The sequence below is a fragment of the Sceloporus occidentalis genome, unplaced genomic scaffold (genome assembly GCF_023333645.1).
Source record: "Sceloporus occidentalis isolate IW3139 unplaced genomic scaffold, rSceOcc1.0.p SCAF_19, whole genome shotgun sequence".
Lineage (NCBI taxonomy): Eukaryota > Metazoa > Chordata > Lepidosauria > Squamata > Phrynosomatidae > Sceloporus > Sceloporus occidentalis.
Window position 1 is genome coordinate 14711896 of NW_028316999.1, and position 60948 is coordinate 14772843.

Genomic DNA, 60948 nt, shown 5'->3' on the forward strand with positions numbered 1-60948 from the left:
TTTATTGTGCTTAGTGTCCAGTTTTTATAAAATGTTATCTTATATATGTGTCCTTTATTATGCTTGGCGTTCTAACGAACAGCCTATGCAGATACAACGGAGCAAATTATCAGTTATTAATTGATTGTTATTAGGCTAGGTTTCCACTTGGGTTTTTGTCCTGCGTTATTTTCTTGATTAAAAAACGCCAGGAAAAACGCCAAGAAAACTGCCACTGCATTCTCCTGCGTTTTGGCGTTTTTTCTGGAGTTTTTTCTGGCGTTTTAGCCTTAGCTTTTTTGACATAAGGCAGTTTTTCCAGCCTTTACACGTTGGAATTTTCACCCAGCTAAAAGGGATTAGGATAAATGGCAAGTATCTGCCCCCTCCTGATGTCATTTCCTTGGTAGAGTTCTACTTAAACGCCCCGGCGGAACCCTTTTGTCTCTTTTCTGTGGTTTGTAAGGCATGCTTTATTCCGAATGTCTGTTCCTCTAGGAAGATTGGCCCCAAATGATGGTGCAAATTGTTTGCTGTTGCTTTTGGCACGCAGGATCCAGTTGGGTATGTTTGTTTGTAATGGCATGTTTGTTCCAAATGGTGTAAAATTCAATATGAACTTTGTTTTGTGTGAAACTGTTTGTTTCCAGCCTATTTCTCGTAGGACACACAGATACTGGGTCCATCCTCTGCATTGTAACTGTGGAAAAAAACACCATAAAAAACGCCAAGGCAAAACCCACATGGCTTTTTCATAGCCTTTTTTCTCTCCCATAGACCTCTATTGGAGAAAAACGCCAAGATTTCCTTGCAAAAAACGCCAGAGTGTCAACATGCTGCGATTTTGAAAAACTGCCACAGAGCCCAAAAAAGCAGAAAAACGCCAAAGAGGACAGAAAAAACGCCAAACAGAAAAACGCCAAGTGGATATGGCATTGTGCGATTTCCTACTGAAGAACAGCTAACATCTGGCTGCAGCGTTTTTTCACAAAAAAAAACGCCATGTGGCTGAATTGGCGTTTTTATGGGCGTTTTTAGCAGAAAAAACCCAAGTGGAAACCTAGCTTTAAGCAGAAGGGCACAGGGGATCCCAGTCTCATTGGCATAATCTGCCCTGGTAATGCCACACAGGGGCTGCCGAATTTTCCCCAGATCTGCGTTCCTATAAATAGCCAGCCCCAGACACAATACGTTTCTGCCACAAAGACCACTAACCTCCAAAGGACACTGCCAATTATTTTGCTGAGAGTAAATCCTGTTTTATAGCATACTATCATAATTTTTACCATTCATTTCAGAACAGCTATTTATTCATTTTTTTGCTCCTGTAATGGGACAGAATGCATACTAGCCATCAATTAAAAATCTATTTGTTACACCAAAACATATAGTGTTTTAAAATTAATGTTCTCAGATTACAAACAGGTTTTGTTTGAGAACATTGATTTTAAAACAGAATATATTTCCCGGTGTAACAAATTAATTTTATATTGTTGACTTTTAATATTGTTAATTAAATACCTATTGTACCTATTAAAAGCTGTCCATATTTTAATGTGTTAGTGCTCACACCAATCAATCACACTGATTGTTCTTTCTCTGGAGCACTGGAAGCCGCTCATTGGTATTAGTAGCTGCTCTTCCTTTCTTTTTCTACCTAGTTGTGTTTTTCTAGCTTTTCAATCAAATTTCTTATAATACATACCAGTGTCTTCCTTTTAAGAAACACATGAATGTGTGGCTTGCCCCCCACAGTTAAAGTTAAAAAAAGACCATTTTCCTACTGCTAAGAAACTAAGAATATGCCTGAAATGTTTACATGTCATGCTCCAGCTGTTTTCTATAAAATGTTTTCTATAAAAGTCCAACAAACACTCTTAATATTTTATGAAGACAAACCAGTAGCGTACCTAGCGGGGGGCGGGGGGGGGCCGTCCGCACCGGGTGCCCCTCATCAGGGGGGTGCCAACTTGCCGGCACCCCTCCAGAGACGGACAGTAATGTCCACCGCTGGAGGAGCAGGCTCGCAAGGGAGCGGTATCGGAGGTCTTTAACAGACCTCCGGCTCCCTTGAGTGATTTTAAGCCGTTCCCTTGAACCGGCTTAAAATCACTCAAGGGAGCCGGAGGTCTGTTAAAGACCTCCGATACCGCTCCCTTGCGATCCGCGCGGCAACTGCTGCTGTGCGCCGGGGTTTGTAGTCAGATCCCGGCGGCACTGAAGCCGCGCCCACAGTGCCCTCTGACCCGGAAGAAGACAGAAGAAGAGGAGCGAAGAGAAAGACTGCTGTAAGAAGAAAAGACTGCTGTAAGAAGAAAAGAGGTAGAAAAGAAGGTAGGAAATCATTCAGTAAGACTGAGTGACAGTGAGAGTGGATTGGTATGTGTGGAATCTGTGGATTGGTATGTGTGGAATCTGTGGATTGGTATATGTGTGGATTGGTATATGTGTGGATTGGTATATGTGTGGATTGGTATATGTGTGGAATCTGTGGATTGGTATGTGGAATCTGTGGATTGGTATGTGTGGAATCTGTGGATTGGTATATGTGTGGATTGGTATATGTGTGGATTGGTATATGTGTGGAATCTGTGGATTGGTATGTGGAATCTGTGGATTGGTATGTGTGGAATCTGTGGATTGGTATGTGGAATCTGTGGATTGGTATGTGTGGAATCTGTGGATTGGTATGTGTGGAATCTGTGGATTGGTATGTGTGGAATCTGTGGATTGGTATATGTGTGGATTGGTATATGTGTGGATTGGTATATGTGTGGATTGGTATATGTGTGGAATCTGTGGATTGGTATGTGGAATCTGTGGATTGGTATGTGTGGAATCTGTGGATTGGTATATGTGTGGATTGGTATATGTGTGGAATCTGTGGATTGGTATGTGGAATCTGTGGATTGGTATGTGTGGAATCTGTGGATTGGTATGTGTGGAATCTGTGGATTGGTAAGTGTGGATTGGTAAATGTGTGAGAGTGATGGGTGTTATGCTGTACCATTTCCAATGTCTTTTTTATTATAATTATGCTCTAAAGTACATCATAACTCCCATCACTCTATACTGTTCCATACAGTGGCAGAGCTGGGAGACAGAGGCCTTGCACCCCCACCGCAGGACTCCTGAAAGGTAAGTGAACTTAGATAGTTAGGAGGGGGTAGATACGGAGAAGGGAGTGAGATGGGGGGATAGGGGGTAGATAGGGAGAAGGGAGTGAGAAGGGGTAGATAGGGCAGAAGGGGGTGAGAATGGGTAGATAGGGAGAAAGGAGGGTAGCAAGAATATTGAAATAAAGAGTCAGAATGAGAGAGCGAAAATGAATGGATTAATGTGTGGATGAATTGTGTGAATGAGTGAGAGAATTAATGAATTTGTGAGAATGCATCAATAAATATGTGTAAATAATTTGTGTGAAAGAATAAATGATTGTGTGAATGAAAGTGAATTAGTGAGTGACTGTAAAAGTGTTTGTGTTAATCATAGGTGTATAGTTGATTTGTCAAAAAGGCAAAGATGGTATAAGCAGGGTGTTTATGGGACAAAAATGGCACAGGCAGGGTGTTTATGGGACAAAGATGGCACAGGTAGCGTGTTCATGGGACAAAGATGGCGTACACTCGGCTGTTTGGGAACAATGCTGACTCATGCTGGGCTGTTTGGGGGCAAAGATGGCACGTCCTATGCGTGTGTAATTTGGGTGCTGGTCAGGTTCTATGTGGGCAATATGGGCAATGTGGACGCTGGTTTTTTTTGGAGGGTTATTAAAGAAAGCACTATTATATGTTCAGTAAATGTTATTTAAACGTATTTATTTTACTTATAAGTTATTAATTGATTTTTTCAGATTTCTTGTTGTTTACAGTTGACATACAGTTTACAAATTGGTGCAATAAATATTCTTAACATAATTTTGTAGATGTCTTTACATTTGGTGTGGGGGGGGTGCCACTTACAGGATCCGCCCCGGGTGCCAAATACTCTAGGTACGCCCCTGAGACAAACCATGAATAACAACTGCAAAGTATATTGTGGACAATGTATAAGTACTTAAATGCTTACTTTTTTTCATATTTTATTCAATTTTCATATTTTGCTCATTAGGCCTTAATTATTTTGTGTTAACATATCATTGATTAAAATTCCCACTTAACCTTCCATATAAAACCAATCCCAACCAAATCTCATACAAATTATATTTAATAATCAGAAATAATTTATTAGCAGGTGAGTAGAGAATATTATAACCATTCTAAGAACACACATCTGTATGTAAAACAACAAACATTAAATGATAGTGTTTTTGGAGAAACAATTAATTTTACATAGAATAGGTTCTTGGAAAATGTACAATGTGCACAATTTATTTTAAAGTCCAATTACAATCTATACCAGGACTATATAAACTTCTCATTCTGAGGTAGGGGACTAATCTATTAAATTATATCTGACTATTACATCATTACTACTACTAATACTAATAGATATTTGGCAAATTGACTACCTCTGTCAAATTAATTTAAAATTCATCAAGAATACATGCATCTAAAAATCAAATCAACAGCAGCATGTGGTTTCATAATTCATTAATATTTTACTATGTATTAAGGTAAGCAGTTTTACTGGAGATGGAGAGATACTGTGGTTCCTAGTGGGTAAACAAAATAACTCAGTGGACTGATTAACTCAAACAGCTTGGTGTGACAGCTTGGTCTTTGACACCTGTATCAAGTCTTTTGTGCTTATCTTTGTATTGCTTTCGCTCAAGGCATTAGCTTATCAAACAAGGTAGCACAAATAAATGCTTTTCATTTAGATTTCCATTGTGTAAAACTTGAAGCCTCTCTTACCCACTCATGTTTTTCTTTTTTTAGACAATAGTGTCACAGGGTTTAGGAGCTGCCATTTATATTATATGGGCATGACCACTGATCACAAAGCACAGAGGCAGATACATTTAAAGTTATTTGGGCATCATTGAAATAGAAGTACTGATTGACAAATCTTTGTTTCCCATTGGATCCAAGTAACACTGGAATAAATACTGTTAGGGTAGTGTGTGTAAGGATTGATGTAGGATAGCATAAGTGATCACCTGTCAAGTTTATTATTATCAGTATCACTAGGAACACCAGTTTCCTTTTCTCCCATCCTTCCAACTAGTGGTGTACCTAGCTCATTTGATACCTATGGCTGATCATTTTTAACACCTTCCTAGGCAGCATCAACCCTTGAGTGTCCAGAGCTGCCCCTACTAGTGTGCTGGTCTCCCCCATTGGCAACAAAATCAAATAACTACCATATCTTTTCTGCAATTTAGATATGTACAGAATGTATGCCCTATATACATTTACCCAGATGCTTTTCAAGCTACACTCCCTCACATTACTCTTGCTCTCTCAGCTTTTCCTCCCTGTCAGTTATCCCTCCCTAACAATATTCTCCCTATCTCAGTCTTCCTCTTTCAACCCTCAATCCCTGTATCTCTTTCAGACCTCAAGGAGGTGAAATGTGAGTTAGAACGCCCCTATCATTTATTCTAAATTATTTTAAAGATACAGTGTTTAAATATAAAAAAATACTTAAAATATATAAAATTCTGCCCCCTGACCACCTGTTAAGCAAGGAATGCCAAACAATTTCCATCCTACCCCTACTTTGTGTGTGGTGGAGTAGAAGGTATTAAATATATAAAGCCCACTTGTAGTATGCAAGGCAGGGCCAGATTAAGAGCACCAGAGTGGTGCTGAGGATTTTAGTTGGCCTTTTAAAAATAATAAATAAAATAGGCAGAAACGTAACTCCACGGCAAACACACATACCAGGACAGGCTCTGCCACACCGACACCCAGACACACACACACACACACACCAGGACAGGCTCTGCCACACTGACACCCAAACACACACACCAGGACAGGCTCTGCCACACTGACACCCACATCTGGACGGGCTAAGCTATAGCAATAAACAAAAAAGTATTTTTTTCCACACTGCTTTGTCATTGACCCTCCCTTTGGTGTTTTTGCCCACTTGTGTATCGCTCCCAGGCAGCACTATGTATATTGATGCCCCCAGCCTGCCCCTTGCTTTAGTATTGATTTATGTAATATTCACAGCTGCCCCCCTTGTGTATTAATGCCGCCAGCCCAGATAAAATGCTGCCCTGCAGTATGATGGATGTATATCTCACTAATTGTTTCCCTTCCATGAGTCTATACATCACCCATACTCCAGGGCAGTATTTTATCTGGGCTGGTCAGAAATATGTAAAAATTATATGTGTCTTGGGAAACATGGCCCATACCCTTATATATTTCCCCTAGCCTGCCCCACATTATATATTTAACCCACCACCCAGCCCCTTTTATTACTGATGTATGTGATGCCACCAGCAAGCACCCCATTGTGAATTAAAGCCCCCACATCCTTGTAAATTGCACCCCCCACTTTAGTATCATGTCAGCCCTGGCACGCAGATTGCATCCACAGGACCTGCCAAACACCCTGATTGGAAGCATAGGACTAGCCACCTTTGCTCCCAAACAGCCTGCTTGTGGCACCCTAGCCTCAAACAGCCTCCATGTGGCATCTTTGCCTCAAACAGCCTCCCTGTGCCATACCCCCCGACTTACACATCCATGCTGTCACATAGATATTCATTCATTTATTCATTCACAAACATTGATTCACTCATTCCTATACTCATTTACAGATACACATTCATTCACTCATTCACAGATACTCATTCATTCCCTCAATCACGCATACTCGTTCATACAGCCTCCCACACCCCCTTACCTAAACTGTAGCTCTTTTGGTGCCACTTGCAGACTTCCGCTGGGGCCGCTGCCTCCCTTTGTGTTGCTCGCACTCTGTGCAAACAACTTCTCTTGTACCGCCCAGGAGAAGCAGGGACATAGCAGGGTCATGTGACATGACGTAAATTCACGTGACTCCTCTGGGTTCCTGCCTCACTTGAACGGTACAAGAGACGTTGCTCGCACAGTGTAAGCAGCAGGGGCCCTGCAGAAGTGATCGCGAGGGTTGCCCGGGCCCCCTAGAGTGGCAGGCCTGGTTGCAGTTGCGACCCCTGCGATCGCGGTTGCTGCGGGCATTATCCTCTCTTTAAAGACAGCCATGGCAGTCATGCGGCCACATCGGCCCCTTCGGTGCGCAGCCGGCTGACCGGGAAATTTCTAGGTATTTCTAGATATTTTTAGGTAGGGGCCTGGAGCTGCAGCTCTATCAGCCCCTATATAAATCCAGCCTTGATGGGAGGTCCTTGAAATATGACAAATTACACTATAAGTGGCATAGAGATATTTTCTATTCGTGTCCGTGGAGGAGGCAATGCATTCTTTAATGACTACGGACTAAAACTCCATGAGGTTACAGAAGCATACTAAGCATACTTTATTTTTTATTTCTTCATTGTCCCTTTCAGTTGGCCAAAAATGAGGACTCAAGGGCATCAGTTGACAGAGGGTAGAGGGAGAAGAACACAGATGGATTTCTCCAAGGGGTTTAATTTACTTAAACCCTGTACATGGCTCTATGCCTCAGAAGGGCATTTATTATGTGTATGCTCCCTTTGCCCTGGGCATAGGATGGGTTGCATAGGGAAGGGATGGAATGGGTACATGATATGGATGAAGGAGACACAGGTGGACTCTATACTAAAAATCACCCAAGATTGGTATGTTCTTTTTTGCACCCATCCACCCCTTCATTGACAGGAGGTCCATTTAAATTAATTTTTTTATTTAGAAACATGTATTTTATTTTGCAGATGAGAGCATGGAAGTTGTTATTAGAATATACAGTTTGCTTACAAACTCAGTTGAGCCAAACTGTACGTCGTTACCCAAACTCATAACCCCAACTGTCCTGATTTGGGCCGGACAGTCCCAATTTTGGGACTCTGCATGGAGTCTCAATTTTAAATTCTCTAGAACGGTTAGTATTTTTTTTTAACAAACACTAAACATTGAGTGAAAACATGAATTTGTTTTTTTTATCACACCCATTCAAATCATGTAGGGTGAATATCAATCTTTTAAAACTCATGCTCTAATAAACTGCCTATGAGTTTATTTATAAGAATTACATTCACAGCACAATGCGAAATGACTGATTTTTGGGGCCCTGTAGAAAATCTCTTTTTTTTGTTTGTTTTCTCTCTAAAGATATAAAGATTCCTTGAAATTTAACCTGTAAAATGGTGTTACCTTTATTACCCTTCATTACTTTTTGAGGTTTGGAGGAGTTTTACAGATGCTAAACTTAGTGGCTTACTTTGCGGTTACAGGAGACCCCCAGCTCTTCCCTTATTTTGCTGAGTACAATACAAATGAATAAGCTGCATTTGACACCCTCTTCTTCTACAAAAAACTAAAAGGAAGGAGCTCTCCTTATTCATGCACTTTTGGAGCACCAGAACAATGGTAAAATATGAACTCAAGTGGCAGGCCCCTTGTTGCTTGAAATCAGGGTATATCTGGATCCTATTTTTGTGTAATACTGTTTCTTTAAATTGTTTCCTTGTTACCTGCGCATACATAATAGTACATATTTTGTTTTAGTGTGTGCATATGACATCTCTCATTATGAACTCTCAAAAGGCATAACTTCATATATAATAATGTTTACTGATTTTAAAAATCTAATTACAAAGCCATTTTGTTAAACCAGTTGTTTCAAACAAAATAAAACAAATTTTCAAAGAAATGTAAGATTCGTCAGAAATGCATTGTGGTGAAAATCTTAAGGGAGTGTATTTATCACACCATGTAATTGCTATGCCTGTAATATGAAATCTTAGCTTCTCTAAGACAGGAACTGCATTTACACCTTTTTATTTCCAAGCATCTGAAAGCATCTGTACTCATAATATAAAGCTTGAAGGAAATGTAGACAGCATAACATAGATGTAAAGCGCTGTGTAAAAGTTTTAGGCAGGTATGAAAAAAAGATTCAACCATCAGTTATCGAAAGTCCTGCTTCCAGGTAAACATTGAGGTAAGCTGATATTTCAATTCTGGATTTCAAAACATAAACACATAGCATCTCACATGATACCAAGTAACAAATTACTTTGAACTAATGCGTTTTGCCTAATGACGGCTTCCTCAAAGTGCATGTCTGTAGAGGATCCTCCTCTTCTTTATATGTGTCCAAAGTCTTTAACATCCATCAATTTACAGTAATTGGAGACTTTTATCCACTAATATACTTTTACACATATACTTGTTAATAATAAATATTCCTATTATAAAGTACATTAAAGCAGACACATAAAATATATGTTAATCATTCAAATATATTACAAACTTATATTTATAAATAATATTAAATATATAACTAATATTTTCAATCGCCATTTCTCCACTTGGGACAGATGGATTAATAATCTGAGTGGAGAAAATGGGCATAAAGGATCACATATAATATAATAATCAATAAAATCAATTAAACAAAATGACACAAAAGAAATCATATTCAAACCATCAAGAATGAATGTTTTAGAGTGTCCTCTGGTAGATACTAAATGTTCTCCCCTGAATATCTCACTACCTTTTTGATACCTTTAAATTGTAAACCAGTACAATCCTTTTAATGAATTTCTGAAAAAATTTGCTAAAATATTATGTTGCATATATATACACCATTCTTATATTGCCTATACATTTATTTATTAGCACTGATACTTTTGAATATTTGCAATAGTTCATTTTTTCACTTAACAAAAGGTGAATGAACAAAAGAAAAATCTAAATTAAATATAAAATTAAATAGTTGGTGTGATCAACCTTTGCGATCAAAACAGCATCAATTCTTCTAGGTACACTTATACAAAGTCAAGAATTTTAGGTAGTTAGGTATACGATTAAACAATGATACTAAACAGGTGCTAATGATCATCAATTTAATATGTATGATGAAACACAATCATAAACAGTAACAGAAACCACAGCTTATGATAAATGAAACTGGATGAAGAACAGCCAAATTCACTAAAAAGGTTCTTTGAAGAAGCACAAAAATAGGCAATGTTAAGGGCTGTAGGCACAGTTGTTGGCCAAAGAAAATTTGTGCAGCAGATAATGAAGCAACATCATGCTTGCTTCCCTTTGCAATCGGAAAATTTCCAGCAGGGCCACCAGCTTAGCATTGGCAGAAAACAATGGGACCCTGATACACCCATCTACTGGTCAGAAGTAGTCTTCATGGAAGACATGTGTCCCAAAAGCCATACCTCCGGCATGGAAACAAGGCCAGGTCACTATTCAAAACACAGAAACTGGGGTGCAGAGAAATGTCAGTAGGTGCTCTGGACTGAAGAGTCAAAATATTTGGCTATAGCAGAAGGCAATTTGTTGGCCTGGAAAGTGGTACAAGAATTGGTGTTTGCAGGCAACAGTGAAGCATGGTGAAGGTTCCTTGCAAGTTTTTGGCTGGATCTCTGCAAATGGAGTTGGGGATTTGGTCAGCATTAATGGTCTACTTAAGTAGTACAGGCTGACACTTATCCTTAATGTAATGCTATCAGAGAGGCAACTGATTGACCCAAATTTGTTCTGCAGCACGAAAAAGACCCCAACCATACAGCCAAAATCTTTAAGAACTATCTTAGAGTAAAGAACAAGGAGTCCTGGAAGTGATGGTATGGCCCCCACAGAAACGTGATCTCCACATCATCAAGTCTGCCTGGGATTACATGGAAAGAAAAAAAAACAGAGGCTGCCTAAATCAACAGAACTGTGGTCAGCTCTTCAAGATGTTTGGAACAACCTACTTGTCGAGTTCCTGGAAAAAAAAAAGTGTGCAAGTCTACCTTGATGAATTGATGCTGTTTTGAAGGCAAAGGATGGTTACACCAAATGTTGCTTTGACATAGATTTTTCTTCCGCTCACAGCATTTTTCACACCTGCCTAAAATGTTTGCAGAGTACTGTATATATATATAATGAACACAGAGAATAGGGATAGGCAACCTACATTATTACAGCTTTGGTGAACTGCAGTCCCTATAGTCCAGTACTCTCAAAGGCTAAATGTGACAATTTTCATTAAAAAAGTGGAAACATAATAAAACTAGTCTTTAAGATAGGGCTTAGGTCGTCATAGCAACGAGGAAATCCTGGTGCCAATTTTTTTTGAGTCAAGGATACATTTAGACATTAATCATTATAAATGCTATTGTTTTTTACAGAATAATTTTCTTGACGGCTACGTGATTAATGTATAAGAAATAAAACCTTATCAGTATGTGGTAAGATTTAACCAACTGAAAAAATGACAGTTGTCAAATTTGCCTTCCAAGTTCTGTTTTCTTAATATTGAATAAATCCTGTCACATGACTTGGAGGTAAATATTTATGTGAATGTTAGCGGTGTCTCCAAGCAGCCAGTAGTGAAATGAACTGGAAACAGGAAAGGAGTACCTGTTTTCCACATCCATAATTGGTATTTCATAACCAGTCCTTTTGGCTGTGGTAAATAAATATATTGTTTTATATTGGATTTCAATATATTAACTATGTCTTTCCTTTTTGTAGTTAGTGATGTTAATGTAAGAACACCAAACAGGTTTACATTATATATTAAGTGGGGGGTTTTCTGCAAAATGCTTTTGGCTTACATAGTATCTCTTAAAAGGCTGTCTTATATTTCAGTTTCCTTGGCAATGGCCTACACACTATCAAACGAGACAATTACAATGTATGTCAGCTTTGAGATGTGGGCTACTGTGTTTCATTATTTTACATTAGTCATGTAAGGTATTAAGGTAAAAAAAAAAAAACTTAAGAATTTTATACTTTAAGTCTGTTACAGAGACGTTTATTCTACAACATCTAAGGATAAGATTTAATACGTTTCATAGAACTGAGCCAATTATGAGCCAAAAAATAAATAAATAAACGGCAATGTGGTTGATGTTACTACAGGAACACCAAAAGCTTTTACATAGATTAAGAATCATTTTCTTTTTGTATTTGTTCATATTTAAATTTCTTCCTTTAGGCAAACTATGCATTTAGGCATAATATTTATAGAAAGATTCTAAGAAAACAAATAATGTTCTCCTATTTACAGATGCCTCCCTTTCAATGGCACTAAATCTATACAATAAAGTACATATGCAGTATATTTTCAATTTTGCAAATTTATTTGGCTCTGCAGCCATCAAAATACTACAAAATGGCCATTCCAATTATTAATTGGAAAAAATATACATTTTGGTTTCATAAAGTTATGGATCTGTTTAGACTTTAAAGTTTAGATATTTATATTTAATTTGTTAACGTTTTTCTTTTTAATTTTCAAATCTTTTCTGTCGTCTACTTTTCTTTTGTAGGATGTATTGTTTCTTATGTGGTTTCAAGAATCTGTACATTTCATTTCTAACTTATATCATTTGACTGGACAATGAATGCTTTCACTGTTTTTCATTACAGTTTTAGCAGCCACTTGTGTCTCATAATAACTAGTTCTAAGATGTGTGTTACAAGATGTTACAATGTATCCAATCTAAAAAATTCTAATAAAACTGACAGTCTAGGATAAATTTTGTAGTTCATAAATACTGTTCTGCATCTTTAAAGAGAAGTTGAAGGACACTGTTAAGTTGTTTCAGTTTGGTCCTGCCATTCACAGCATGCGTCTTGGGGGTAGTCTTCTTTACAAAGCTCCTGTTGTGTGGTTCTCTTGGCCATGGCTATTTGTATGATTGACACCTGTACCATAAGAGAACAGCAGGAAATGCTTCTAATAAACGGAAGAACATTAAGTGGGTCAGCATGACTTACACGTACAACTGTAAACAAGCAAGAGCAGTTTGCACGCTTTGTCTTCCTGGTGTCTTCAAAGCATTAGATAAGTCTGTGATATTACCATTGCTGTTATACTGAATAACAAAAAAATAGCTGTAAAACATTGTGTTTCATAGGATGGGTGTTGCTTTTAAGTGATGTCTTCTTGTGCTCAGTGATAGATTAACCTTAGGGGCCACCTTAGGCCCAACATAGTGCAGCCCCCCCCAGCTTTCTCTTTTGAGGCTGGCATGCAGATAGAACAGTAGCGCTGTGCTACTTTAAAAACCAAAGCACTGGCATATGAAGTCATATTCCAGCAAGCCGAGTCTTATTTTTTTATGAGGCCTATGGAGGCTCTGCTGAGCAGCAAATTGTGTGGCAGGACACCGGGGGGCTTGTTCACCTGAGAAGGTGATTTGCCCCCTGGTTTTCTAGTTGGCCTAGGGCAGAATTAGTCATTGCTTATGTTGACCATTTTACTTTAACCCTAAGATAAACTTTTAGACTAAATTCTACCAGTCACATTTCTTTTGTATCTCAGAGATCAGTACCAAGTACCAAGTACATGCAACTTTGGGCTTGTTATCAAAATTTTCTAACACTAACTGTGGTTAACCCTCTGGCTTTTGTTAAGCTGTTTCCACAAATATCTTTGGGCAAGGCAGCAATTTTAAACATGATGCAGCAGCAAGATGCTAGCTCTGACATGCAGCACAGATAGTGAGACCGGTAATATTTGTATTAAAACAATTCCATTCTCTTCTTTATATAAATTAATTTATTTCAGAGTGTATAAGACTCCAACTATTTCACATAACTAACGGACTCTTTACTCCAGGCAATAAATTAAAAAGGCTATAGGTATGAGTAATACCAATGTAATGATTGTTCGTATCCTCATTTGTTTCTAAGTCTAAACTTCCCAAGAATAGCATTTCAGTCCCATTGCATCACTTGGGCATGGTTGAGCATTATAAAGCCTTAGTAATCTTTTTAACCTAGACACCAACAGCATCTCCTCTTTAGGTTTTCAACTAAGCAATTTGTATTTAGCCTGTTCTTTTAACTTTGAGATACCTTGTCATTAGGTTTTGTTTACAGAGAGAAATAACTGCTATTGCCAGTCTGGCAATAACAGTACCTGGAACCAAAGGTGGACATGCATTTTCAGGTCCTCGTCTAGGTTATTCCCTATTCTGACCAAGGGTCCTATCCTTGATGTTATATGTTACATATACTATACACCGATCAGCCATAACATTATGACCACCTGCCTAATATTGTCTAGGTCCCTCTTTTGCTGCCAAAACAGCCCTGACTTGTACAGTCGCCCCCACGTACATTAATGAGTCTTGGCTGCCCATGAACCTGTTGCCGGTTTACGGCTTTTCCTTCCTTGGAACACTTTTGTTAGGTAGTGACCACTGCAGACCGGGAACACCCCACAGGAGCTGCAGTTTTGGAGGCGCTCTGACCCAGTCGTCTAGCCATCACAATTTGGCGCTTGTCAAAGTCACTCAGATCCTTACACTTGCCCATTTTCCTGCTTCTAACGCATCATCTTTGAGGACAAAATGTTCACTTGCTGCCTAATACATCCCACCTACTGACAGGTGCAGTGATAACAAGATTACCAGTGTTATTCATTTCACCTGTCAGTGGTCATAATGGTATGGCTGATCGGTGTATGTAATCAGGGCTGGCCTTTGGGGTGTGCGACCTGTGCGACCGCACAGGGCGCCACACTCCAGGGGGATTGGTATACGTGTGGATTGGTATGTGTGCGGATTGGTATGTGTGTGGATTGGTATGTGTGTGGATTGGTATGTGTGTGGATTAGTATATATGTGTGGATTGGTATATATGTGTGGCTTGGTATATATGTGTGGATTGGTATATATGTGTGGATTGGTATATATGTGTGGATTAGTGTATATGTGTGGATTGGTATACATGTAGATTGGTATGCGTGTGGATTGGTATATGTGTGGATTGGTATATGTGTGGATTGGTAAGTGTGTGAGAGTGATGGGTGTCATGCTGTACCATTTCCAATGTCTTTTTCATGATCTAATTATGCTCTAAAAGTACATCATAACTCCCATCATTCTATACTGTTCCATACAGAGCTGGGAGGCTTCAAAGAGGGAAATGGTAGAGTACTTCAATGAGGGAAAGGGTAGATAGTTAGGAGGGGGTAGATAGGGAGAAGGGAGTGAGACAGGGGAAAGGGGGTAGATAGAGAGAAGGGAGTGAGAAGGGGTAGATAGGGCAGAAGAGAGTGAGAAGGGGTAGATAGGGCAATCATACCCCTATCATGCCAAGTCTGCGAGTAAATCCTGGAATCTGGGTATGCCTGGGCATGATAGGAATGTGATTGCTGTTAATCATATATATATATATACATATATATATATATATATATATATATATAATATTATTTAATTGTTTTGTCCTATTTTGGTGTGTTACTTTCTTTAAATAAAAGTGTTAGATTTTTTTATGGTGTGGGGGGGTCATATTCGGTTTTGGCCAGGTAATCGTAAATGTTACGATTATTAAAGATGCTGTTCTAATTAGAAAACAAAACAATTATTCTTTCTAGTACATTAAACAAATTATGTATTATTTTATTCTTTCCTCTGGTTAATCGAATAAAGCAGAAACTTTTAGGAAGCCTTTTCAGTTTCTATGGCAACAACCTTGGGCCCTAATTCATGTCACAACATGATAATTGTCATTCCCTGAAAAATAATGAAAATTATGGAATTTACATGATTAAATAATTATTTCTGGAAAGGCGTTCAGCAGTACTATGGATGGCATTTCTAATGTTGCATTTAGTTATAGATTAGTGTTAAATTCAGCAGTACTAAATTCACATACTTTAAAGTATTTTTAAAAAGTAGCTTATAATTTATATATCATCTGTTTGCATGTCACTGCATTTTTTTTCACATAAAATTAAATTAAAATATAAACCAATAAATAATAATAATAATGTACCCAATTGTGATATTATACAAATATTCCAAAAAACAATGATACTGTACACTGTGTTGACCCACTACCATAAGTATATATGTATAACTCACTCACATGGTTATGAGCAGATACTGCCTAATATACCCAGCATATGGGAGACCCAAAAGGGTATTTGTATACTCCTCAAGTGGAGTTCCACAAAACCAGGAGAAGAACCAAAGAGAGAAAAAGTGTATCAGTAAAACATATTTAAAATCTCTTACATGGAAACAGCAGCAGCAATTCTTAATCATAATCCAATGTGTACTCTCTCCTTCCCGCAATGCTTTTCGCTTCTTCAGAAGCTTTCTCAAGTGTCCTTCTCCTGATGGTAGACTTGCTGCTAAACCCCTCATATTCTTGCATTATACTCGGTTGTAGTCAAGTAGTGTCAATGCCCGTCATATTTGAGTGAAGTCACCTCATTAGCATCTTGCTCTCGCAAGATCCTCTCTGTAGTGTCTCTTCCACCAATTTCAAATGTGCAAATCCATCAAACAGAAACCCCAATAACAAGTATCATCAGGAAAATAACATCAAAACACATACACAATAAATTCAATATAACTCCTTGTGGAATGCAATATATTTGGAAATAAAATATATAAAAAAATATAAGAATATTTATAACAACGGAAAAAAATCAGGTGTCTGAATATTTAACTCATTATAGTTACTATGTAACTATGTAACTATGTAATGCCCATTAAAGTTAACCCCTTAGGTTTACTATCACGTTCTAAAATATAAGTACTTGACCAAATAGCGCCCTATAAGGCATGAAGCCCTTTTGTCTCCCCCTTAAACAAACACATCTTTTTTGTACGCTTAAAGTATCAATGTAGGCATAGATCTCTTGCACACAACACATTGTAATGACTTCTGTTGCACCTGTTATTTTTTGTAATGACTTCTGGGCCCACCCAGGTCCAGGCGCCTGAAGCAGCTGCTTGGCTGGCTCTGTGCGCTAGAACCCAAATATTTCACAAAACGTATAAAGCACACAGATCTTCTGTCAAACCTAAATGTTCCAAACACAGACTTGTTCCCCTTTTTTATTAATGGTGAAATATGCGAAGAACGTTTGTAAATTTTCCTGAAACACTATACATTCACTGGCCACTTTATTAGGTACACCTTGCTAGTACCAGGTTGGACTCCCTTTTGCCTTCAGAACGGCCTTCATTGTTTGTGGCATACTTTCTACAAGGTGCTGGAAACATTCAATTGGTACTAAGAGGCCCAAAGTGTGCCAAGAAAATGTCCCCCACACCATTACACCACCACCACTGAACCGTTGATACAAGGCAGGATGTTTCCATGCTTTCGTGTTGTTTACGCCAAAGTCTGACCCTGCCATCTGAATGTCGCAGCTGGAATGGAGACTCATCAGACCAGGCAACATTCTTCCAGTCTTCCACTGTCCAATTTTGGTGAGCCTGCGTGAATTGTAGCCTCAGTTTCCTGTTCTTAGCTGATAGGAGTGGCACCCAGTGTGCCCATCTGCTTCAAGGTTCGACGTGTTGTGCGATCAGAGATAGTATTCTGCATACCTTGGTTGTAACATGTGGTTATTGTGGTTACTTTTGCCTTTCTGTCATCTTGAACCAGTTGCCCATTCTCCACTGACCTCTGACATAAACAAGGCATTTTAGTCCACACAAGTGCCGCTCACTGGATATTTTCTCTTTTTTGGACCATTCTCGGTAAACCCTAGAGATGGTTGTGAGTGAAAATCCCAGTAGATCAGCAGTTTCTGAAATACTCAGACCAGCCCGTCTGGCACCAACAACCATGCCCCATCCAAAGTCAGTCAAGTCCCCTTTCTTCCCCATTCTGATACTTGGTTTGAACTTCAGCAAATTGTCTTGTTTACGTCTACATGCCTAAATGCATTGAGTTGCTGCCATGTAATTGGCTGATTAGCTATTTGTGTTAACAAGCAATTAAAGATGTGTACCTGATAAAGCGGCCGGTGAGTGTATATTCACTTGATTATTCAATCAGGTTAGGTTGTAACAAAATGTAACTAAGGAGACTGATTGAGTGCAATATGTCAACCCAGTTACCCAAGCAATGTGCCAATGGAAAAAAAATCTTATGTGTACTCAGCTCGCCAAATTAATCTATGTTAGTTACACAGTGCATGAAGAACTGTAGTAAAATGTTAATTGAAATTAAACAGTATGAAAGAACTGAGCTTTTTCAATGCTTCTTCGCTCTGTGTTGTTTGTTTCACTCAGCAAAAATGTTATCAGATTTAATGCATTTCATGTTGAAGTCAATTAAAAAAAATAGTGTATGTAATTAAGGTAGGAGCTGTTTCATGCATTAAAAATTAAATTTAAAAAAGAGTTTCATCAGATTTTGCTATTTGCTATTTTGTAATATTGTAATCTTTGTATGGGTGGTTAGTAGATTTCTGCTAAGTGAAAATAAACAGGCAGCTTTATAAACATTTCCGATGGTTTTTATCATCAACGTTTTATAAATTGGCACATAGCTGCAAAATAAGAATTATTTATTTTGGGGAAACTAATATTTTTAACTAGCACATGAACATGAACAGTATAATAGCACAACTATATAAAGCATGCACACGCTTTCTAACAGAATTTTATTAGAGTGCCCAAACAGCTTGGCATCCTCATAGAGAAACTTGCCAGTGTCGGCTTTTCATAATGAATATAGTAGGGAGAGAGTTGACGCTACAGGAGGGCTGGCCCAAGACATTGTGCCGCCTGGGTCCAAGGATGAAATGCTCCAAAACCACGGCCACATCCATTATCCTATATCAGGATTATTATATTCACTCTCTCAGTGCTCACTCACACATGGCTGCCATCAGGGAGTTACAACTATTACAAGGGCCAAGCTGTCTTAGGGGGCCCGCTTGTTGAGACAAAGTCTCCTTCCATTTTGTCTGAAAAGAAAAAAAGCTTTATGGCAGCTCCATAGAACTTGTGATCCCAATACTACAGGACCACTATCTAGAGGGGGGCTAGAGGAGGAGCCGTCACTGACAGAGGCATTGCTAGTCTCCTGCAACAGCGAGATCGTTTAAAAATGTTGCAAACAAGGTAAGGTGCATTCTTTCATCTATGCCTCAAAAAGCTTGTCTGTGCCATTTTTGTCTCTAAACAGTTTGTCAGGCTTCCCAAAAAGCTGGTTTGTGCCATCTTTATCCCAAAACAGCCTGCCTGTGCAATATTTGCCCCAAACAGCCTGCCTCTCACACCCTTATCATCTCTTACACTCACTCACCTTACACTCTCATTCATGCTCACTCTAATTCACACTCTTTCAATGTCTTCCTACCTTCCGCCCACTGCTTCCATGTCCCTACCTCCTTTCTTGCAGAGCCGCTTCTTCTGTTTCCTCTTGACAGCCCCATGTCTTCTTTCTTCCACCTTCTCCCGGTTCTCCATGAACCAGGCCTCTCGGTACACTTGTGCAAAAGGATGGAACTTCCGGCCACATCCTCTCTCCCGATTGGAGGAGCGAGGCTGTCTATGTGGTTCGGACCTTTTGCAGAAGTGCACCAAGAGGATAAGCTTCACTTACTCTATTTTAAATCTATATATGAATCTCTTCTGAGAGAACATGCCTTGGGGCAGCAAGATGCCGCCCCTGTAAGGCCTGGCTCTACTCTATAGCTCTCCTGCAAGCTCTCCTGACAAATCTCCCATTAGTGAATAAACTCCATAGTCCTGGATCAGGTTTTCTCTGGATGTTGTAGGTCTTTTGATTTAGGGACTTTCCAATTTGGGATACATGTAGCAAACTGTAGCAAAGCACTAATCAGACATTTACATTTCATACAATGGCCACATACTGATAGCTAAGGAATGGTTGAAGGAAAGCCTTTCCAGATAATATTACATATGTCAGTAGCTGACACTATGATACATGTTGTGCTGCATCACTGTAAATATGCTTCTTCCAAAAAATATACATAATTAACACTACCGTGCAGCTAGAGCAAATTGTATCCTTCAAAAAATGAAAATTAAATAAGAGAGATGATTTAAACTGAACTTAATCACTTGCTGCTATTTTCTTATATTCCACTAATGCTAATGTTTCCAAATGACTAGATAATTGGTAAAAAAAAACGATGCTGACAGATGGCAAGTTAAATTCTTAAAGCGTCTCCTGTCAAACTAATTTCTTCAGTTTGTGTAATCACACTGCATAACAGGTTTACCTAGCAAGACATCTTGTCACAAAAGACATTTTCCTTGAATATCTTAGGTTTATTTAAGTTATGATACAAATAGTATCATTCAAAGATATAAAAAAGGAAGATCAGTGTCAGAATTAATATGATAGTATGAGTGTTTTCCACTGAAGTGATACTGTACCTCCAGGTAATGAGTTGTTTTTTTACCTTAGAAGGTTCAGGCACAAGTATTGACTATGATGCCATAGTTGAGTGAAGACATTATTTTGCCTAAAGGCACAACTGCACTTAGTGGTAAATACAAGTATATGTGTTTCCTGCATTTTTTAGTTCAGTGCGGTCAAAGAACTTATCTAATCATTTTTTTCTAATAAAATAAAAAGTTTCGGAAACTGATCCATGTTAAGCAAGGTAATGCTGGAGTTTGTCTAAGTTGCATGGAGTTGAAAAGAAAAGGATGATAACTGCCTAACAAGATGGACGCATAATCCTCTTGCTCCACAGACCCACTGCCTATTTTTGCTAAAATCGGTGCCTAATCTTTGAAAATGGGGAAACACTCGAAGCCTGGCGCCACGCCGAAGCAGTCTCAACCTAGAGACAAATCGAAGCCTACCTCGGTCAAGTCTTCTTTCAAAATTTCACCGATACTGATTCCCGCGACTCCATGCAGAAGGCCTCGCCACCTGGAAGCCCTGGGAGTCAGTTCTCTGACTTGCCGTCTGAATCCAGCAGAGATCCGCACCATCTGCAACATAATTTAGACGAGGATACCTGGCATAACACTTTGAAGGGTTTGCTGACTAAAGCAGATCTCATTTCCATTATTGCTGAGGCTCATGCGCCCTTAAAAGCAGATCTTTCTGACATCAAAAAAGACCTGCAGCACATGGGAGAATGTGTCTCCACACTAGAGGCCGATGCAGTTACCACGCGCTCAACCGTTGACGCTGTTTCGAATCAACTACACTCACAATCCACGGCGATACGGCGTCTGATGCAGAAAATTGAAGATTTGGACAACCAAGGCCGCAGATCTAACCTGCGACTTCGAGGTCTCCCGGAGACGGTACTCGGCTCGGAATTGGTTACTGTCATCAGTAGAATTTTTAACCGACTTCTCCGACAGCCTGATGATACCATTATCAAATTTGACAGGGCTCATCGGGCTCTGCGTCCTAGACAATCAGATGATCGTCCCCCACGAGACATCATTTGCTGCCTTACCGAATATGTTGTCAAGGATACTATCCTCGCAGAATATCGACGTGCTGGCTCCTTGGCGTGGGAAGGACATAATATTCAGGTATTTCCTGATTTATCTCCGATAACGCTGCAATATAGACGAGTCCTTCGCCCTCTCACTTCTGCCTTACGCAAGGCCGCTATCCCATATCAATGGGGGTTTCCATTTTCCTTAATGGTCCGCAATGGCCCCGACCGCTATACTGTACGGTGTGCGGCGGATGTTCCAGGGCTACTTGAGAAGTTAGGCCTCCCGGCTATCGCTGTCCCGGACTGGGAATTATCCTCTCTATCCCCACCTAAACTGAGCGACCCAAACCGTGACTGGATATCCAAGCCGCAGCGCCGTCGTAGACCCAGACAGGGTGATCCACCTACTACCTGAGCTATTGCGATACCTACCTGCAATCACGCCGATTTAGTCGTCGATCTTTGAGTTATGCACCTCGTCTACACAACCCTTTTTTCTTATGATTTCTACCACATTATTGATGCTGTTTGACCTGCCTTTCGTCATCGAGCCTCCTCACACTTACGGATATCTTTGCCTCCGTTGATGGCGTTTTGAAGACCTTCTGCACTACCCGCAACCCATCGTGTTTTGTTCACTGCTGTAGACAGTTTGTATGGACAGCTCTCTCGAGGCCAACGCTTGATCCATCATCGGTCCAGCGGCTGTATGCCACGAACCCATATAACGTCTTCACACCCGTTTCTTCACGACCTCCATTGCGACCTTCTTGAACTTTGTTTTGCCTCAGATTTCCCCTTGCTGGGCTACTACAAGTCGTGATGGACACGGTAAATAAGTGCCTTCTTTTTCCGATGATCATCCCCTTTTTTTTTTTTTTTTTTCTGTACTTGATATTTAAGTTTGCCTATTCGTACAGTACATTTAGGTCTCGTCGCACCTGCAATGGGCATCTCCCTTACTCCCTATTGACACCTCTGATCTCTTTAGAGATTTACTACCTTTCTCCTCATTCACCTATTCTTTCGTTTACGTACGGCATACACTGCTCATTATTTTCAAACAGTCAGTTGCCTTACTATAGACACTTCAGACATAGTGCCTGTCTGATTTACTGTTGTTTGATGTTTTTTGTTTGTGCTGCTATACCCGTCTTATGAACAGAGCCACATTAGATCTGGATTTTACTTTCCTATACATTTTGTCTGAAGCTCTTTCTATCATTGGGATTGTTGCACTACACGCACATTCCCTAATGCTAAACTTCTGGGTGAATTTATGCTCTTTCATATGTGCCAGACTGGTTCAGTGTTTATATAGATCAATATTGTGTCTTTGCACTTTGAATTGTGTAAACCTGACTTGTATTTCTTCATTTTCTATATGTTCTAATTGCAGAAGCATTCTGCCTTGATCTCCGCATGCGTGTTTCCCCACATGCATATTTGCTTATTCTCCACACACCGACATTGCCTAGCTGCATTGCCAGCTTTTAGTTACATACTCTAGCAGTGGGTCAGGGTGCATACACCTGTCCCTTTTTCTCTGCTTTGTACCCATTCCTCTCCTTACCTAACTCAGCTCCCCACTTTCCAAACACCCCCCGAGCTGACCATCCGGATCCTTTGAGATCCGAGTTTTCGGTCTAATCCTACATTTGGATTAAATGGCTCTCCCTTGGATGTTTAAGCATCGTGTTGGGTCCCATCTCTCGGGACCTATGTTCTTCTTTCCGTTTCACATTTATTGTTTGCAGTTCTTATTTCTTTTGGTTGTTTTACTATTGCGCGTTGTCTGGGTGTCACTATGGGGTCCTTCCAGTTGTCGCCTGCATGCATCCTTCCAAAATGAATTTTGTCACCCTGAATGTTAGGGGTCTAAATAAGCCGGAAAGCCGGTCCCGATTGTCTCACTTCTTACAATCTACTAAATCCAAGATAGCTTTCCTCCAAGAAACCCACTTCCGTGCAGGTAAAGAGTCATCATTGTGCCCTAAAAGGTTCCCCCTGACTTATTTTTCTAGCTCCCATGATACTAAGACCAAAGGTGTAGCTATCTTACTACATAAGACTTTACCCTTTCAACTGGTTGACACCTGGAGGGACTCCGAGGGGAGATGTATTTTTATCAAGGGCTACATTGCCTCCCAAATGGTCACTTTAGCCTGCATATATGCTCCTAACCGTAACCAGACGACCTTTCTGATCTCGGTCTTGCGTAAATTTGCGGATTTCCAGGAGGGGATCTCCATTTTAGGGGGCGATTTCAACATGACATTTGACCCCAGACTGGACTGTTCCTCTGGAAGCTCCCACATCTCCTATTCCCGTATATCGAAAGTTAAGAAAGTACTTCATAGTTTGCAGCTAGTGGATGCCTGGCGTGTACAGCACCCATCCGTTAAGGATTACACATATTACTCAGCTGTTCATTCCCGATATACACGCATAGACTCCATTTTCGTTACACATCATCACTTACCTATGCTCTCCTCCTCCAGCATTGGCCCTACAACTCTGGGGGACCATGCCCCGCTACATGTCACATTGTCTTTTGCTCACCTTCCGCCTAGAGTCTGGAATTGGAGGCTGAACGAATCCCTTCTTTCCTCCCCGGCTAATGTTAGTATCCTAGCGGAGGAGCTCCGTAATTATTTCAGACGCCCTTCTCCACGGTCTGGGAGGCTCATAAATCGGTCATCCGGGGACATTTAATCAAATTAGGAGTTACTACCAAACTTCTGGCTTTGTGCGAGATTATGCACCTTACCAATGAAATAGCTACTTTGGAGGGGACTCATAAATTCACTCTCAATCCTGATCTTTTGACTCAATTGGGTGTGTTGAGAGAGAGGTTGGCATCCCTGATTAATACCCGTGCTAAACGACACTACCTTCTCACGTGCAGTCATTTCTATGAACATGGGGATAAGGCTGGGAAAATGTTAGCTAGGGCTGTTAGGGCTAAGCGGAATATGTCCTTTATCTCTAAGATTCAAGGTCATGCTGGTAAGATTTTCCACTCCACCCCTGACATAGCGTCCTGCTTTCAAGCTTACTATTCTTCTTTATATGGTTTGCCCCCGGCCCCTGGTGCGGTACCCGCCTCTAGGGATTCTCTCCAATAATACTTAAATAAATTCTTTCCGGTCCGTATCTCTAGAGAAGACTCTGCTCTACTGGATGCCCCGATAGACCTGGCCGAAGTAGAGGCTGCTGTTAAATCCCTGCCCAATGGCAAGTGCCCAGGCCCTGATGGGTTTACCAAGGCATATTACCGAAAATTTATCGCGCTCCTTGGCCCTCATTTGGTCACTCTGTTCAATCGAATGACTAAGGGCGATCGCTTTGACCCGCATACTAACATGGCCCACATTTCTCTTATATTGAAGCCCGGTAAGACTGCAGACCTCTGCGGTAATTATAGGCCAATTTCTTTACTCAACACGGATATCAAACTACTAGCAAAAATTTTGGCGACGCGCCTTAAGCCTCTTATACCTGGTATAATCCATCTGGACCAGGTGGGTTTTGTCCCGGGGCGCGAGGCGCGTGATAACACTATTCGCGTCCTTGATGTGATAGCGCATGCTCACAAACTCAATACCCCTCTTGCCCTGGTTTCAACCGACGCGGAAAAAGCCTTTGATAGGGTCTCTTGGCCTTATTTGTTTCAGGTTCTCCGCCATCTGGGTCTTTGAGTGGCTTTTATGGATTGGATCTCCGCGTTATACTTTAATCCTTCGGCTAGAATTAGGGTGAATGGTTCCCTCTCAGATCCTTTTGCTCTATCAAACGGCACATGCCAGGGATGCCCCCTCTCTCCCATTTTGTTTGTCATTGGCATGGAACCTCTTGCGGGTGCTTTGAGAGCTAACCCCAACATTAAATCTTCCAAGGTGGAACATAGACTAGCCCTGTTTGCGGATGACATGCTTGGAATGTTGACTGAACCTCTCTTATCTCTACCTCAGTTTCTGCAGGAGCTTGAGACTTTCCAACTGATATCCAATTATAAAATTAATTTAGAGAAATCCGAAATTTTGGGCGTACGAGTCTCAGACTCGGTTAAACTTGCTTTAAGTTCACGCTTCCCAATTAAATGGTGCGCTACTAGTTTTAAATTCTTGGGACTGCAGATTCCTGCTGACATCTCCTTATTATTCTCCCTAAACTTTGTCCCCCTTTTGGACCGGGTATCTCGGGATCTGCGCCAATGGTCCTTTCCACATGTGTCTTGGTTCGGGAGAGTCTCGGTCTTAAAAATGAACATATTACCGAGATTCCTGTACTTATTTCACACCCTGCCAATATTTATCTCACGAACTTACTTTACACAATGTCACCGAACCTTTTTAAAATATATTTGGTCCTCATCTACTCACCGCCTGGCATTCTCCCATCTGGTCCGACCCAGGCTTCTCGGGGGGTTGGGGGTTCCACACTTAGAGTTATACTACCACGCGGCGCATATGCGGAGGGTGGTTGAGTGGACGCTTCGTGCCCATAAACAGTGGGTTCTGCTGGAGGAGGAGGCGCTCCCGCATCCTATCCACTCTTACCCTTGGCTCCCAGTAAGGTCCAACCGGTTCACCAACATCAGGCATCCTACTATCTCGCCGACTTTACGCGTCCTCAAAAGATACGTCACGGGGGGTCGATTGCTCTCACACCCCAGTCCTCTTTACCCGATCTCTGACAACCCAGCCTTCCCTCCAGGTTATCTCACCAGTAGGTGCAGACGATTTTCATCTGCCCCCTCGGGCGATCTACGTTTCCACCAGTTATGTGTTAATGGGGTTCTGAAACCCATAACAGACCTCCTGGGCTCTCGTCCCCCACACGCCCAAGACACTTTCTTCTACATCCAACTGCAACACTTCATTGCCTCAATGCCCCGACGTTCTGACTATTGTAGACCCTTGACAGCCTTCGAACAGCTTTGTACTGCAACTTCCGAACCGGGTCACCTGATGTCCACTGTATACTCCATGTTGTTGGCTTTAGATACTTCTCACAAGCCCTACTTTTTAGCCCTTTGGGAACGAGAGTTTCCACACATTTCCACTGAGGCAGACTGGGATAAAATTGTTCAGTCGACCCATAAGGGTGCCCTAGCCAGCAGAATACAAGAAGCTTCTTAAAAACTGCTTATCAGGTGGTACCGTGTCCCGCATACTCTTCATAAATTCTTACCAGGTGTGCCTGAGCTGTGCTGGAGGTGTGAAGATGGTCCAGGCACTTTCCTACATATATGGTGGGAGTGCCCTTTAGTTGTTCCATATTGGAAGGTAATTGAGCGTGTCATTCGTGAAGTAAATGACCCCGTGTATATTTTGACCCCTGAAGCAGTCCTATTGCATCACACTTCTCTTTCACTGACAGCAAACACTCAGTCACCTACCACATACTCAGCGCAGCCAAGGGAGTGATCCCGATATGTTGGAAGAAAAAGGAAACTCCTCCTATGCACATCTGGCTTAGCAAGATGCATTTTTTTTCACAAATGGAGGAATTGATGTGGACGTCCCGTGGGAAGGAATTCCAATACAATCGACGATGGTTTTGGTGGAAGGACCTTATCTCTTCTCCTAGACTTCCTGAGATCTGCAATCTGTCAGATAGACCTTTTTGATATTACTGCAGGCCTACCCCGCCTCTACTTAATTGATCTGTTTATTCTTTTCCTTTTATCGACTGACACCGTCAACACGCGCATCGTTTAGTTTATTTATTTTTTTTTTTTCTGTTGTTTATACAGGTTCTTATGTGCCTTTTAATATTATGCCTTGGCTCTCCGTTTATTCTGCTGTGGCCTACCTTTGTGGCCTCAGCGATGGTTCCGTACTACGATGGTTGCCGATTTCTCATCGCACATGAATCGCTAATCTGGTATCTGCCTGTATAAGTGTATTCTGTTCTGCACCACTGTGATTTATGTCTACACCTATGTATCGCTTACTGATTGTATGTTATGCTTTTCACTGTATAAGAGTATATATACTTTCTTTATGTGACTTTTTGTACCCTACTCGTTTGGATGTACTTATGGGTGTGCTGAACCGACGTTAATGTTGTATAACATCCTATTTCGCAGTATTGTGCTGTGATGTCTTCTGTTGCTTCTATTACAATAAACGGAGAATTTACAAAAAAAAAGAAAAGAAAAGGATGAAGGAATAGAGATGGCTAAAGAGATAAAGCAGCTGTATTCCTACTTGTAAATGATTCATCTGAAATCTCACTTTTAAACTTAAAACTGAAAATCCATTGGCATCTGATAGATTATAAAATTTTAACCTAGGTTCCCATACTTAATGATGAGGGTGATTTAATCCTTTGAATGCCAGAAGGTTAAATAGTACTTTCCCATAAAGTAAACTTTCTATGTTGTACCACTCCTCTCCTCAATGCCAAGCCTTATTTAAAGTCAGACAAAGAGAGGTACCATTCCATTTATTTTGTTATTATTTTGTAACCCACTTATGCTATCACAACTTTTCTCAGAGGGGTTGGGTATGGTGACTTATTGCTTTACCTCCAGAGCTAATAGTAAACCATAGTCCCAAATTACCCTGGATTGTCCATCAAACAGATAAGGTAAATCAATTGTGGTTGAGATTGGTCAATAAAATACCATCCAGGCCCAGCTATTACAGACAAAGCAACCCTATTAGTCTCAGATGGGAAAGTTTTGGTTTCATAATTCTGGAAAGGGTATAAGGGGCATTTGAGAGGCAAAACACCAAGATAGTCCACTGATAAACAGATACTTTTCACCAGAACCTCAAGAATCTTCTGTTTCCTGTTTATTGGGAAGGCATCATTGAAATCTAGTTTAATGCTATATTTTTGCACTAAATCATACAGATCCACAATTCCCTACATTCTGAATCTTTTTAGTCTTGAAAACTGATTCAGGATTTTCACATTTAAAACCAGCTTCTAACACCATCTGACTATATCACTGGGAAGAGATGTTTCTGAGAACCAAATCATACTCTTTAACTATTGCTGTTCTGGACACTAACTTGGTAAAGTTTTCTCCATAGCCCATCTTCTGGTAAATAATTTGGAAGGAGATGTTAACTCTTGACATCTGGAGATGGCTGATTTTTCTTTTTTCAGGCAAAGCAGAAGATCATGAAACCTGTTCGGACTTCCAATCTATATTATGGACTTGGGGTAAACCAGTGCAAGCAATGTGCTTAAAATCTGAGGGGGGCAGCATGGGCTATAGTGGGCCCTGACTGTGGTGCAGAGGAGGGGTAGACTTTTTGCTGGGTATTTAGGGGCTGGCATTGGGGGTAGATTAGTTAAGGGGGTGTTTTTCCCGGGCTTAGGAACCACTCTTGTGGTTAGCTTACCTGGTTGCATGTAATGTCCTCCCTCCCTTTGTATTTGTATCCTAGTTTTGGGTTTGTGGTGTTTATCACAGTCTGTGGGGCGGCAGCTCGCCAGGTATCCAGGGGGTTAATGTGGTGGTAAGTGAATTGTTGGTAACAACTGGTGGGAGGTTCTTGGCTGTCAGTGCTGGGAACCTCAGGTCAGGGTGGGGGCATCCAGGTATGTGCCTTCCTTAAGTGGTATTTGGTTATGGTACCTGGATTACTTGGCAATCTTGGTGTGTTTATTGTATATATTTACATGTCGTTGTCCTTTTTAATGCACGTATGTTTATTGTTTCAGGTTTTGATGTGACAATGACTCTAATAAATAAAATAGGCTGTGGCCTTTTCTTATCCATATACAATAATGTGTGGTGTCAATGTTGGGGTTGATGGGGGGTTAAGCCGAGCCCAGAAAATCGAGGCTACAACAGTCATAAGCTATGTGTACAAAGGCAGACATGAGTATCTCAGCCTGTATTGCTTGTTATAATGTTTGTTCTTAACCCCGGAACATCAACCTGGTTGACTGGCATTTGCATTAAAAACATCCTGTTGTTTCCTGGATATATCTTATCTCAGGCTAGCTCTGTAATTTTTTTATCAAACCCCCTGTTTTTAATTAAGTCTTAGTAATTGGTATTCATATCTGGTCTTCGGCTGTTGGTTTTCATTTATAAAGTGTGTTATGTGTTGTGCTCTGTCCATCTCCCTAAATCTGTACTTTATATACAGTGTGAATTTCACCATAACCTTATTTAAAGATATTTGTAAACACCAATTTTTTCTTACATTACCAAACTTAAAGCTCTGTCAACATATTTATTCATTACACACTATTAACTTTTAAGTGCCCTTAAATCATACTGTTTTAAAAACAGTATTCAACATGGAAGAAACATGACTTGGCCCCATCAAACTCAGAAAATAATTGTTATACCAATCCAGTTTAAAATTCCTGTCTAATAATAAAAATATTCAATTGTAATAGTGTAAAGTAAAACTGAACTTTTGGAGGGCAGAGATGACCTTCACCCAGTCAGTTCCAATTGTGTCTTTCGAACATTTAGCTGCTCTTAATGTAACCAACTCAGTCTGCTATGCGTATTTACAGATCAACAGGCATTGGAAATAGGTCTTAATCCCATTATCACCGCTCCTGTAAAACACTGATAACAGATTTACAACCTACCTTGAGACGAACACTGATGACGTACAATTACTACCACGTGGACAGGGTGATCCATTCACTTGTTTTTAAGCAATACAAGTATTTGAGCTGCCATCGATCACCTTTGGTTTTGATTTTTTTATACAATAGCTTCTAAAAATCAATTGCCTTGGCTACATTGCTGATAGGATGAGTAAATAGAGAAATGTGCAAAGGTATTACAAAAACTATAAATTATCTAAAACTAGTAACAGTTATAAGATTGAATGTCTTTTATTTTAGCCAATGTGATACAGTCATCCAAGCAGCTGTTGATGCATCGGGGTTGAAATTTTAGTGTTTACATACAATGCTGTTCACAACATCTATTAGCTTTAGCAAAAAGGCAAGAAAGCTATTCTGAGATATCGCTATGACACGTCTAAGGTGACAGTACTGTGACAGAATGTCATATATTCACCCTAATGGATTTCATGCTCAAATCTAGTGCTTCATATGTATTTCTTCTCATTATTCCATTTGAGTTCCAGGTTTGTGCTCTTTACAACTTGGCTCTTCAGGTAGCTAGAAAGCAAACACCCTTCTTTACCTATTCTGCTCAAAGCATTTTCTGTTACTTCTATAAATTATTATTGTTTAATCTGGATGATTGAGATATATGTTTAATGGTGGTTGCACCGCTTTGACAATTACAGGTAAGACATTTCTGATGACATTGATGCTGAATTTCATAACCATTCGTTTTGAAGATAAAAATGACTGAAAATACTTTTTAAGTGCAATCAATTAAGCGACCGTGAGATTTTCTAATAGTATGATGTTTTGAACACCATATTTCTTTTTTTGGTTATATTGTAACCAATTAAGCTGTCAAGCTAATTTCATATTCCTTTGTTGATTTATTATATATAAGTATATACTCTATTGCATCTGGACATGCATTGTTCAGTTTAAGGAACACACTATTTCAAGGAAGAGAAGGTCAAATCTATTCGCCCCAATTAAAACGTACCTCTCTCTGCATCCACTTTCCACAGAATCCCCTTGAGACACAGGGGTTTGCCAGGTCACTTGAAGACAGTAATGAAAAGTTAGCTTGTGAAAGAGCGTCTACAGTTGTCCGTGCCATTGGCAACTGCAAATTTTGCATTATTCAGAAGTTGTGTTGTTACAAAGCCCTATTTCAGTGTTAAATCCTTTTTTGCATGCACTATATTGCATTTTACTCCATAAAAAGCAGCACAGTTCTTGAAATACCTAAAAGTTATACTTCTGTCTCAATTAACTTCTTCCCTGGCTTCCTCTGCTGAAAAGCAGTGAACACCCTATGTACACTTTTTGCATTTGCCCAGCAGCACTCCCTCTAATCAACAAGAGTGCTGCTGAACGTGCACACGGGAAGCTTACTGCACATGCTCAGCACATGATCAGCAGCACTCCCATTCTAATTAAAGAGAGCTGAACACCCACTGAAATCAATTAGAGTAGCAACAACCAGTCATATGTATGCTACCTGATCAGCAATGTTTAACTAGCATATATGCATGGGCATCTGTGGGATTTTTTTTCCAGGGGGCAAGATATCCTCCCCACCTTTACCCTCTCTGACCGCAATACCTCCTTACCTCATCCCCATTGTGTACCCTTTTTGGCTCAGGAGAAGGATTTCCTGGTGGGAGACAAATGTTAGTTACCAATTAATAGGAAAAATGATATGACATGGTAGCAGTAGCTAACAGACCATCATGAACCTGTGCCACACGAGAACTTTAGTTTACAATAGCTTGGGTGGTAAACATTTTCCACAACTACCCCAGTCTAGATTGTAAGCGTGTAAGAGCAGGGCCCACATCTCCTTTTATACCAGTTTGTTATTGTGTATGAATATATATATATATATATTTACTGACACTATTGTAACAATGCTACAAAATCTGCTGATGCTCTATAAATAAGTGTAATGTAATACTATTGACTTTTTCATTTTTGTCAGTTGTCTATTAGCTTAACTGAAACTTCCCATTAAAGAGACCTTTTACTATCTCATGTAGCCCCACTAAAAAGTATGCATACTTTTTAGGTACTTTAATATGCATTCTTTACCTGTAGAAAAAAATAGGAGAAGCTGCAGCTCCAGAGCTTCACCGCAGAGAATCAACTAATCAGTGGCAGCATAGCAGCTCTATTGCACTTTCACTAACTAGACTGTCCCTTTAAAGTTTTCTTTGCTTTCCTGAAAATAAGTTTTTTTAATCAACTCACCCTCATCAAAAGGAAAATGTTCTTAGACTCAATCAATCTGGTGACAGCTGAAAATCCCTATTTGCATTTGATGTTACTGCAGATTTTGCAGCATTAGTTATCATCATTAATATGCACTATTTATGCTGGTATTCCTTGTTTTCATCAGTCAGCCTTTGAAATTGTAATCAAACTCATCTTATTGTCAGATTTATACTCTTTTATGTATTGCACAGACACATGAAAGCAATGGCAACGTCTATTTTGTGAAAATATGATTGAAGTGTTATATTGTCAAACACATCTAATGAACTTTTAATCTGAAATGTTATGTCTGTTTGCGGGATTTTCTATTTATCTGTTTTATCTAGAAATTTACAAGAATGTGCCTTATCTGGTATATACTTGTTGTTTCTCTGGTGAATGATGATTGACTCATACTTTGGTGTATATTACTTGTTGTGAGATAAGAAATTAGACATCTGCATTTGTAAGATGTTTTGCATTTTAATGTGAAAACAATAAAATGTACCGTGATTAGATGATTTGGTTTTTTTTTATTACATTAAACTCTAATGCTGGAAGAGCAGGAGCTAGGAAAGCACAGGTAGAAGCCTATGATCAAAATGCCGGTGGGATCTGTACTTTCTCTATAGAATTGTATTTTCTATGGAATGCATTCTATTTTTCAGGATCCCCACTATGATAAATTCTACTGCATACTGCTTGGTGGTGCTTTAACTACTTCTCTCCATGGAGCAGTCTAGATCCTCAGTCTTAAACCCACAAGCATAATCTGACTTTATTTTTGGATGCTAGTAAAAAAAAAGACGACTCTTGGTTGTATTTGCCATTTTTCAGTTTTGGTTTTAACCCTGTTTTTTTATTTGAGTTGAACAGCAATGACAAATGTAACATGCCCACAACAGCATACACATTTCTTGTGTGTATAATGGTATCTCCAGTTCTAGAAATTGTGTAAAAACTGTAGGGTCCATGGAGAGCAAATGATTAAATATAGTACTGTTCTTTATTTGATCGGTTGCTTTCTTCATTTTTTAGGAACCGACAAAAAACGTTAACATCGTTAGGGTCCAGACAAGCTCTAGTGTTTCATGTTAGTTCCTTATAAATGTGGTGCTTTCCAACTTAGGAGGAAAGCTCAGAAAATATTTTTTATATATATATTTAATCAATATAACTGGTTAATAAAGGATTTGTTTAAAACATGTACATTTTGTGCATTGATTATACAGTGGCGAAGAAGGTTTAATGTTCTGAGATATTGGGGTTCTGGAATGAAAACATGTAGCTACTGATTTATTCTTCTTTTTAACTAATGAGTAAAATATTTAAAATATGTGTCATAGTACAGCTTTGCAAAATTAGCTGTAAGCCAATTATTTTCTGGCAATACTCAGACCTTGTAGGTGTATCCCAAGCCTGTAATATTTTTTGTGTGCAGATCAGCAATTCAGTAAGGTTTTTACTGGATGTAAAAAGAGCAAATTTTAACTAGAAACTGCGTGAACTATATTTGTGAAGGCAAAACCAGAGATATCTCAGTGTAAAGTGACACCACACTCTAAATGGCCTATTATAATCACTTGAATTGTGACATGGCACATCTCAAAACAACTGGATATATTTATATATTGCATTACTAATCTGTGTTTAACCCGCTTGTATCTTTCAGACTAGCTATGTGTAAGAAGAGAAAAGACTCGCATTACCTACGCTTTACTCGTAACAAGGGTTTCCCCTGGTAAAATTCCATCAGACACAGGATGTACTAAAAAGAAAAAACAAGAAAGTGAACAATTGTCCCTTCATAGGAGAAGATGAATTTTACAAACTGCACGGCAGAAACTATCACAAACAAATCAAAAACAGTCACTGAAAAGATGATCATTTCCTTAACCTTGGCCATCATAACTACCCTCACCACGCTATTGAACTCAGCTGTCATCCTGGCGATTTGCATGACCAAGAAATTACATCAGCCAGCCAATTATTTAATTTGCTCCTTAGCTGTTACTGATTTTCTAGTTGCGATTTTAGTAATGCCTCTAAGCATTGCCTACATAGTGATGGATTCTTGGACACTTGGCTATGTGATATGTGAGATATGGCTAAGTGTTGATATGACCTGCTGTACTTGTTCCATACTTCACCTGTGTGTGATTGCTCTCGACCGATACTGGGCAATTACTGATGCTATTGAATATGCCAGGAAAAGAACAGCCAAAAGAGCTGGAGTAATGATATTAACAGTATGGGCAATATCCATTTTTATTTCTATTCCGCCATTGTTCTGGAGAAATCACCACAATGTGAGTACACCAACGAGGTGTATCATTCAACATGACCATGTGATCTATACAATCTACTCCACTTTTGGGGCATTTTACATCCCATTGACTTTGATACTTATCTTGTACTACAGAATTTATCATGCTGCAAAGAACCTTTACCAAAAGAGAGGTTCAAGCCGACACTTGAGTAACAGGAGCAACGACAGCCAAAACTCTTTTGCCCACTGCAAACTTACGCAGACCTTCTGTGTGTCAGATTTTTCCACTTCAGACCCTACAATGGAATTTGAAAAGATTAACACATCTGTGAGGACCCCACCATATGATAATGACCTTGACCTGATTGGGGATCGTCAACAACAGATATCCAGTACTCGAGAAAGAAAGGCTGCACGCATTCTTGGACTTATATTGGGTGCTTTTATGATAAGTTGGTTGCCATTTTTTATAAAGGAACTTGTTGTAGGGCTTAGCCTTTGCACTGTGTCCCCAGAAGTGGCTGACTTTTTAACATGGCTGGGCTATGTGAATTCCCTAATTAACCCCCTCCTTTACACTAGCTTCAATGATGACTTCAAGCTAGCATTTAAAAAACTCATCAGGTGCAAAGAGCACACTTAAATCATAACACATTCATGCACATCTGACTGTCTTTTAGGCCTTAATGGTGAAAATAAATATGTAATGCAAGGTTGCCTTTTGGTAAGGGGAACAATAATTAAAATAATTTTATTCATTTCATTTTTTGCTTGGTGTTTATCTTTACATCCTGTCATGTGATAAAGTTTTCTACCTCTGTTATTTAAAATAAAACATACTGAATAATTTTACAATGCCTATTAAAATGTTGACCATGTTAAAAGGTTTTTATTCTCTCTATTAGACTTACAATGTGTAGGTTGAGCATATATCCCTTTCAATAGAGGACATGTATAGTTAATGTATGCTGGCCGTAGCAACTGCAATAGTATAATCATGATCCTATCTGAGAACATCCAAGGGAAGGCCACCTGCGATAGAGGCTCTTGGAGGAGCTGGACTATCCGTACACAAGGGCAGGGCTAGCTACGCAAGGGTTCCATTTAGTTGTGTGATAGGTGGGGCTTACTGTAGACTTTGCGCCCCTTAGGACGTACCCATATGTCTATAAAAGCTGACACCCATTAGGTCCTTCAGCTACACGGGAGCTCATGGTGTCTATTGACAGCCTGGACTCTTCTCTGTTGGCAGAAGCCAGCATCGCTGGATTCTCCTGCCAACTGATCATGTGTAACGGCACTGAGTGCTAGTGTGGATACACCGTTTTTTAAGGAATGCAATAAAGCATTCCCTTCTGTTAGATGCCACTGCTGACACGCACTTGCTCCTCCTGCTAGCTGATCACATGGTTAAAGGGGCCATCTGGTCACTTAAAAGAGGCTACCTTTGTGTATATTATATGACAAAAGGGGCTTGCAGAGAATACCAGTAGCTAGTGTAAGTTGCAGCCAGCGCCAGGTAGGTGTGTGATATGTGTATATGTGACTGTGTTCAGGGCCGGCCTTAGTGGTGTGCGACCTGTGCGACCGCACAGGGCGCCATGGTAGCAGGGGCGCCTGCCCGGGACTTAAATTAAAACATCGTTTTTTGGGGGGGGTTAACTTTATTAAACATCATTGGGGGGTGTAGTTTGAAGGGGCAGGGGGGGTGTAGTTTGAAGGGGCAGACGGGGGGTGTAGTTTGAAGGGGCGGGGGGAGTGTAGTTTGAAGGGGCAGGGGGGGTGTAGTTTAAAGGGGCAGGGGGGGTGTAGTTTGAAGGGGCAAGGGGGGTGTAGTTTGAAGGGGCAGAGGGGGGGTGTAGTTTGAAGGGGCAGAGGGGAGGGGTAGTTTGAGGGGGGTAGTTTGAAGAGGCAGAGGGGGGATAGTTTGAAGGGGCAGAGGGGAGGTGTAGTTTGAGGGTGGGTAGTTTTAAGGGGCAGAGGGGGGGTAGTTTGAAGGGGCAGAGGGGGGGTAGTGAAGGGGGGGCGCCAGAGGAGTAGTCCGCACAGGGCGTCACAACGCCTAAGGCCGGCTCTGACTGTGTTTGTCGGTTTGTGTGACTGTGTGTGTGTAAGGTCTGGTTATAAACAGCTTGTCAGGGCCATTTGTGTCCCAAACAGCTTGTCAGTGCCCCCAAACAGCTTGTCCGTGCCATCCGTACCCCTTAAACATTAATGATTAATAATAATAATAATAATAATAATAAGTGTTTTTTAAACCACTTTTGCTATCTTATTTTCAGGTATAATTTCCCCCTCTCTCATTTAGTTTAACCACACAATTTATATACATTTTTTCAAGACAGGTAGGGCTTTTGTGAGAAAAACACACATATACAGATATACTATCATTTACTACAAATGATTATTAATAAATGGGAAAATTTAAAAAAGAAAAACACATTTTACCAGTTTTACCTAACATATTTACATCCTTTTTTTCTTATCAGGGTTACAATTAAAAAGGGCATGTACACTACATATATTATGTTAAAATGTTTCAAGTTTATTTTTTTACCCTAAATCTAGGAATCTGCATTAGGAAATGTCCCCATAATTAGCCCTTCCCCAAATCTAAGTGTAAAGAAAAAAATAAAATAACCCTTTAGAGTTAAAAAAAGAGCAGCTGTACAAAGACTTCTTAAAACTCTATAATCTAGTTATTATACATATAACTATCTCTGCTTAACACTGATCTACATGATGAGGTCCACTCTTTATTGTATTAAATTTGATGATGAAGAAGAAGAAGGGTAAGTTGAAATGCACTACATACCACATTATTTTGAGGTCAGTAGTCCTGTGAGATGGTCAAGCAAATTATCGGGACTGTTACAGCTCAACAAAATGCCCAATCAGCTCTGTATGTGAAGGATTTCTGTTTTATCTTGCAGACGTCTATGCATAGTGTATATTATGTCAATCTGAGGGTAAAAAGGCCCAGCAGAACATGTCTAATGGCTAGTCATGTCCTTAATACCTCTCTTAATGTTCCTTAAAAGGCATTTTAGGAAAATCACAGAAAGTACTTAAAATGGGCATTTAAGAAAAATCAAACAAGGGTTTGGGAGAAGGTATCAATTTAACGACCAAGGATTGTTGCTCTTCAAAACATAACATGTAGACAAAAAAAATCAAATATGTAAGAGAATGTTTGTATACTGATTTTAAACTGATCTGTGTTGTTGTATAAACAAGTTTGAACCTTTCGCATAGTCTCCGCACTAATAACAATAGCATTTTCTATGATCTTGCTGTTCACAGATTTTTAAGAAGAATATACGTCACTTTCAGACCTCCCCCGGGTTAGCCCCCCCATATTAAATTTTTTTACAAAAGATCATGGCATTTGTTAGATCATTGTTAGATCAGGTTTGATCAACTGTTTTTTTCGTTAGATCTACTCTAAAATAGGCAATATTAACAATCTTTTTCAGGGGGGGCTAACCCGTAGCCAGCCCCCCCTCAACAAAAATTTCAACAAAATGTTACTGATTATGATAGCTCTACGTTAGATCAGGTTTGATCAGACAAAATTTTTGTTAGATCTAGTCTAACTGAGATATTGCATATTTAATGAGGGGGGGCTGGCCCCCCCTCAACTGAAATTTGGATTTTTTTTAATGGATCTTGGTAGATATTCGTTAGATCAGGTTAGATCAACAGTTTTTTTCGTTAGATCTACCACGCAGGAGGCGGTATTCACAATCCTATTTTGTGTGCGGGGGATGGGTACACATACGGTCTGGCCCCCCCTCAACTGAAATTTGGATTTTTTTTAATGGATCTTGGTAGATATTCGTTACATCAGGTTAGATCAACTGTTTTTTTCGTTAGATCTACCACGCAGGAGGCGGTATTCACAATCCTTTTTTGTGTGCGGGGGATGGGTACACATACGGTCTGGCCCCCCCTCAACTGAAATTTGGATTTTTTTTCATGTATTTTGGTAGATATTCATTAGATCCGGTTAGATCAACTGTTTTTTTTGTTAGATCTATCACACAAGAGGGGGTATTGACAATCCTATATAGTGTGCGGGGGGATGGGAATACATATGGGTTGTCCCTCCAACCGAAACAAACTGTTGATCTAACCAGATCTAACGAATATCTACCAAAATCCATAATTGTTTTTCCAAATTTCAGTTGAGGGGGGGCCAGCCCGTATGTATACCCATCCCCCCGCACATAAAATAGGATTGTGAATACCGCCTCCTGCGTGGTAGATCTAACGAAAAAAACAGTTGATCTAACCGGATCTAACGAATATCTACCAAAATCCATTAAAAAAAATCCAAATTTCAGTTGAGGGGGGGCCAGACCGTATGTGTACCCATCCCCCGCACACAAAAAAGGATTGTGAATACCGCCTCCTGCGTGGTAGATCTAACGAAAAAAACAGTTGATCTAACCTGATGTAACGAATATCTACCAAGATCCATTAAAAAAAATCCAAATTTCAGTTGAGGGGGGGCCAGACCGTATGTGTACCCATCCCCCGCACACAAAATAGGATTGTGAATACCGCCTCCTGCGTGGTAGATCTAACGAAAAAAACAGTTGATCTAACCTGATCTAACGAATATCTACCAAGATCCATTAAAAAAAATCCAAATTTCAGTTTAGGGGGGGCCAGCCCCCCCTCATTAAATATGCAATATCTCAGTAATTAGACTAGATCTAACAAAAATTTTGTCTGATCAAACCTGATCTAACGTAGAGCTATCATAATCAGTAACATTTTGTTGAAATTTTTGTTGAGGGGGGGCTGGCTACGGGTTAGCCCCCCTGAAAAAGATTGTTAATATTGCCTATTTTAGAGTAGATCTAACGAAAAAAACAGTTGATCAAACCTGATCTAACAATGATCTAACAAATGCCATGATCTTTTGTAAAAAAATTTAATATGGGGGGGCTAACCCGGGGGAGGTCACTTTCAGCACAAATTATTTTGTCGTTAAACGCAATTGTTTTAACAATTGTTGTTAACACAATGTGCTAAATTTAATCCCTTCTGTCAGTCTGGAATCTGCAAAACGATGATGGAATTATGTTACTGGGCAAAATTAGGTTTTATACATTAGAAGATCGTTTATGGAAAGCAAGGGTGCAATTTAGACAATGCAAATAATAATAAAGAAGACAGTATTTGTGAAGCAGAAGAAAGAAAAGTGGGTGAAAAACATGAATCCTCTTTACTTTCATGCATGGCTCCTGCGCTGGCATAACTTGAAGGGTTTTCAGATGAAACTGGATCCTCTGTCAAGGGGAATAGCCCCTCTGTGTCCTCTGTCAGTGGTCTAGTTTCCTACACCAACACATTATCAGCGACACCCTATAACTATTACCTACAGACTGGTGGAGAGCAGGGGCATAGAAATTTGGACTCAGGGCCGGCCTTTGGGGTGTGCGACCTGTGCGACCGCGGGGTCCGACGCCACCGTAGCGTACCGCTGCCGCCAGCAGCGTACCTAGCGGGGGGGCGGTCCGCACTGGGTGCCGCTCATCAGGGGGGCACCCGGCACCCCTCCAGAGACGGACAGTAATGTCCGCCGCTGGAGGAGCAGGCTCGCAAGGGAGCGGTATCAGAGGTCTTTAACAGACCTCCGGCTCCCTTGAGTGATTTTAATCCGGTTCAAGGATCTCCCTTGAACCCGGCTTAAAATCACTCAAGGGAACCGGAGGTCTGTTAAAGACCTCCGATACCGCTCCCTTGTGATCCGTGCGGCAACAGCTGCTGTGCGCCGGGGTTTGTTGTCAGATCCCGGCGCACAACACTGAAGCCGCGCCCACCGCTGTCCGTGCCCTCTGACCCGGAAGAAGACAGAAGAACTGAAGAAGAGGAGCGAAGAGAAGGAAAAGGAGCTGTAAGGAGAAAAGAGGAAAGGTAGGAAAGCATTCAGTGAGAGTGGATTGGTATATGTGTGGATTAGTGTATGTGTGGATTAGTGTATGTGTGGATTAGTGTATGTGTGGATTGGTATGTATGTGGATTGGTATGTGTGTGGATTGGTATATATGTGTGGATTGGTGTATATGTGTGGATTAGTGTATATGTGTGGATTGGTATATATGTGTGGATTGGTAAATGTGGATTGGTAAGTGTGGATTGGTATATATGTGTGGATTGGTATATATGTGTGGATTGGTATACGTGTGGATTGCTATACGTGTGGATTGGTATACATGTGGATTGGTATGTGTGTGGATTGGTATGTATGTGGATTGGTATATGTGTGGATTGGTATACGTGTGGATTGGTATGTGTGTGGATTGGTATGTGTGTGGATTGGTATATATGTGTGGATTGGTATGTGTGTGGATTGGTATGTGTGTGGATTGGTAAGTGTGGATTGGTATATATGTGTGGATTGGTATATATGTGTGGATTGGTGTATATGTGTGGATTGGTATACATGTGGATTGGTATGCGTGTGGATTGGTATATGTGTGGATTGGTAAGTGTGTGAGAGTGATGGGTGTTATGCTGTACCATTTCCAATGTCTTTTTCATGATCTAATTATGCTCTAAAAGTACATTATAACTCCCATCATTCTATACTGTTCCATACAGAGCTGGGAGGCAGAGGCCTTGCACCCCCACCGCAGGACTCCTGAAAGGTAAGTGAACTTCAAAGAGGGAAAGGGTAGATAGTTAGGAGGGGGTAGATAGGGAGAAGGGAGTGAGACAGGGGAAAGGGGGTAGATAGGGAGAAGGGAGTGAGAAGGGGTAGATAGGGCAATCATACTCCTATCATGCCAAGTCTGCGAGTAAATCCTGGAATCTGGGTATGCCTGGGCATGATAGGAATGTGATTATATATATAATATTATTTAATTGTTTTGTCCTATTTTGGTGTGTTACTTTCTTTAAATAAAAGTGTTAGATTTTTTTATGGTGTGGGGGGGTCATATTCGGTTTTGGCCAGGTAAATGCTGCACTTTCGGTTTCAGTCCAGAATTCGTTTCGGTGCATCCCTACTACTAAGCCAGACAATGAAGTGGTAGGCCTAGACCACATCAGTGTTTGGCGTAGTACAGGGGTGTCAAAGTTTTTTCTGCAGTGGGCCACTTCATCAGAATTGTATACGTGCGCGGGCCGCACTCATTTTTCACTGTGACAAAAAATATGGCCTTTAATAAAATATGCAGATTAAAATAAAGTAAATAACACAAAACCTTTACTCTTCCTCTCACCGATTTCTGGGCCTTGAAAGTTTTGCGACTACAAATTCAGGATTCCCTAGATAAATTCTAGGGATGAACTAAAATGAAAATTCTGGACCAAAACATTCAGGGTTCACTTAGCCAAAACCGAAAATGACCCCCACCTTTAAAAATAATAATAAAAACTCACATGTTTAATAAAAGTAGGTAACACACAATTGGACAAAATTAGCAATATGACTTGGCATGATAGGAGTGTGATTGCTAACAGCATCACACTCCTATCATACCCAGGCAACCAGTAAATGCTGGTACCTAGGCATGATGGGACTGTGCTCGCTGTGATTGCTGTTAGCAATCACACTCCTATCATGCCAAGTCAGCCAGTACATGCTGGTACAGGGTGGCTGTAAGTGATGTGCAGACCCCATACTGCTGGCAGCATCACTACACAAGGGGGGCAGCTAGCTAGGTTTCAGCATGTACTGGCTGACTTGGCATGATAGGAGTGTGATTGCTAACAGTAGTCACAGTCCCATCATGCCTAGGTTCCAGCACTTACACATCCATCCAGTAAATGCTGGAACCTAGGCATGATGGGACTGTGATTGCTGTTAGCAATCACACTGTTAGCAATCACACTCCTATCATGCCAAGTCAGCCAGTACATGCTGGTACAGGGTGGCTGTAAGTGCAGACCCCATACTGCTGGCAGCATCACTACACAAGGGGGGCAGCTGGCCAGGTTTCAGCATGTACTGGCGGACTTGGCATGATAGGAGTGTGATTGCTAACAGCAATCACAGTCCCATCATGCCTAGGTTCCAGCACTTACACATCCATGCTATCACACACACACACACACACACACTCTCACTCATTTATTCATATAATCATTAATTCACAGATTCATTCCCTCAATCACACACACTCATTCAAACACCCTCCCCACCCCCTTACCTGCACTGCAGCTCCTCGATGCCGCTCACAGACTTCAGCAGGGGGCGCGGCCTCCCTCTGCCTTCTCTGCTAAAGCACAGAGGAAGTAGGATGTCACGTGAACTCCGCTTCCTCTGTGCTGTCCAGAAGACCCTCCCACAAGTAAGTAGCAGGGCTTGAGGTGCGGCTCGTGTAAGATCGGTTGCCCTGGCTGCCGATCTTACGCGGGCCGCACCTTGAGGTCTCGCGGGCCGCATTTGGCCCGCGGGCCGCATGTTGGACGCCCCTGGCGTAGTATATAGTGATTGGGGTTTTGTTACAAGTTTTGTTACAAGTTTTTATTCCTTTCTTTTTTTGGGATGGGGGGGGCGCCAGAGGAGTAGTCCGCACAGGGCGCCAGAACACCTAAGGCCGGCTCTGTTTGGACTCACCAAGCTGTATGTTCTCCAACAATATAGCCATACCCTTACGAAAAACTACTGCAGTTTTTTTCTGAAGTAATACTGCAGTTTTTTGGACATGAAAAATACTGCAGTATTACTGCACATTTACTGCAGTTTCACTGCATTTGTACTTCACTGTACTGCAGTTTTACTGGTTATTTTTGTAAGGAAGTACAAATACAATAAAGCTGCAGTACATTGAAGTACAACTGTAGGTTTGCAATATAATGACGTAAAAGTGCAGTAAATGTGCAGTAATACTGCAATAAAAGAGCAGTAAATGCGCAGTAAAAGAGCAGTAAATATGCAGTAATACTGCAGTAAAAGAGCAGTAAATGTGCAGTAATACTGCAGTAAAAGTGCAGTATTGCAGTTTTTTCATGTCCAAAAAACTGCAGTATTACTTCAGAAAAAACTGCAGTAATTTTTCGTAAGGGAAGGATTGTAGTGTGTGTGTATGTGTAGCCAGGGATTTCTTTCCTATTTACTTACATACCATCTTACCTCTCTTAAGATATCTGTCCTTGTCTGACATAATTGTGTGTTTCAAAAAATGAATACATTTGGTAATTAGAAAATATCTACTACAGTTTTTATTTTTATCATTGATTGTTTATGTAAATGCGTGGTACCCTCCTACTGCTCATGGCAAATGTCACAATGTCCTCTTACACACAGCAGCTGTGGAGATGCCTACAACACCACAGGCTAAACAAATGCATCATGCAGAAAATAAATCAGCTAATCTTGAGCTATTTTTAAATTAGATTTCTGTGCAAGTTTTCGTACGTAATCAATATGAATTTTGTTCGTATTACAAAACGTACCAAAATAACGTACCATAATTTGTGGCTTTTAAAGCATTTTTTTCTGAATGTCTCTTAGGTAAGAATGGACCCAGGGCAGCTGCTCCCTTTGTCCCACGTTAAAAATAGCCCTGACCCTTTTAATAATAAGAGAAAGATATGAAATGCTCAATAAAGATATCCAAAGAGACAATTTTTATCAGAAAATGCTCAACATTCTTCATTAAAATGATTGAGGTAACAGAAACAGACCTGTTTGATTGAAATTGAGTATGTGTAAGTGTCTATGTGTTAGCATGTGTGTGTATGTATAAGTGTGTGTTAGCATGATTGTGTATATGTGTGTTTTAGTGCGAGTGTGTGAATATGTATAAGCGTGAGAGTGTGTGTAAATATGTGCACCAGTGCAAATGTTAGTTACTGTGGATGCAAGGGGCCAATGGAGGACACTTGGCTTTACCTGCCCCCCAGGCCAGAAGGTGTCAGACCTTCCCTATCTGTCTTTGTAAAATGTAGAGATTTCGGTAACATACTGATGTAAAGTCAGGACTCACAGTATTTTAACAGTGTTCTTAACACAAGTGACATATTCCTGTTTATTAGATAACTTCACTGGTTGTTATGCTGGTGAGGGCACTTTAAAAATATAAAAATAGACTTTTTTATAATTCCTAAGAGCTCCACTTCAATGCTGAGAATGGCTATTATGTTTCTTGACAGCACAGCATTGAAGCACAGAGACTATTGAGGTGCCAGCATAGTCCATCTTTAATAATCCATTAATGTTATCATCATTAATACAGTTCTAAAGCTTTCCAGGTCATGTAATATTTCATAGACACAAAATATGGGGAAAGTAGTCACTTTTAGGCTTTTATTCATAATATTAGTTTTGATGTACCAAATCTATTTACATCATAAAGTTTAATCTTATATGTATAATGAACAGCGCCATGTCTGAAGTATAACTTAAATATACAAGCTTCATTGGGAACAGAGATCAAGCTTGCTCATATCATAACTGTAGAAGCCAACCTCACTGCTACTCACCTGAGTATCAACATCAATATTTTGCTTTGCCTAGAGGATGTATTGCAACTGTCATGCCAGTTTGCTAAATGGTTTAATACACATCATAAATCAAAACAAACCTTAGCCCTGGTGTGTAGTCTATAATCAGTCAATTATGAGATTGTGTTGAAGAGAATTAGAGCACAAAATCAATACTATGGTACTCTTAGATGACCTGAAGCAGAATTCGCTCAAGGCAATAGACAGGATTTTTTTGTGTAAAACTCTGTACAATTCTCTTTAAAAAAAAACAAAGCAGTAAAAAAACTAATGGTAGTTCAATTGCAGTTTGTTAATTGAAGTGTTGCCATTAATGACTTCTTACCCAGATGACGTCTTAAACCTCTTATCAGTGGCTAGTAATGCACAAATTAAACATTGACTAATGTACCATAGTGGCTGCCTTGCACAATCCAAATCAGAAACCCATTTCGTTGGGAGCCATTTACTAAACTACAAAAAACACAGCTGCTGCGAACGCAAATTGACACCATTCACATACACACAACCAAGGCAGAGTCGCATTGATGCAAGCTAGAGAAAGCAAGAAATTTGGAGATTCAGCAACCTGCAAGTGCTTGTGAGATGCAAATGCCAGTTGGAGGAGGGTTGTTCCAGAGCATACTAACCTTCATCCACATCCCCTGGTCAGGTTAATGGCAGTGCTTAAAACTGATGAAAAATACCCTATGGGAGGCACAGGCACCATCCCATGCCTCACCCACATCCAGTTCCTGGTGGGAAGGTGCTGTTAGCTTAAATGCCTTTTGGAGCCAACAACGAAGGTGGGGGTGTAGTGGGATTGCAGTGTGGTCACATAATGCAATGTTATGTGACCCCATGGTAATAACATGCCCACTCACACAGCGTGTGAGTAGCTATAAGGAAGGGCTCCAGGTAAGGGTGTGCGGTGTGATATATTGAGTATGTTGAGTGAGCCCTACAGACCCTAATGTGGTGCTTAGACCTTAATTCATTCCAATGGAGGTTGCAATGGCGTAAACACTCCTGAATAACAGTGGCCAGGGGCAGCATGGATTATTATTACTATATTACTTTTTTGCTTGACCATGCTGCATGAACCATTTCAAGGTCAGTGACCTGCTATTTTCTCCCATAGTCCCTGCTGCTACCTGGGGAAGATAAATACTTTGTTTTGCTGCTAAACCTCTCACCTAGTTTTTCTGGAGGACATGTCAGGGGTATAGATAAAGCTCCATTGGATTAATTTACCCACAAGAGGAAAAAACTCAAGCACAAAACACGTATATCAACGGAGTGGTCCTACCTTAACGGTGTCAGGCCAGCCATGGGGTTAGTAACCCCATGATATTATAAGATGAAATCATACCTGATTCTACATCCTACATAAATAAAATAATTTTACAAAATGTTATGTGCTTTCATTAGTTCTTAGCTGTGTGAAACGTTTATAGCACATAAAACATAAAAAATGTGTTTGTAGTAATGCAATCTGTTGCTGGATCCCCAGCTATTGTTGGCTTAAGCATCTGGTTTTCATCAAACCACCAGATGAAGTATAATAGATACATACATTATATATATAGATGCAAGGATTAGCATAAGGTTCCTCTTATAATGGGTCTTACATTAGCCATATGCATAGCTTTGTTGTAAAAAACCCCCCATAAATATATGCATTGTTAAAATATTTTCTTGGGGATATTTCATCAGAGATACAAAACATAAATGGCAAAATCTGTCTTTCTTAGAAAAAGCTGTCAAGCCTGTCAGCGTGAAGAGTGCTGTCTTTAACAAACAATTGTAAAATAAATGTTTTTCTAGTAACTTCAGAAAATGTCAGTGTTCTTTCTTATTGTGTTTTAACATTTGATAAAAGAATTACCGTCCGCAAGTAAACCTGACAAGTAACCTATAGAGATGACAGAAGCTGCAGCCTATTGACTTCAAATTGTCTTGTCTTAGCCTGCCTGATTATAATGGAATCTACGCTTTCTTCTGTAGATATACATTTCTTCAAAGTGCGCAAACATCATCATCGCTTCTAAGAGTAAAGAAAACACTCTAATTTTAAACATGTCTCCTCTGTGGCAACATTCAACCACAGAAGTCTATTGCTGACTTCGGGAAATCTTGACGCTTGAATTCTGGAAATCTTAATCCTTGGGTTTGGAATTGGACTTCTGGAAACCTTGACCTTTTTATTATGACTGACCATTTTAATTATTCTAATTACTTCAGGATATTAATATTGTGGCTTTCGAGTTATGATGATGTTGTTTTACTTTTAATGTAACTATTTTTACTTTTACTGACTTGTACACTTACTAATATTGCATAAAGAGTTCCCTCCCTGTACATAGATCAATGTGTGTGACTTGACATAACAATCCACATCTTTAGTGGTCTTTCCAAAGGGACCAATTGATTTGAATGGGTCCATATTACGTAAAAACTTGCCCCAACGTAAAAAAAGGTGGTAAGTATTTTTGTCAGTATAGAATACTGGAATGCTTTACAAATAATGATTTGGTTAAAATAAAGAAGAAAAACATTTGATAAAACAAAAAAATGTAAATGTAGGTGTCAATTTTGTAAGTGACATTAAGTAAATATAATGTTGCCGCTTCATTATAAACAACAGGATGTCCTTTTTCCTTCATTGGTATTTTACTCCGAAACATGGCTTTTTTAATTACTGGTACTTGCTGATGGCTTATTACCACCACCGACTCTACTGCACTCCCAATGCATTTTCCACTAGCGACGGGGCTCAGAAAGTAACAATGCCAGTACCTGCCTATGCCATTAACACGTTAAGCTGCTGAATAAAGATGGTTTCTGATTATATATAGTATTTCTTAATTAATTCTTTATAAAGCTTCTTTCATTCCCTGCTCTGTTTGATGTCCATGGCTTCTAACCTTTGTCTTTTGAGCCCAGGTCTACCATTTCTTGGGACCATAAAAAGGAAAGTGATGAAATCTCTATCATCAGGCCCAGATTGGCCATTTGTCACACCAGACAAATGCCTGGAGGTGAACATGTCCCTTTCACCTTAATGTTAATTTGGTTTTATAGCACATTTACCATGTCATTTTTATAAGTGATGCTGCCATCTAAGATGGTTAAGCAGTCATTTAGGTCCTCAATAATTTTTAGGGTTGAAGGGAGAGAAATACGTGTATTATTAGATCTAGATAGATAGGTAGATAGATAGATAGAAACATTTGTTCCTTGCATTTGTATTTAATACATGCCTAATGTGACTATACACTGTGCTCAGTGTACAAAGTAAGGTCTATGAAGACATGGTTGGATGAGTTTGGTGTGGAAGAACTTGACTGGTCCGCAGGTGGATTGCTAGGTCGCCGAGGCTAGAGCCCACAACAGACTGGATAGCAGCAAGTCCACTTTTGGAGGTGGTCACTCACAAATATTTACAAAACATTTATATAATTCTGATGTCTTCATTTCCAGCAATATGCAACCAAGTCTATCTTCTTTAGACATCCAATTTTAACATGACGTGTTTTAATATGACATGTGTTGCAGCAAAATATCACTGTTTAGATAACATGCATGTGATTGGCTGCTGTTACTGCCATTGTCTGGCCATGCGCAAGAAATGCACATGTGAATGGTTCCTACATTCAGGATAGGTAAGGAGATGACTGAGAGAGAAGTCTCATTTTCTAACTGTGATAATGATAAACTTTCCACAAGCCATAAAATGTGCTGCGGTCCATGCAAAAGAATAGAAAATCAGCACAAAACACATATTTTCATGGTTCAAACAATAATTGAGGATTATGTATAAAAGTGTTCTGGTGAAGAGTTTCAAACTTGGTCTTATTACCATAGAAACCAAAGTGCATGCCTACTTACTGAATCATTGTATTAGTTGCTATAGTGATAAGACCATTTTTGAAAAATTGCAACACAATCACATTTTATACAGAATGGGAAAACTGTCCATACAAGGACACCAGTGTCTGTGGCAAGGTTTGCAAGGGTTCATAGAACATCATTAAATTGTCCACCGCAAACCACAGTAAATGTCCACCATGAGCAATGTTGATGCCTACTCCTGCGTATACAGAAGATCTCCCCTCTGTTTAGTAAGGTAATTTGCATACTTGGGAACTCTCCCGGTTTGACCCGGACATTGCCGGGTGAGCGCTGCTCCTCCGGTTCTCCGGGTCAAGACCCGAATCCTCCGGGTCGCCCACCGACGTCAGTGGGACTGCCCGCTGACGTCAGTGGGACCACCCACCAACGTCAGCGGGACCACCCACCAACGTCAGTGTGCAGTCCTGGCCGCGTCACACAAGAGAAGGCTCCAGGTAGCAGAAGCCAAGAAGTTCCCAGGTATGGTAATTTGTCTCCCAAGCCCTGCTTGAGATACCCTGTTATTAACACCATAAATTTAATGAAGGCTTGCTGTATTTATTTTTCAAAAAGAGCTCATAACTTTCATAAGATAAACTCTTTGGGACAACAAACAAACAAGACAAGACTGGAAATTTGCTTTTATACTATATTCAATATCTAGTGAGAATCCTCAATTTACTTATCTTATTCCAGTACACGCGTTTCCAAGGTTGCATCTGATAAAGAGCTCTCCCAGGAACAAACAGAGATGACATACTGCAGAATGCTGTGTTCCCTCAAACATTAAAAGATATATTGATATAGGATTAAAGGAGAAACACAATGAGGTAGCAACATGTGGGTGAAAAAGACCTTGTTTTTAAAACTTCTATAGCACAAATGGTAGTTTTATATTATTGATTAGTACAATTGTACAAGCAGCAACAGATCAGGATACAAGGACCTCAACTGGTTTGTTACAATTCAGATAATTTGGATTTAACAGGTGGAGAATATATGTCATGCTGCCACCTGAAGGTTGCTTACATCAATGCAGTTGAAAAAAATAAAATATTATCATACATGAGAACCAGCTGTGAATTGGTGTCGGTACCTTGCTAAGGGCCTGGTGCTATTTAATCCAGCTCTGCCATTGAAACATCACAACTAACACCCTTAAGACTATATAGTTTTGTGAATACTTAAACAATGCTGCTCAGTGTCTCAATTACAGTCACGTGATCTTATAGGCTAGCCACCCAGAGGATATGCCTGCCACACGAAGAGGCAGAGCCAGCAGCGGTAGTCTTTAAGGAGGTAGAATTGGGGGGGGGATCTTGCCCCCCAGTAATAAACACACATACTCACTCTAACACACATTTACATATAAATACAATTACACAACTCAAAAGGGGACCTGAGACTCTGAGGGACGACCACTGTGAATGCAATCTGGGTGTGGAAAAGTCCTGTGGATGCAATCTGGGCAAATCCTGGAGGTGCAATCTGGATGCTGGGGCAAATTCTTATGCACTGTTCATATTAGAGCGTTAAAATGTCTAATGCAGATAGACATGGTTGCATATTTCACAGAGGCTGCTGGAAATAAAAAAATCATAATTCAAATTTCAAAATGTTTCGCCAATATTTATGTGTGTGTGCATACAATCTATATACTGTATATATAGTGTATGTGCAGTGTGTGCAGCAACCACTCCGAAAGCTGACTTCAATGCTTTCAAATCTGCTGTAGGCTCTAGCCCTGGATATTTGGAAGACCTAGCAATGCCCCTGAACATCGGATTACATGATTCTGCTGCACTCCTCTTCAAGGCCTCCTTGTGCCTTTTTTCAAAAATTTGGACTTACCCATGCTGGTGGCCCTCCTGGGCAAGTCTGCCCTTAGGAGACTCCTCCCTTTTCAGAGCTCAGACGCCACCCTTGAAGCCCAGCAATTAGTTCTTATCTGTGGAGCGTTCAGGCAGAATCGTGAGTTTACATGAATGGAAATGAGGCATAGGGGTCAAGCAAATAAGTTTGTGGGAATGGTCTGCTACTTCAGTCCCAGTGATGATCAGCTCTGATAACCTGGAAGGGGCAGCATCTATTGTACTAAGCCATGTTGACCCTTAGCAAAGGTTAAGAGTTTCTGTTTGAGCGTTGGAATAGGAAACTCCACCATGGGCACTTAGGCCAAGATAAATAAGAGGGTTATGAATAACACCTAATTGTTTGGCAAAGTATGGAAAGTGGTTGATTATAGGTGACACATTTAAAAAATTGATACAGTATTAATAGTTTGAAATGTGTTGGTCTATTTGTTATAATCACACACACTAAGAAGAAAAATGTACTATACAGCATACATGTTATCTTGTATCTTATTAAAGGTGATGAGCCAACAGTGGCTCTTCAACAATGACAAGATCAAAGAACATACATTGTTAAATTGCTCTGGCAACAACCACCTGGCTTCTGCTTATAATACTGATTATAGAATAAGATAGGCCCATTATACATTATAGCGATCAACTAAAAATGTATGGACATGAGTGTACTGAAAAAAACATGTTCACAAGCATAACTGCAGCGGCAGATTCTGTGAGTATAGGGTGCAGATGGCTGCCAACACCAATATCCAGAAAGAGAGCAGCTTCTGTAATTATCTCTGCTGCTTGAGAGGGAGTCTGTGCATCAAGGTGGTCCCACCCACAGATCCTGGAACAAATGCCCCCTTTACTCCATTGTAAATTCTTCCCATTGGGATGAGGGATTAGGTCTGTGGTTCATGACATTAGGCTACTGGGTGTGGGTATCATATGATATTACAACTCTGCCACGGTAATTTGGTGGACTGTGAAATCACTCATTTGTCAAGAAGGTTATTCTGAAATGAAGGACACAATCATTATTTAAAATGTTTTAATTCTATTACTAAACCTCTTGGGAATATGAGCAGTAGTGTGATCTTCGGACTCTCACGTGCACCTCTGCACCTAATAGGAATATTAATGCACTATATTTACTTAGTCAACATGTGGTAGTCTTGGTAACCACCAAACAATTCGATGTGTAGGGAACAAATAGTATTTCTCTCCACACAGTGTTTCTTTTGCCCTTTCCTTATTCAGTTTTTCCATTGCACTAGATGTCCATGTCCCATCCATTGTATCTCTCTTGCCCTTGAGGTTTTTTTAGTAGTGTTTTCAACCAGTAAGAAAAAAATATAAGATAAAATCATAGTACTTATTATTTAGTTTCACCCATCTGCACAAAGACATGAAAAACGGGTATTTTAGTGGGGGGGGGAGACACAAAATGTATTTATCTTTTGTGCTGGCTAATATTAAAAAATGTTTAAAAAATTGTAGGAAAAATATCTTATATTAGTATAATATCAGTCATAAAACCACAAGCCTTGGTATATATAAAGATCTTAAAGTTTGTGCTCATTATAACAGCAAAGGTATCTTCCTGGTAAGTACACAAGGATATCATTTTTTTCAGTACACATCCTTTTTATTTCATGTTTCCTGGAACACCTCCTTTAAGCTGTCTTTTCCAATCAGTACTAACGGATAAGGAATAACAACATTAAGATCTTTGATCAACCATGCTGACAAAAAGAGCTTGTTATGCCCGTGCAGAAGAATAAGAGAAATGACCCATGCTTTAAATAGATGTTTGCAGCAGAGTTTCTGCTAAGATATATTCTTAAGAATGCAAGCAGATTTCATTGTCTGTGCAAGAAACATATTCTACAATTGCATACTACTTACTGCCATTTCAAGAAAATTTGCGTATGTTGGATTAACTAAAATAAATATCCTATGTCCTTGCAAGTGAGCTATGTATATATATATATATATATATATATATATATATATATATATATAATGTAAATGGGTTAAGCCGTATTGATGTCAAAAAATCAGAGTATTGCAGAGTATGCGGTGATACCTTTTTTATTGGACTAACATAATATTTAAAAGACACGCTTTCGAGAGTTATCCTCTCTTCATTAGGTCTGAAGTGAGTATTGCTTCAGACCTGATGAAGAGAGGATAACTCTCGAAAGCGTGTCTTTTAAATATTGTTAGTCCAATAAAAAAGGTATCACCACATAATCTGCAATACTCTGATTTTTTGACATCGCATATATATATATATATATATATATATATATATATATAGTTATATTGTATAAAATAGTTTATTTAATACTGTTAACTGTATTAAATGAAGGATGTGTACATGAATAATGCATTTAAGATCGATAGCTCTCAGCACCATTGTGAGTGGTCCATTGATTATACAATGCAGATTTTAAGTTTTTCGGTCATCCAACTGACAACATTATCTTTTTATCTAGGCTGCTTATCCCTTTGGGCTGATTTTCTCTCAAGTCTCTTCCAATCTAATCTTAACATCTGAGAAACTCAGAATAACCAAACCCTCCATCTGTTGCACAGAGCCTTTATTCACACTTTATGATGCAGATATACATTATATTTCATGATTATGCAAATGGATAATATGTGGAATCTGTAATTACAGGTGTACTACTGCCCTTCAATTGTAAAACAATAATTGATTTTATGGAATGCTTGTATTAGAAAGTCTGGCATGGTAGGAGACCACTACTACTGATTTAGTTCATCAGGCATAGATGTTTTAAACTATGTTATAGAGCTCAACAGCACAAGTGATAACTGGGGGATCTTCTTATGAATTGTTAATTTCTGGTCTTCTTTGATATATGTGAGTGGGACTATTGGAGTAGGGAATTAAGTATTAATAACACTACAGAATCTTCTGATGTCCCATAAACAAAATGTATAGTAATAATAATAAATACGTAATAATAGCTCCAAGCATTGTTAAAACATTCCTGAAATATTCCGACCAATCGGTTTAGAAGATAAGACAGTAAAAGCTTTAATATTTGTTACAATAGTCTACCCCTATTTCATAAATTATGATACACATGACATAATTGGTTTATATGGAGAAATGATTTATAGCCTTGTTTTTCTTTTTACAAAATATCAAGTTTGGTCAAATAAAAAGTAAAAGTATCTTCAAATTTCATATTTGTCATGCAAGAACAATCCAATTTTATTAAATGAAACTACTTTTTAATTCCGATGAAGAAAAAGTAAAAAGAACAGAGATATGTTATCTTAGCAACATCTGATTTGTTTGAATGGTTAAAAAAACAGGGACAGGTAACATTAAGTCGTCAGGTAGCATCAAACGTTTAAGATTTGTGATAATAGCAGGTGCTGCAGTAACATTCTGTATGATTTTCAATCTTCAGATTATCCTTCAATGTAACCTAAAAGTAGAAATAATGTTAAAGTTTGGGCTTCCACATAAAAGTATAGGATCTCAATATCAGTTTCTATATGGTTGTTCGAATTCAATATGTGTAAAGTCATTAGGAAATGCTATTATTATTTTTTAAAGATATAGTCAAGTACTATAAAATATAACAATTTCAGTTGGGTGAATGCTCAAAATTCTTTTGTAAAATGTTATTTGTCTCTGCAATTCTTTATAGGTAATGTGGACAGGGTGGAGTGTTGGAAAGAAGATAGTTGTTACATAAAGGGCAAACTTTGTCACATGTATACAGATCTGTCAGGTCCCTACCTGTCATCGGCGGTGGTCTTCAGCCGCATGCCACGCAGTCACAGACTGCCTCTTCTTGCCGCGGGCCGAGACCCCGACCTCCTTTGCCGCGCCATACGTGTGGTATGGCGGGGGGGGCATGTCCTGCGGTCTAACACCACTGCAGGCAACCAGGGAGGGGCGGGATTAGGAAGAGACAGACAGACACAGTGAGAGGAGGGGGAAGGAGGATTAGGGGAGTTGAAGCAACTTGGCGGGCTATTTAACCCCTTGATGACCATTGCCGGTCCGGGCACGTCACAGAAAAACATGTTGTTTACGACAATTCAGGTGCCAGGACCGGCACGCCTTTAAACGGGTGCAGAAAGCGATCTACTTTCGCTTTCTGCACCCAAACGGCGTTGCTGTAATGCCTCGACCTCGAGGCATTCAGCAACGCCACGATCGGCACTAACGATCGACTCCTAAACTTAAATGGTGTCGCTGGAATGCCTCGATAAGGAGTCATCCAGCGACACCAAACGCTTACCTCGGGATGGACTGTGCCAGACCCTCTAGAGAACTCTGGCTCCACTTGCAGGTTGAATACACGTACTGCATTCAACCATGCAAGTAAATGGAGACCACCTTTCTAATCACAGTGTGATTAGTAAAAATAAATTAAAAAATAAAATAAAATTAATAATAATTAGAAAAAAATAGTAAAAAAACAGTAAAATGTAAAAATAATTTCCCACTGATGTCACTATCAGGGGAACCTTCAAGTTGAGAAAAAATGTTAAAAAATTTTTTTCAAAAAGGCAAAAAAAATAAAAATATATATAAAATATATTTTTGTGAGCAAGTCCTAAAATTAGCATATTAGCTTAAAACAATTCTCGCATGGAAAGAGTTAAAATACTGGCATATTAAATGCCCATGGGGTGTCTACTTTAAAAAAAATTATGAATTGATGGGGTAAATAGAATTGGCCGGGTTCAACAATGTCCCAATTAACACGGGGGGAAGGATGGCCACACATCTAATTTCCAATTAGAAAAATGCACACGTACCAAATGTGGCCTTTTAGTTCCCCCAAAAAATGACAAACCCATGCATGTGGGGTATCACTGTACTCAGGAGATGTTGCTGAACACATATTGGGGTGTCGTGTGACAGTGGCATATACCAGGAGCTGTAAATTCATACATAACATAGGTGTGTGGGGGAAAAATACACACAAAAGAATACTACTGCAGACTTTGAAAAAATTCTGGTGGTAGATATGGTGCATGGAAAGAGTTAAAATACTAGCATTTGAAATACCCTGGGGTGTCTAGTTTTCAAAAATATATGGATTTATTGGGCACACTGAAATGGCCCGGCTCAAAGATGTACCAAATAGGGCATGGGCAGTGGATCCCCAAATGCCAAAGTTCAACATTGAAAAATGCGCATTGCCCAAATGTGGCCCTTTTGCCCCCAAACAGCCAGGCAAAATCATTCATGTGAGGTATCGCTGTACTCAGGAGATGTTGCTGAACACATATTGGGGTGTTTTGTGATAGTGACATATACCAGAACCTTTTAATTCATACCTGAAGTAAAATGTGTGTGACAAAACAAGTGCAAAAAAACGACTACCACAAAGTTTGACAAAGACTGGTGGTAGATATGGTGCATGGAAAGAGTTAAAATACTAGCATTTTAAATACCCTGTGGTGTCTAGTTTTCAAAAATATATGGCTTTATTGGGCACACTGAAATGGCCCAGCTCAAAGATCTGCCAAATAGGACATGGGCAGTTGATCGCCAAACGCCAAAGTTCAACATTGAAAATGCGCATGCCCCAAATGTGGCCCTTTTGCCCCCAAACAGCCAGGCAAAATCATTCATGTGAGGTATCGCTGTGCTCAGGAGATGTTGCTGAACACATATTGGGGTGTTTTATGATAGTGACATATACCAGAACCTGTTTATTTATACCTTAAGTAAAATGTGTGAAAAAACAAATGCAAAAAAAATTACTACCATAAAGTTTGCTAAAGGCTGATGGTAGAATTAGTGCTTGGAAAGGGTTAAAATACTAGCATTTTAAATACCCTGGGGTGTCTAGTTTTCAAAAATATATGGCTTTATTGGGCACACTGAAATGGCCCGGCTCAAAGATCTGCCAAATAGGACATGGGCAGTTGATCGCCAAACGCCAAAGTTCAACATTGAAAATGCGCATGCCCCAAATGTGGCCCTTTTGCCCCCAAACAGCCAGGCAAAATCATTCATGTGAGGTATCGCTGTACTCAGGAGATGTTGCTGAACACATATTGGGGTGTTTTATGATAGTGACATATACCAGAACCTGTTTATTTATACCTTAAGTAAAATGTGTGTGAAAAAACAAATGCAAAAAAAATTACTACCATAAAGTTTGCTAAAGGCTGATGGTAGAATTAGTGCTTGGAAAGGGTTAAAATACTAGCATTTGGAATACTCTGGGATGTCTAGTTTTTAAAAATATATGACTTGATGGGGTAAATTGCATTGGCCGGCTTCAAAGATACCCGAAATGGCACATGGGGGGAAGAATTACCAGATTTGGAAAAAATGGCTTTGAAGTAGCAAAACGCTACCTGTACTTATTGCCCCATAATGTGTAGAAAAAAGCAAAAAACCATAAAAACATGGGGTATTTCTAAACTCAGGACAAATAGTAGAATCTATTTAGCAGGTTTTTTCATTACCTTTTATAGATGAGTAAAAGATTTTTTAACTAAAAGTTAGAAACAGTCATTTTTTTCTAAATTGTTCACCATATTTTATACTTTTTTTAATAGTAAATAATATGATACAATCAAAACAATGTCATCTAAAGAAAGCCCTTCTTGTCTTTAAAAAAACAATATCTAATGTGTGTGGGTTCAGTAAACGGGAAAGAAGAAAATTACAGCTAAATACGAGTAGCGCAGAAATGTTAAAACGGCCATTGTCACGAAGGGTACAAAAAGTAAAATCAGCCTTTGTCCCGAAGGGGTTAAACTTGCAGCCCTGTACCTTCAGTACTTGGTTGTTCAAGTTCCCTACTGGTTTCTCTACCCTGCTGCTGCATATTTCTATATTGGATTTCACGGACTTTTGACCCTTGGCCGGATTACTGGACTTTGCTATTAGGATTAACCCTTGCTGCAGTGCTGTTTCTATATTGGATTTCACGGACTTTTGACCCTTGGCTGGAGTACTGGACTTTGCTTTTTGGACTGCCCTTTACCACGTTGTACACGGTGTCTCTCTGCGCTGCGCTCCGACCCCCAACTCATCCTTGACAAGATCTTTTGTATAAAGAGTGACACAGTTCTATAGATAATGCACCAGTTGTTTGTAGAGGAAAGAAGCATAGGCAGTAAAGGCTAATAAAATGAAAGCAAAGGAAATTTCCAAAGGATTTTATGGCAGACAGATGTGACTTGCAAGACTCCGTAGGGACACAATATGTATATAGGTTGAACTTGATGGACTTTGGTCTTTTTTCAACCTTATGAACTATGTTACTATGTTACTATGATCCATATCCATAATAATTTCTATCCCTATTTTACTGTATCTGCTTGGCCTGGGAAATGGCATGAACGTTAATTTTTCTTGACAGCACTACAATGTGAAACTGTCTGGCATAGCTTGGGGTGTATAATGCTATGTGTATAATGTTTCTTTCAAGCAATATAGAGCGACTAAATATAAAACTGATTACGACATGCAAGAAGTTGCCAGAGGCAATCTAAGGGGTTAATGAACGGCAGTATATTCTGTTTATAAATTATTGACCTGATTTAATAAATGTCACATGCAGTCCAGTTGGCAGACAAGATGAGCTTGAAGTAGCAATCTTGCCCCGTTAGAAATATGTCCACATTGCCGAAGTGCCGGCAGTGGAGGTTGTCTATGCGCATCGCGCAGACGTCCACCGCCTGCCGGAGAGTAGGATCCAGGTCCCCTGCAGCGCTGCGGGCTAAATGATAAAGAAAAGAACAAAAAACACCTGCCCGGTGCCCGGAGCTGCATCTCCTGGTCGTCGAGCGATAGAAAAGTGCGGCCTATATTCGGGCAAATGCGGTATATCCCATATTTGCAGGTTTGAATTTGAACTTGGAATGGATTATTAAAGGGACACTCCACCATCATATGTACTTTAGTGTAAGTGTATGCAGGAATTCAAGTCTGAAATGGACATCTGGCACCAAACAAATGCCCAGTAGGCTTGATGCCCCATAAGCATAAACATTTTGCGTGCAGCAGTGCATATCCACCCATTGGCCACCCAATCATCACCAGTTCGGCCCTGGAGGGAATCTATTTTGCCCATGCCCCAGCTGTCAGCATTGCAGGAGATGTGTTCAGCTTAATGTATCTCCTACATGGTAGTACGCATGTGTCATACTCATTTTCTGCCAGCTCTATCGCTGCTTCAGGCTAATGCTCCAGGAAGTCTAACTACTTCATCCTTGGTAACCTACTAGGCAGTATTATATTCTTGCCTTGACTAAAGGCCTCACATTTCTCTTAGATATATTGATCATAAAAATCTGCTGTCCACAATGGGAACATTAATAATTACAGGTTTTATTTTTAACTGAATCCAAGTATAAACGTGCTAAATCAACTAAGGTCAGTTATAAAACATTACCACATAAGTGCTGCTTCATGGAATGGGAAGAAAAAGAAACATAACTATTTTATTTTTATCCCCGGCGCTCCTTATCACCTAAAAACTGTCATTCAGCCATAGCCTTCCTCTGTCACATCACTGCAAGATATCCTAAAATCCCTCCTACCTGCCTCATTCATGTGTAGATTGAATAGCTATGATCATTTTTGAGTGAAAAAGAAAAAACTTAGGTAAAAGGTCTTTAATAGCAAACACCACAACTGTATTATCACTATGGCGTCTCTAATCAACATGATTTTTTTCCTTTTTTAAAGCAAAGATTTGAGATATTTTTTCTAATATTTAAACAGCCTTGAATGCCTAGTGGGTTAGCTTAATACATGGCTGGTCTGTGTGTGGCAACCAACTACACTTCTCTCAGAAGGACTATCCTTAGGCAGTGAAAGAGTAGAACTTAGAGGGTCAGCTGACCAAGACATAAGCCTTAAAGGGAAGGACAGGGGGAGAGAGGTCCTGAGTGTCAGCCAAACCAGCCAAATATTGTACTGGAAAGAAAAGGGGTAGAAAGGTGCTCAGATGGTCAGCTACCCAACCATAACTTGTAGAGTTTAAGGCACGATTGCTAGCAGCAGGGAAAAGGTGCTCAGAGGCTCAGCCAACCACAACATCATTAAGTAGAGCAGGGACACCTGCAGGAGACCCACAAAGGTCTTGGTAACCTAAAATATATATTAAGTTAGATCAGCTCAGCTCAACCTTATTGATGTTCCATGATAGAGGCATCCAACCAAGTTCACCACTTGCAATGGTAAAATGGTAGTTTTAGGAAATACTTGTAATATTTACAGGGTTTCTCCTTCTATTAATACTGCAAATAAATATATTACCATTACTCACCCTTGTAAACGCCTTTGCTACGCAACATGTCGCCTCTGATGTAATGTTCTTTGGAACCAACATGGTTTTCTTTGATCTCATGGGAGTTGGATAAGCCCTAGAGAAGCAGCATCCAGTGCACTGAAAAATTGTACCCTTTAAACCTGCGTTTCTAAAGGAATTGTTCTCTTTCAACTTGCACTCTGGGCAACCTAAAATAAAGCATTTTCATTATAAATAACATACAATATAAAGCACAAAGAAAAACTTGTTTGCATGTGAGCTACGAATCTGCTTTTCTAAAAGGGTACTTCTGTGCACAACAGCTTTGTTTAAATCCCATACCTTTGCATCATTAACTAATTTCTTAATTTCTATGTATATATTGCCTACAAAGCTTTAACCATAAAAATGGAAAGCGGATTTCAATTAGTAAAGTATCCTGCTTGCAGCTGGCACCAGAGTTGGACACTTTTTATATTAATTGAGTGTGTAATGATTTATAGGTTATACAGTTAAACACACTTTACTTATCCAAACACTGGAATTAAGAACTCTGAAGATTTGGTTCCTAGTGGTTGATTAAACATAGATTTGTTACTATCTACCTACCTATCTATCTATCTATCTACATATCTTTTTATCATCTCTATATACATATACAGTGTAATACTGTGAGTGAGGCATGGGTCATGTTGATTAATGTATGGTACAGGGTTGGACCTTGTCGAATCTAGCATGTGTTCATGCGACACACAAATGGCACACTATACATATTCTACACACAGTTGAAAAGAAATGTGGAAACTTACCCTGAGTCCTTAAACCTCCATCGGGTAAGGAATGAAGGACATGCAAGAACACAGATAAGAATGCCAAAATAACTATGACATATTTTCCACAACAATCCATGCTGTTTCTGTAAATAATGAGCAAAGTAACTTATTTTAGCTTGCATGAAACCATTCTTTGGTTTTCCAGCAAGCCAGCTAACAGGTAAAATTCCATTCAGTAAATACGATTCATAAATATAAAGCCGCTGACTTATCAAATTAAAAAAATGTTCTTGTCTGAAACAAGCAATTAAACCGGAGTTTAAAGGCACGCATGTGTTTAATAAATACATAACTGTTATTTGTTTCAATCTGGGGGCTCAACT

The 60948-nt window shown here is 39.7% G+C and overlaps 2 protein-coding genes across 2 annotated transcripts; one reads left to right on the top strand and one right to left on the bottom strand.

The window, feature by feature from the left end:
* The first annotated feature begins 33866 nt into the window (after positions 1-33866).
* On the top strand, positions 33867-34961 carry LOC149302486 (5-hydroxytryptamine receptor 1E-like). Its single transcript, XM_089482592.1, has one exon. It carries the CDS (start codon positions 33867-33869, stop codon positions 34959-34961), a length of 1095 nt encoding a protein of 364 aa, XP_089338718.1.
* An 18939-nt stretch (positions 34962-53900) lies between these two features.
* Positions 53901-60701, bottom strand: LOC149302487 (glycoprotein hormones alpha chain-like). Its single transcript, XM_089482652.1, has 3 exons — positions 60602-60701; positions 59811-60001; positions 53901-53978 (listed from the first exon to the last, which is right to left on the bottom strand). The coding sequence occupies exons 1-3, from the start codon at positions 60699-60701 to the stop codon at positions 53901-53903; spliced, it is 369 nt and encodes a 122-aa protein (XP_089338778.1).
* Between the last annotated feature and the right edge of the window lie 247 nt (positions 60702-60948).

What these genes read in the sequence shown, in the direction of transcription:
- LOC149302486 (XM_089482592.1), top strand. Translation starts at nt 33,867, where the DNA reads ATGAATTTTACAAACTGCACGGCAGAAACTATCACAAACAAATCAAAA.
- LOC149302487 (XM_089482652.1), bottom strand. Translation starts at nt 60,701, where the DNA reads ATGGATTGTTGTGGAAAATATGTCATAGTTATTTTGGCATTCTTATCT. An exon ending in TGGAGGTTTAAGGACTCAGG is followed by an intron (nt 60,002 to 60,601) that starts GTAAGTTTCCAC and finishes GCTTTATTTTAG; the next exon opens with GTTGCCCAGAGTGCAAGTTG. An exon ending in TAGCAAAGGCGTTTACAAGG is followed by an intron (nt 53,979 to 59,810) that starts GTGAGTAATGGT and finishes TTCTACTTTTAG; the next exon opens with GTTACATTGAAGGATAATCT.